Raw genomic sequence first — 72,089 nt, 5'->3', positions numbered from 1 at the left:
GACATTTTTTACCTCAAACTAATACTTTCCCATTTAAAGTGTTATTTTCTCTCTCTCTCTCTCTCTCTCTTTTTGTAGAGACAGAGAGAGAGGAAGAGAGAGCATGTATAAGCAGGAGGGATAGGGGAAGAGAGAGAATTTTTTTTAAGGTTTATTTATTTATTAGAGAGAGAGCAGGGGGAGGGGCAGAGGGAGAGAGAGAATCCTTAGGCAGACTCCCCACTGAGTATGGAGCCCCATGTAGGGCTCCATCCCAAGACCTTGCAATCATGACTTGAGCCAAAATCAAGAGTAGTCTGCTTAACCAACTGAGCCATCCAGGCACCCCTAAAATGTTATTTCCAGTAAGAACTTATGGATTAAACACCAATAAGGAGCTCATGATTCAGACAGAACAGGGTTTCCATGTCTGTTCCTGTAGGTTGTATACTACACAGTTCTAAAGCCCACCATTCATGTCACAGTGAATTTGTTTGACATTTATAAGAGACTTGCTCTTCGTTTAAGTACAACTATATAAAGTGGTCTTGATTAAAATTTTAATATTTATTTTTCCTCTGATAGTATGTAAACACACTAGTAATTCTGCCTTATTAGTGTGTATGGATTAAAATGTTACCAACATTTTAGTAATTAATTAATTTAGGGCTATTTACTATAGTCATTGTGTCAAGAATTTTCCTATCCAGCCCTTCTAGTAACATTGTTTTTTGTTTTTTTTAAGATTTTATTTATTTATTTGACAGAGAGAGATCACAAGTAGGCAGAGAGGCAGGCAGAGAGAAGGGGGAAGCAGGCTCCCTGCTGCACAAGAACTCGATGTAGGGCTCAATCCCAAGACTCTGAGATCATGACCTGAGCCAAAGGCAGAGGCTTAACCCCACTGAGCCACCCAGGCACCCCTGGGTTTTAATTATGATATATAAAATGAGAGTAAAAAACACTGTTAGACAAATGGCTTTAAAAACCCATAATCACACAAGGACAAATGAACTAGAAGGGTAACAGGGCACAAATACAGTTGTAGTGGTTAATTTTAACAAAGATGAGGAAATTGAATAGACTATGTTGTCAGGATGAAGAGATGGAAAGATGTTAGCCCATGTTTCCTGGGAAGCCTTGGGAACTGGACTATCTTTTGTTGAGTTTATTTTTTCTCTTTTGGTTTAAAAATTTATATCTTATTTGCTCTCCAGTTCCAATTTATCTTACATGTATAGAAAATGCATTTGTACATTTTTTAAATTAGCATACAAAAGTGAAATTATTGAAGTTTATCTTTCCATAATGCCCCAGGAAAAAAATAGACCATCTCAACATAATATGTCCTCCTTTTAACACAACATTCAAGACTTTTTTTTATTTCTTCTTAACATTCTAAAGTTTAACTTTCAAATTTCGTTCCTGTTTATATTTATTTTCTATTTTTAAAGAATTGGAGTTTTATTAAACTTCCTGACTTGTAATCAATAAATATTTAAACAGAAATTTAAGCTTCCATTTGATTTTACCTAGATCATTTCATGAGAAATATTAAATTGAAAATTTCTTTATCTCTCCTTCTCTGTCTCTCTGCAAATACGTATGGGCAATTTAATTATTTCACATTAATGTTTCTTTACACCGTGGACATGAGTAAGAGTAAGATTGCCTTTATTTTTTGAGAATCTATTCCTTCTTGCCCAAACACATATAGGATATTTGCCTGTACATAGACATCTGAGGTCATACACCTTCTTTTGCTATTCTGATATCATTGATTCTTGGTTCTAAACATGTTTCCCTACAGAAATTAAATACCAAGATTATGATGATAATAATAATAATAATTGTTAACTATTTTTTCTTTTGTGCCATTGTCTGATTTTGAGTACCTAATTTTACTCTTATGAATATTCCACTCCTCATATTTTAATTAATATATTTTATTTTAGAGCACTTTTATTTTATTTTAAATATTTATTTACTTATTAGAGAGAGAACATGAGTGGGAGCAGGGGGAGAGGCAGAGGGAAAGGGAGAAGCAGACTCCCACAGGGAACCTGATACAGGGCTCCATCCCAGACCCCAAGATCATGACCTAAGCCAAAGTAAGATGCTTAACTGAATGAGCCACCCAGGTGCTGCAGTTTTAGAGGAAGAGCAATTTAGAGCAATATATATTATTTTTACAGAAAAACTGAAGAACAGGTAGAAAGAGTTCCACATACTTTTTCCACCCGCCTCCCTCTGCCCACAGTTTCCTCTGTTATTAACCTCTTTCAATTGTAGGGGTATATTTGTTATAATTGATGAACCAATACTTAAGTAGAAACTTAAACAACCACGTATAGGAGCTTTGAAATAAAAATTATGATATACTGATGGAAAGAGTAAAACCAATTTTAAAAAATAAGGAGATGTTCTGTTTATAGAATGGAACACTCAACATAATAAAAATTATCTAAAGGTTTAGTGTAATTGTTATCAAACCCCAGAAACAATTTTTGCCTTTATAGACAAGGTTATTCTACTCCAAAATTTGGCATCTGTCAGTGTTATCTTTTTCTAAAATTGATAGGGAAAGGTATAAGCTGTAGAAAAGAAGGGTAAAGTAGAAAGACTCATTAAATATTAATTTATTAATCAATTAAAATATTAATAATTAAAATGTTAATTATTATATTAAAAATTTATTGATATAATTTATTAATCACTATTTTATATCTAAGATAATCAAGGCAGTATAGTATTGGCACAGATACAGACACATGGGTTAATAGAATAGAACAGATAATCCAAAAGTAGACCTACATGTATATGACTAACTGATTTTTGACAAAGATGAGAAAGTTCAATGGAGGAAAGATTAGGGAAAAAAGTTCTTAAACCTGACAACCAATCCATATAAATAAAAGGAAAAATTGATAAATTGGGATTCATAAAAATGAAAATTATGTTCCATCAAAGTCACTATTATGAAAAGACAAGCTACAGGCTAGGATAAAGTATAGGTCACATATCTCAAAAAGGACCAGGACTTAGAATGTCTAAAGAACTCACAAAACAATAGTAAATAAATGGTCTAATTAGAAAATGGACAAATGGCATACACATTTCAGTGAAGAGGATCTACAGATGGTAAATTAGCACTTGAAAACACGTTCAGTATTACTGCCAATTAGGAAAATGCAAATTAAAGCTGCAATGAGATATTACTACATACTTATCATAAAAGATAAAACTTAAAAATAGTGATGGCCTCATATTCTGATTCATTTCTTCAATCTGCAGGTGAATCTATAATTATATTAATAATATTTTCAATTTAAAAAGGCCATGTATAGAACATTTATGAGTCCAATATGTTTCTTTTGTTCTAAGAAAGATAATTCAAATTTATCTATGCTTTTAAAGAAACATTGTTGCACCTGACTTCTGATGAGAGTATGAAGATGAACTTTGATAATACCAGATCACTGATTTCGTTTTCAATAAAGGTTAAAAATAAATATCTGAGCTTGCTCAGATTGAACTTGCTTTCAAATTGGTTCTTCCATTTCCATCAGTAGACCTTAGTGAGACCAAATTCTCTAAGTGTTACAAAAATAAAATAGGAGTATTTTAGTTACCGCTTATTCCCTGTCTGTAGTGATATCAACAATGCAGAATAGATGAGGCAAATATGTAAGGAAGGAGCCAGGAAAATCATTAAATTTTAAAATTTGATTTATGGTATTTTTCAAAGTGTATGTATAGGCAATTAATATAGTAAATCACAGTTTGCATAAAATTACAAAAATAAGAGTAATTATCTGTAATATGGTTTATACATATGAATTCTATACAAGCATGTGCAAATTAGAAATCTCTATAATTTGTTTTACTAATATTTATTAAAATATAATTTTATATTTGTTGGCTTTCAAAAGCTGCTCAGTAGAGTCTGAAATTAAGAAACACTATACAAGCGGCGCCTGGGTGGCTCAGTGGGTTAAGCTTCTGACTTTGGCTCAGGTCATCTTGTTTACCTATCTCAGGGTCCTGGAATAGAGCCCTGCACTGAGCCCTGCATTGAGCCCTGCATCAGGCTCTCTGCTCACCAGGGAGCCTGCTTGCGCCTCTCTCTCAGCCTGCCTCTCTGCCTGCTTGCGATCCCTCTTTCTCTGTCAAATAAATAAATAAAAGCTTAAAAAAAAAGAAAAAGAAACACCATACAAGAATGATGAATAATCACCAAGATTCCATCAACAATTATGTTGGCACTAATTCCATTTTTCTGGCAAGCCTCTACGTTGTCTCCAATCACTCTCTGTCTGTCTTCTCACCGAGATTCCATCAACAATTATGTTGGCACTAATTGCATTTTTCTGGCAAGCCTCTATGTTGTCTCCAGTCACTCTCTTTCTGTCTGCCTCCACCCTACCAAGCACACTTATGGAATGAAGCATGTTGTTATAGATGCATATGGAAAGAATGTTCTTGGAAAAAAATGAGAAGAAAGGGTCAGATGGATAGATTTTTCCTGCAGTGTTAAGAGAACAATAGTTCATGTTGCATTTGGATTTGCTAAACACTCAGTGACATTTGGCATGATCCTCAGGAATGCATTCTAAATATAAACCCTGTACTTACTATACCTGTTTTAGGGTGTAGAGACATTGCTGTGATGTTGATATCTGGTTAGAACTTGATTATCAATAAATTCTAGGGAGGAAGGTAGGAAAAACAGATCCTACTATGGAATTTTATACATACTTTTATACATTTTTATTATAGTTTATAAAACCGAAACCAGACTTTTTGCCCGTGTTTATGATGAAAAAAAAAATCACTTAGGTATACTTTCTTCTGTTTGGTACATATGCTTACTACTATTCTTAGTGATCAATAAACAATAAGTCAAGTCAGGACTTGGGATCTATTACCTTGACATTCTATGTATAGGGCCCTGATACATGTTCCAAAAGAAAATCACTCAGTGTACTACTCACTACCTATCTCATGATCCATCCATGCTACCAGCCCCTTAAACTCTAGGTTCAGGGGACTTCCTTTTGCTTTCTTAAAATCCCCCTTCATTTGATTGTAAGCTGTATGTATTTTTTTTGTTGTTGAATGCTCAACAGTTATGGTCTTTACCTATAATCTGATTCCTTTGTTTTAAATGCTTATGAACTTTCTGATTTTCTGGTTTCTTAAAAGTATCTTTCTTTATTATCTATATTTTGTTAAAATGTCATATTTTCCTTTGTTTTTTATTATGATTTATTGGAAATGGAGAAATCATGTGTTATTTCATATTATCATCTTGAAAGTGAATATTGCTGTTTTATTTTCTTTTGAGTGAATAGATGAGTTTATACAGTAACAATCATTATTATTATAATTGCTATTTATTCATTGCTTATTAATGTCAGACATTGTAGTAAAAAACCCTGAATATTAAATATTTTAGTCCTCACAAGTCCTCAGGGAGCTAAAGTTATTTTCCCATTTTGTAGATGAGAAAGCTAAAGCACAAAATTGATATGTTACTTTTCAAGTTACAGAGCAATAAGATGCACAACTAAGTTATAAAACTTTACAAAATTACTTTAGAGTCCACATATTAACTACTGCAACCTAATGTTTCACTATGTGCATTTTATATATGGCTTTTTATTAACCATATAAAATGTAATTGTCAGCCATTAATATTATTATGGCTGTTTAAAATCTTAATTTACAAAATATATTGTGAAAAATGACAACGGAAAAACATCATGCTAGCTTCATTGCGACTATAATTTTAACTGTCCTCTCTGCTTGTCATTGAGGTTCAGTAAATTTATATAGCAAGAATAATTGGCTCATTATGATGGAGAGAACTATGGTAAGGAAAGTCTTTTAATTATTTATAATAAATTACTTTTGTATTGCCAGTTTTAAATTAGCAACTGTGTTTAATAACAGGAACATGTCTATGCCACAATCCAGATTCATACACACAAGGCAGGTTATTTTAGTAATATGAATGTCACAAATATTTTCCTTAACATCATTAAGTATCCCATTTCTTTATCTTCTGTCCAATTTTTCCCATTATTTTGCTTTGCATCATCTTGTTTACCTGATTTCTCTGAGTATCGCCAGAAATTCTAAAGGTTATAATTACAGATTAAGCAATTGCTTTATATTTTTTTAAAGATCTATTTATTTATTTATTTTAGAGAGAGAGAGCACCCATGGGGGTAGGGACAGAGGCAGAAAGAGAGAATCTCAAACAGGCTCCCTGCTGAGTGTGGAACCCAAAGTGGGGCTCCATCTTTGGACGCTAAGGGACCTGACCCAACCGCAAGAGTCCCAACACTTAACCCACAGAGCCACCCCGAGAACTGATATATTTTGGAAACATCAGTACAATCAACTATAATCCTTAGATTGAGAATGAGTATTTATGATTTTGTCTTTATTTGGTCATTCAGTTATTCAACAACATAAACACCAACACAATATATAAAACAAAGTACTAATATCTGAGCCAAATGAAAATGAATATGATGCAGTCTCCATAGTAACATAATCCAGTGGAGGAGAAAACCTTATAAACAAGTAACTATGATACCAGGTAACGTGAAAAATATAACTTAGGCTACTGTGGACTATGTGTGATAGGACAGATATGAAATATATATTCATCCAACTGCAGAGAATATGAAACACCAACAAACTGTCAAAATCTTATGAAAGGACCTCTCCTATTTCACAGGGAGGGGGGTTATCTGTGAAAGTAAACCCAAAATATAGAATGCACATGACTATCAAAGTGTGTCATGTCAACATCAGTTGAAAGAATAGATAAGAATGTGTACACTCAAAGTAGTCAATATTTCTGTACAGATTTTTAGAAGATTTAAATATTCTGCAGAAGCTTCGCATTTGTTAGCCAAACCCGGAGAACGGCACTAGCTTTGACAGCGAGGAAGTTAGGGTCTGGTATGTTGTATTTCTCAGAGAAACTTGCAGTTCGATTATACACAGTGGACAGTCGATACAACCCTTTTGAATTGAGGAATATTTCAACTGGAAATAGAAATGAGAGGGAAAAAGATACTTTTTTGAGATTTTGGCATATTCAGTTGTGTGCAAAAAGAAAAAAAATCTTTCAGTCTTGCTTCACTGGTTTAGCACGCATTATGGGACAGGTGCAGCTCTCGGGGCTTTAGATCTACTAACTTGTCTATGCTGAAAACAGCACTCTGAGGGCAGTAAAGGAAATGTGGCCATGGAAAGGTTAAATAAGTGCCTCGGAGCATTACTAGGAAATTACAGAACTTGTTTACAAATCCAATAGACCTGGCTCTAGAATCTGTGCAGTTAAATACTGTGCTATGCTGCCTCACTAAAATAAATAAATAAATAAAAATAAAAACAAATATGCAAATGAAAACAAACAGTTCCTGATTGTCAGTTATATTGCTTCTAATATTTAAAAAATATTTATGTATTTTGTGTATTAATTTGAACAGTAGGAACTGCCATGATTAGAGTGTCTACTAGATGAAGTTAGAGTACACAGATGAACTCTAAGTAGAACTAGATTTATACTCGTACAAATTTAGATTGCTTATAAATTTTTATTTATAATGATAAGATTTCCTAAATATAGAAAATTTAGAGTTTCTACAAAAGTAAAAATATATATAATTCAATACACATTAATGATAAATATATATGATTTAATTACTTCTGCATAATAAATTACAAAATAAATCCTGATGTTTGTTACATTAAACTTCTCATTTGTTCTATACGTATGTACATACCTAAACATATAAGCACATATATGTTCAGCAAAATAGAACCATTATATATTTGTTTTAAAGTTTATGTTTAGAGGTTTATAGCTTTGTGTTTTACTTCTACATCGAGTGTAACATTATTACCACTTTTTTTGTCTTACCACGATCGCCATTCTGTAGCTCCCTTCCTTCTTCCCTTTTTTCCTTCCTCTCTCCCCTTCCCCCTTCCTCCCTCCTTTCTTTTTCTTCCTCTTTCTTTCTTTCTTTCTTTCTTTCTTTCTTTCTTTCTTTCTTTCTTTCTTTCTTTCTTTCCTCTCTCTCTCTTCTTTCTCTCTCTCTTTCTCTCTTTTACTCTCTCTCTTTTCCTTCCTTCCTTTCTTCTTTCCTTCCATACAAAGCTGCTTGGGATGCCTGTGCCTACAGAAATTTATGCACATGTAAGTTAGCTGTACAGATACCTATGTGAACCAAACAAAAGAGGAACAAAAAGCAAACCCCAAAACTAAAGTTCTCTGCCCATATAAGAGTTTAAATTTTATGATAATAAAGAAATAAACACATTAAGGCAGCAGATAGTTGTAGATTTGTGTAGGAATAAAAAAGGAAGTTAATGGGGTAATAAGATAACATTGATTTATAGTCTAACCCACTTAAAGATTGATTTAAGTATTGGTAATAAATAGAGAAACTTATCTGACATTTACTTAAGCTAATGAGATTGGTTTATCACCTTCTTCTTAATGCATGAGTTGATTTAGTTATGTGCTATAACTGAATTACAATAAAAGTGAGCTCAGTTGTGTAAAAACAATATTTTATAAATATATAAAAAAACATCTGATTAAATCACTTCAATATTTATTTTCTTTTCTCTAACTGTAAGGTCATCAACACGCCTTATAGCCCTGCACATTTTCAAATGCACTAACAAATACATGATTGAAGAGCTAGCAAATACATGATTTCCATTAATCTTCATAATACTAATGGACTCAAGTACACTATCCCATTAAATTATAAAAATCTGAGTCTCAAAAAGTCACTGCCTTGTCCAAATCATATGGCTAATCACATACAGTAAATCATCTCTGTTTCTTTCTCTAGTATGGATTCATCGAGCTGGGGGAAAATGCCTTCAAGAGCATCAGATCAACTTATATGCTAGTTCCTCCCATTTGGACCACCAGTGATCCACTCTTCCTCTGTTAAAGCAGACTGTGTTCTTGTAACACAGTGTACCTGGGAAACTTTTATTAAACAGACAAATGCAACAGTACTCATTCTAAAATTATGTGAACAGAAGTTCACTCAAATATCTACCACTACTTCAAACAGCAATCCAATCCAACCTCTGAATCCCCAGGATGCATTTATAGCCTAGGTTCTATTATTACACCCACTTTTCAGATGAAATTCTGAGGCTTAAAATTAAGTACATTGCTTGTTAACTTATAGTATATTGCAGAGTCAGAATTCAGACCCTGGTTATTTCACCTCAAGGCCTGAGCGCCTACTACCTCACCCTATAGCATGGCTTTTCTTGGCCACTAAGTTGCATAAATTTGGTTAAATCATCTAACTTCTTTGTGATTATGATCTCCTTTTGTTAAAAGAGCATATTTTTCACTAACCAGCTTGGAAAAAGTAAAAGGGAGCCATAAAGACCAGAATGTGCAAATAATAAACAAGACACAAAAATAAATTGAAATATAAACTCAATCACTGTAGTGATTAAAAAAAACACATTATTATTAAAATGAAAATACATTTAGCAGTTCAAAAATCTTTTCCAGCAAAGGCTGAATGACTCTTGAGGATGACAGTCTTTGCAGCATTGCCAAAAAGTGATAGGCAGTTGACCTTGAAGTCATTGAATGACTTGAATATTAAGTTTTTCTCTGGTCTCTTCTTAACTTCGCTGTCAGCACTTCAGCTTAACTTAGTTTCTGTTTCATTAATTGGTTTAGCATAGTTAAAAGAGCCTGTGTATTTATGCCTAAATCTTGATAAATATGTCATGTAACTTTCAAGGGCATAGAAGATATTGAACTCATATACTCATGGTAATGAATCTTTATTTCTTAAATTTCCTAATTGAGTTCTTCCTACTAATATTTATATAAAATGTTTTACAGGGTTATTAAAATTTATATTTTGCAGGCTTTCGAACCCAATTTAGGGATGAGAAAATTAGTTCTCAGTGTACTTAAGTGACCTATTCAAAGTGGTATATTTGAAGCAAAATTAATTCAGAGCGTTGAAATCCATATGCATCTCTTCTTTAAGATTTTGCTTTTAAGTTTTGATTGATACATATGTGGAGATTTTTAGATCATCTTTAAGATCATAGTGCTTTATTTTCTCAAGATCTGTCTTAACTAGCTGATTTTGAGAAAGATCTCCTAGTACAATTACTTTTAATGACTTCAAGAATGCAGCAGTCATAAACATGATATCGATATCCTTTAAGTATTTTCTCCCTCCATTTTAGGCTGTAGCGCATCATTTCTCATGCTGGAAGAAAACAGAAGGAACACACTTCACTTGTTCACATAACCACAACAGCACCTGTCACTTCTCCCCTTCTAAAGGTGCTGTCAGGGAAGACATTGGCAGGGTGTTAGAACATAGCCTCTTATGTCAAGGACTTTATCATTCAGGAAGAAATATGATAGATCTTTTTGGCACATTTATAACAGCCGGGTTATTTTTGACAACACAATTGAAAAGTGAGTTTCCACCATTAAACTGTAATATGAAAGGTGTCACAAAGTCTGTGATCTCTAACAATATAGAGTATCAAGTTGTAAACAGTAGCTTTTGTAGAAAACATAGAGTGTGAGCAAGTGCTGTACTCGCTCTTTGGAAAGATTCTAAAAGGATTACAACTAGCAAAGTGGGATTAACTTCGCCCTACAGTGTCTGCACCATGGGGAATAAAAAGTTGTTTCTCTGGATTCCACCTTGCCACAAAGCTCTGACACAGATATCATGCATCCTAGGCCTCGAGTCACAACCAGCAGACTTCCAGTACCCTAAACTCCTCTTCACACCCCCTGCCAGCCTCACCCAGCCTGCAAGGCAGCACCTTCCCATGCAGATACTGTGCTTCAGGGCCCCAGACCACTGGCTGGCAAGAGCAGCAGAGTCCGGAACTCTCTCTGCCCACTCACTCGCCGTGGCTAGCCTGGACCTGGACCTGCCCACAGCTGTGGACCTAGGAAACCCGGGAGGTTACACTCAGAGGGCTACACAACTTCTCCAGTGAAGTCTGAGTCCAAGCACTGGGAAGGAATTCTGTTTCAGAGTATATTCTGTCTTTGGGTATCCCTGCTCGCCACTAGAGCAGCCATTTATGTTCTCCTGACACAGGTATCCTTCCTTTCCTGTTACTAAGCTACCTCTGTCCAATGTACAGCTTGGTTTCCGTTTCTTTTTGAACATTGATGAATGTGGTCAATAAGTAGTAATTGCTAATATTTATTGAGGGTTTTTTATGTTTAAGAACATATATAAATACATATCAAAAATATAAATACCCATATATTTCAACAAAAAGGAAATAGTATCAGAGAGTGTAAGTGTCTCATCAAAGTAATAGAGTTGAGATTCCAATGTGGACAGTAAGCTGAGAGCCCGTGCTCACAATCTCACATACAACACTTCCAAGAAATGTTTTGAAATTGACCTTTCCAGAGGCATTTCTCTGAATATTTCTTTGTTGTTTCTATAGCTATATTTGTTATTTGGCATCAAATAGCTTCCTTAATTTTTCTTCAGTTTATATAATACACTATAACAACTTTCAGTTGATTATTTGCCTGATCATTTTTAGCCCATCACTTGAAATTTATTCCTGTCTTAAGCATATGTTTTATATGTGACTTTATCAAGTAGTACATCTCTTACAACTTACATCTATTTAATAGGAACAGAGTTCATTTATAATTAAAGTAGCTAATTAATTTTACCTTATCTCTGCAATAGCCATATGCCCTTTTTATATCCTATTTTTTGTTGTTTCAGTTTTCGCTTCCTTTCCTCTATTTTGTTAAAATGATAGCGGGTTTTGGTTTTTTGTTTTGTTTTTTAAAGATTTTATTTATTTACTTAAGAGAGAGAAAATGAGAGGAGAGAGGGTCAGAAAGAGAAGCAGACTCCCTACTGAGCAGGGAGCCCAATGCGGGACTGGATCCCGGGACTCCAGAATCATGACCTGGAGTCCAGTCATGAGGGAAGGCAGTCGCTTAACCAACTGAGCCACCCAGGCGCCCCTTGTTTTTGTTTTTGTTTTGTTTTTCTATCCCCTTTTTATGTCTGCTAATGATTTGGAAATATGCATTGACTAGCAGGAACTGATATCGTATGGTTAATAAAATTAAAGAGAAGTAATGTCAGAGATAGTTTGTTTGATCAGTGCTACCAAAATTCAGCACAAGTATAGACATGTGCTTTCATTAGGACATTTCTGAATCACAGATCCTTGCAGTTCATACAAATCTGCATTCTTTCTTTTTTAAGATTTTATTTATTTCACAGAAAGAGAGAGATCACAAGTAGACAGAGAGGCAGGCAGAGAGAGAGTGGGGGGAAGCAGGCTCCCTGTGAAGCAGAGAGCCCGATGCGGGACTCGATCCCAGGTCCCTGAGATTATGACCTGTGCCGAAGGCAGAGGCTTTAACCCACTGAGCCACCCAGGCACCCCTAAAATCCGCATTCTTAAAGAATGCATCACTGCACTAAAAGTTTAACAATTTAGCCATGTCAAACTAATCATGAAAAAGTAATTACCATTACTATTCCTGACACTTACATATAGATGATTTTTTAAAAAGTAAAATGTAGGGATGCCTGGGTGGCTCAGTTGATTAAGCATCTGCTTTCGGCTCCGGTCATGATCCCAGGGTGCTGGGACCAAGCCCACATTGGGTTCCTTGCCCAGTGGGGAGTCTGCTTCTCTCTTTCCTTCTGCTGCTCCCCTTGCTTGTGCTCTCTCACACTCTCTCTGTCAAATAAATAAATAAAATCTTTTTAAAAAAGTGAAATGTATACATGGCCAATTTTTTTTTTCCATGTTGTAGAATTTCTCCACATCATTGTGGCACAACTGTTTATCTACCTGTAAAACGTGCACTCTGGTGCTGAGTTCTGACAAAGAATCGAGTTCCGTACTAGAGACAAATAGGAAAGCTGTCGGAAAGTTTTAAGGAATAAAACACAGAACTTAGGCTCCTGAATTGAATATTTAACCAAACTGTCATTCAAGTAGAAGAGCATGTTAAAAATATTCTTTAGCATCAACGTCTCCAGAAATCTGCCACAAATATATCCACACTGGAAACTGCTTTGGATGACATGTCTAAGAAAAAGGGCAGTCCAAGTTAGAACACACTCCAAAGGGTATATCATTTAAAGATGAGAATACTTTGGTAAATAATTTGTTATTTTTGAAAGAACACCCAAGATGAAGTAAAAACAGGAGAAACTATAGACACAATGACTCAAAAGAAAAGTCCATTCAGTATTTGTGTGGCGTCTAAATAATGTTGGAATGGTAGCAAAGGAAGGAAGGTACCTGAGGACATGGTAAAATTATTAAGGAGGAAATATATCATTTAAAAATATAATAGAGTTTTAAAGACATTCAGGTAGGTCAAAATGAAATAACAGATTTAGTTGTGACAAAGAAATCCAAACTAGCAGTAATTTTGAAAAATGTCCTAACCTCACTAGTTAAAAGACAAAGATACCTCTAAGCTAGGATACAGACCACTGTTCCTACCGTAAAGGCTAGACGAACTGGATAAGCATGCAAAGAAATGTAAGAGAATTCAATTTCGTAAAAACAAGAACCTCTCTCAGGAAAGCAGAGACTAATATTTGCCTCCTTTCCCGCAGCCCAACTGCCAGCGCTGCACACAGGTGCACAGATGGTTAGATCTGTCACACACAGAAGGCTTCTGATGAAGTAACAAGAAAACAGGGAGCTTTTCATTGTACTGGCCATTCTGTGCTTCCGTAGAAGTCTCCTTCACAGAGAAGCTCCCATGCATCAAAATTTCCACTAAGGGCTTTTGCAGTTCGTGGCAGCATGGAAGTTGGGTGGCCGGTCTGCTAAGAGATCTTTGTATTCTCAGAGTGGTTAGGATTACTGGAAAGGAAATATTAGCAAATGTTGTAGGAAGAGACATATGAGACAAAAGCCCAATTTACTTTCTACTTAGACAAATATGTCTTATGAACATTGGACACAGAAAAGCAGGGATTTGGGGTAGTAGGGGTTTGGGGATTTGAGGTTTTTTGAGGATGGGCTGTTTTACAGGTTGGTTGGCTATGGAAAGGTAATGAGATTGTGACTGCTGCAGACTGGCTGAATTTCAGAAGCTTGGACATGGAGGTGAGGCTTTGCCCATTGGCTTTCAGAAGTACGCATCTGTCACTGAATGGTAGGCTATAATAATTGAACTATGTACTGGTAGAAAACTGTACTGTTGAGAATCTATTAGTGAATCAAATGATTTCAAACTGATGGTTAACTGTTACCCATGGCTATGGAAAAAAATCATCCTTTTCTGAGAAGTGTTGAAACTTTTCTTTCTTTCTTTTTTTTAATCCCCTAATCCACTGTTCTGCTAATGGGTGGAACAAGAAATGCCTGGGACAAATCTCGTCCTTGAAACATCAAAAACCAAAGCTGAACTAAAATTAAAGGAACAATCCAGTCTTGATCAGTACTACTCTTGATTTAGTTTAAATGATCAGTCCCTCAGCCTTGATTTTAGACAACTAGACAGCTAGAGAAAAACTACTATTTATGGAGTACCTAGATAGATAACAAATAAAAGATTGATTTTAAGATATGAAATATCACAAAGGATATAGATATTCATTAATAATTGCAGCAAATTTAAACAATTTTATTGATAGACCTACATGCTAAAATTTATAACTTGTGCATTTTTAATGCATTATCTTAATTATTGATGATCAAAAATACAGAAAATCAAGGAGAATAAATAATGTATAAAAACAGAATTAAGAGGATTAACCTAAAGAAATTAACTGGAAATCTTCACTTATCAAATTGAGAATACACATTTTTAAGAACGCAGGGAGTGTTGGAAAATAAAATATAAACCTTAAAATCCCATTTATATAAAATAAAATTTAAACTGTATTCTAAAAAAGAACTGAATGAAAATGAAAATATTGCTTATTAAGTGTATGGGATATAGCAAAAGTATTATTTCAAGAGCAACTTCTAACCTTAAATTAGTATATTGATGAGAATAAATGCCCACAAGTAAATAAGCAATCCTTTTTTCCCATTAGAAAAGATGCAACAGGGAAATCCCATACAAACTAGGAAAAGATCATTAATCTGAGAGCAGAAGTTAATGAGATTTTAAAAATATATATCAATGGAGACTATCAGGAAAACCAAACATTAGTTCTTACAAAATATTAACATCATTTAGAAAGGTTGATAAAGCTTCAAGGGAAGAAATAAGACCTAAACAACATCCAAGTGAAAATGAGAACATAAATTCAGAGAATAAAATAGTAAAGCAATACTTATAAATTGCTACACAAATTGCTACACAAATTGTTAAGAATATATACAGCATATATATACAAATATATACACACATCCAAGACAACAGACTCCAAAAAAAATTAAAAATTCAATAGTATTATAACTATCAAAGAAATGAAAGCAGTAATTAAATATCTTATATCTCCAATTTTAAAAACCCAGATAATTTTACAGAGAAGTTTTTATGAAATTTAAAGTATGTTGTCTTTTCTATTTTCCACTATTTTTGACAGTAAAGAAGAAATATTTCATTCTATGAATCTGGCCTAATTTTAACAGTAAAATCGGGGCATTATAGTGCTAAAAAGAATATTTTAATGGCCATTATATTCATAAGTATTGATATGCTTAGGACACAAGGGTTAATATTAAAAAAAAAAAAAAAAATGGAGGGGCACAGTCAGTAAAGCATCCCATGATTGATTTGGGCTTGGGTCATGATCTCAGGGTGGCAAGATGGAGCTCCATGTAGGTTCTGGTTCAGTGGGGAGTCTGCCTGAGATTCTCTCTCTCACTCCTCCTTTGCCTCTCCCCGCGCTTGTGGGCTCGCTCTCTGTCTCCCTCTCAAATAAATAAATCTTTAAAAAATAAATAAATGAATGAAATGAATAACCCTACCAAAGGGAAAACCTGTATATGTTAATTTCATGTGTTTGTCATAGACCCAATAGAAAATAAGTCACACATACAAATTTGTGAAATTTGAGGAGGGCTTCCTTAAAAAGAAGTTAGGACAAAGGTGAATGGACTGTAGGGAAATCAGAAGGGATCCTGTAGGAACTCAGCTAAGGAAACTGGATTACTCTACAGTTGTAATAAATCAGGATCTGAAGATAATACAAATAACTAACATGAAAGGTTTGCTATTACAGTTCATAAAAAATAGATGAAAATGTGTTTTTCTGAGGAACTTAATACAATTATTTAAAATTTTTGATGAAGAGCCATTAAGGATTAAAATCCCTCAAATGAAAAGAGCCCGAGGTAAGGCGTAAAAGAGGTTGTCTGGGAAGATACCCAGAAATTACGAATCTCAAGTCATAAAGAGACGCAGTATATCTCAGGACAATGACCGCAGGACGTGCATAAATTTGAGTGCCACGAGAAGGCCCACAAAGGATGTCAACAATCGAAATAGGCAGATCTGTTTCCTTTATGAACCTCGCCAGCTTTGCGCACTCCCTGTGGAGGTTCCACGGGATAATGAAGGAGGGACGTTCAGGCTGCCGGTTGGTAGTTATGTACAGGCTCAAGGAAATGAATATACCAGCGCGGACACTGATGGTGTCTTGCCACCTGCTGAGCTCCCCGCTTGACAACAGGGGTAACAAATGCTGTGTTTTCCAAATGGCAGTATTCCTACAGGAATAGCCAAGCACCTGGTGGCATGTTAACTAACTATAATAGATCCCTCCAGGCAGGAGCAGTGATTTTCTTCTTCACTGGAACAGGAGCTCACACTTTATATTAATTTGTTTCTGCCTGCGCCACCTGTGAACATGTAAAATATATTAGTCACTTTTATGATATTCCACACAACACTGCTTCCAACTAGGAACTACTTTCACAGCAAACAAGGTGAGGAATGGATGACCTTCTACCAATGGGATTTGCTGATCTTATGTAGTCCATCATCCTGAAGTATCTATCCTGATAGAAGGCAAGATGGCTTATCCGAAATTCAATTAATGCACTAGCTGCGTAACAACACCTTGTGGGACCGAGGAGCTTCCCTGTATGTTGCACTATATACTCAGAACAGAGGATCAGGATACAGCTAGATTGCATGTGTCTCGGAGCCAAGCACTTGGGAGCTGTTTTTCTTACCAATTCTCCTTATGCACTTACACAATTTTGGTTTTCCATTCCAGCAACTTTGGTTTTGCCGGCTTAGATGTCTCAGGGTGCAAGAAAAGGGATATAATGACCTTCCACCGAGATGGAAGTTGAGATAATCATTATGCAACTCTGGGCTCATGGTGCCAGCAAAGGACTAGGTGTAAGACAGTCTTACTGAATTTGTTAATATCCAATTTATCTAGAAAAAACAGAGTCCTAATATAGAGTGAGGGCAAAGGGAGTATATCTAAAATCAGAAAACTATCTGAGTGCCTCTGAGTATTCCCACATCATGTCACAGAAGTTAATATTAATCTATGACAACTCAATAGGGATGGGGGACATTAATTGCATAGACTTTTCAAGAATAAAATAATGATCATATGCCCAGGTAAATAGCCAAAATAAGTCGAAAGGTTGTGGAGTTATTGTTAGAAAATGTATTGTAAACCCTAAGAAGTAATGTGGAAACAGCTGAAACGTCATCAGCATTCCCGTTCTTGGACTTGAATACAAGGGCCAGGTAGGAAGAGGCTCCCATCATCTCCTGGGGCAGGGAGCTATGAGAGAAAGCGACCCTCAGCTCCCCTTCCTGCCTCCAGCGGTTGCTAGCTCAGACATCCCCTTCTTTCCTTATCCCGTGATTGGCTCCCGTGTGTTCTGAATAGGGGGGTGTGTAGGCTGCTTTCTGGCTTCAAGATAATTGATTTCTTTGTATCCCTTCCCCATGCTTTGAAACATCTGTCCTTGCTTTGCTGATAAAAAAACAAAATAAAAGCTATGTGCGGAATTCAGCTGCTGCTACTCTCCCTCTAGAGGCAGCCCTACAAGACCTCCTGAGAGCTTTATTTTGTGCCAGATGATAAAGGCTGGGTGAGGACAAATAGAGCATGGCATGGTTGTGGAGAAGTGAGTTGTAAATATCAAATCCACCATGTGACTAGCCATAGAAATAAGAAATGAGAAGCTTTGCATATTTGCCGTGTTTAGATGTATATGATGATATATAGAACCATGTTTTCCTTTTTCTATAACATTCTATCTAATGCAAGATGTGTTACAGTGGTTATACATTATACTATTGTGTATACATTTTGCAATTATAATTGTATAAATATCATTAAATACTAAACTATGCAAAAAATTAAATAATTTAGTATTTAATTTCAGGTTGTCAAAGGGAAATTGTGATTGAACTAATAAAAAATGAACAAGACCCACATAATTAACCAGTTATGTGATTCTTCCTACTGTTTGGGGGAAGAAAAAGAGTAAGTCTAGTTAATTGAGGATTGCATTCAGTGACGTTGAGGAAGGTCATTATTGCTGCTGTTCAGATGATGAATTATAGGTTATAGGTAAATTTACAAAGTGGTAGACTGTGCTAGGATTTTCAACTCAGTGTTAGAAGTACTCCACAGTCTAATATTACCTCTGTGCCAAAGGGAAAGCTGGGGACTAATTTTTCTTGAATCAATTATGGAAACAATTCTACATTTTTAGTAACATATTTCTTCCCACTAACCTACAAATAGATTTCCATTACAGGGATGAATCAATGGTAGAAAAATACTACCCCCCCACTGCCCACAAAAAAGGTAAAATTCAAAAATGATCAGGATAGTGTCAATTTGGTATTTCTTGAAGAATGTTTTAGAAGAATCAAAATTATGCAGATTCAGTAATGAACATATACACAGTCATCTTCTAGCATCATTTAAAAATTTTCAATTGAAATTATATCTTTTGTAGATAATGTAGCTGAAAATTAAAAACCATAAATCAGCTAATCCAAAATCCATTGCTTAGAAAGCTCTTGTCAGATCAAAATTCTAAGCTGAGCTCATTTTCTTTCAAGTGAGCTTTTCTCATTAATCTAAGTAAAAGTGATGGGATGGTTAGAAGCTGAGAATTGACAGAATATTTCAGCGGTGTCAGAAAGAGTGTGATGCCACTGCCCGTTTGAAGGAAAGAAACTTTAAGTAGATGACATCACAGCTCACAGTTAACTACCTGGGCATTTTGGTATTAGTTCTTTTGTATGTCAGGTAAATTCCTGTGCTTAATAATAACAGTAAGTTGTGATGTTTGCTGTTTTTCCTTCTTAGAAATTCAGGACAATTTTGGTCATTTAGCAAAGATTTGACCAAATGAGGTAAAGCACTTGGATTTCTGAGACTGGTTGAAATTTATTTTGATTAAGAATAATAACTTTGCTTTTAATTAAAAGCTTAGATAGTTACAAACCTTGCCAGACTTGCAAGTAAATATTTACTTGCAATGAGAAAATTAGAAAGCAAAATTTCTGGAGCGTTTCCTTATTTCAAGTTATACATTAATGTTAGTTTGCTCTGGTTTATAAAAATAATGTAAGTTTCTCTTGATTATATAAGATCATGATTTTCTTATATTTGAATTGCCTGGTCTTAAGAGATTAATTTGTACAAAGTAATAGTTTAATCTTTTTTTCATCCCCATTCCTAATATATCCTGCATACTTCCCACAAAATGAAATTAATAAGATGCAAATCTACTTAGAACTTTACAGTGGCTTGTAGGATTGAGTACAAGCTTTATGCTTGTCAAATACAGCTCTTCAGATAAGACTCAACTTCTTTCCCTAACCTGTCTTGCTACTATCTCACTATTTTCTTTTATTTCATACTTGAGTGCTGCTTAACTACTTGATTCCCTTGTAGTTTACTCACATTTGCTGTCTCTATTGGTGATTACTAGAGCAGAGGGTATTGAGAAGAGAGACACACTAAAGTCAAAAGCTGGTCTGTAATAGATAGATAGATAGATAGATAGATAGATAGATAGATGATAGATTGATATATAGGTCAATAATGTATCATCTACCTATCTATATTATTGATATATAGATACAGCAGTTTGATCTTTTTTTTTTTTTTTTTTTTTCAGCAGTTTGATCTTGAACAAATAAAGGAAACCAAGGCAAGTATACCTGCACCATCTGCATTTCTCCCTATTTGGGCAAAAGGCTGAATTAATGGAAAGGCCTGTAAACAGAAGTAAAGAGTAGTGTTCTGCCTTCTAAATTCTGTTAGTCCGCAACTTTGAGATATCATAGAAATAGTTAATCTCATAGATAAAGCTGGGTGCCACAAGGTGGAGAAACAGCCCAGATTGCCTATCCAGAATTTCTCCTTTTAGCTTTGCAGGGTAAAATTACATTAACACTAGTTAACCAAAGATTTTTCAGTCTCACATATCCAAGAGACATTCATCTCTGGATTGTAATAAATCCTGCAAGCAGGAATCAAGAGTTATTTCTACCTAGAATACTTTTATTTTCTAAATTCCAAATATATTTAAGATCTGCAGAGAAGATTATACCACTACCAAAATTAGCACAAATCTTGTCTCTACTGGGAAGACTTTCCTAATTTTTTAACAGCACCCCTAACCCCATACCATCACCCCATCAATTATCCGCTTCAAGAAAAAAAACTGAGCATTAAAAACTTGGTGTTTTCTCCATAATGTGTAACATTTGTTCCTGGGCTTCTCTATATAACATAAGACAGAAGACTCAACTAGATATCTAGACACTCATATTCGAATTTTCATGGGTTAATAAATTCTTAGTGAAAAGCAGTATAGTTATTACAGTGTCTCCTTGCTTTTTAAAATGTGAGTACCTTGAGGGTAGGAGTTTAGCCATTATTTCCCAGAGCCCACATTGCTTACACCATCTCAGTATAATTTTTTGACTTGAATGGAAACTGTGTGTACCAACATATTGAAAACAGTTTAGAATTCTGTTGTCTCATTTTCTGCTTATTTCCAAGTTGAGGTGTAGGTACTGGCATCTGGCCTAGTGTTAGACCCTAAGTAGGTACTCAATTATAAGAATCATAATTTAAGAACCAAAATCATCTCATCAAAATGTACTTCAGTGTGTACTTTCTGAGGTCCCAAAATAAACTGCACATATATGTGTATACATATACATTATATGCAGAGGGAGAGGGCAAGAGAAACCTAAAGGAGACTGAGCACCAGCCCATCGTGGGGGTCAATCTCATGACCCCCAGGATCACCAAGAGTTGGTCCCTCAACCTACTGTGCCACCCAGGCGCTCTGAAAATTTTAATTTAATTATAATTTTAAAAAGTAAGATGTGAGCAAGTTCAAAATAAAAAATAAAGCAAATGAATATTATTTGAGATATAGATTTTATTTGAAATGTGCAAAATTTATTTAAAATAACTATAGAGCTTGAGAAAGACACCAACAAAATAAATATCAAGAGAAACAAATCACTTATCAATGTGTGGAACTGTATGCTGATACATTATGGAGGAAATTTTAGGAGACAAAGAATTATATATTTATTATATTCAAATAAATAAATTACTGTTTAGCAATGAGCATGTATGGAGTATAGTTTGTATTTCCTGCCTGGCCCTCCTTTCTTCTAGTTCCATAAACTCTTCCTGAGTGAATTAATCAAACCCCAAAATTTTGATTATGATCTAAGAAATCATGAGCCCTTTGCCTTTATTTTCAGGCTACCCCTTTCTCAACATCCAGACACATGAATTCAACTCCATATTTCTTCCTAGATGAAACCCAGTCACCTTTAACTAATACCTATAAAGCTAGTTGTACCACCATGTGCTAAGTTACATGTATCAGAGGGGACTTTTAAAAGATTCTTCACTTGGGCACCTGGCTGGCTGAGTTGGTTCAAGCAACTGCCTTCGGCTCAGATCATGATCCTGGAGTCCCGGGATTGAGTCCTGCATCAGGCTCCCTGTTCAGCGGGGAGTCTGCTTCTCCCTCTGACCCTCCCCCTCTCTCAAATACATAAATAAAATCTTCACTTATACGAATATTTTTACAATTTATAGTAAACTTTACTTCATAGATATCTATCCCCTTCTTTTGACACAAAGTCCATGTGCTCATTTGGCTTACCAATCATCTCTGGTATACATGTGGTCTCGTGGCAGATTCCTAGTTTATTTTAAATCTCAACTCTTACTTTACCACTTTCTGCCAAGCAGCTACTCAGAATTTTCTCATTAAAATTATCTTCCTATTTCCTTACTTCTGATACTTAATATGTAGCAAATGTATGAAACATTCTACAGCTGTGAGAGGCATACATAATTTTTCTTTCTCAAATAACAGTCTTCAAATAAGCCACTACAAATTTCTGTCTCTCATGTCTCATGTATAGAATCTACTGCATGCATAGTCTATAAAATTTCAATAATTTTAAGCACTAAAAATAATAGCTCAATCAACTCTAGCTTACTATTTCAATAACTCTCAAACCGTTCTCCAGCTGAGGTTTCATCTATAACTTGAAAGCTTTGGCACTGAGGATTACAAGACATGGATTCCTCTCTCACTCCTCCCTCATTCTCCATTCGGCCGCTGCTGACTGGAGTAGGAAGAGCTGGATATTGCAGGAAAAGCAAAGCCTTTTAATTTCATTGGAACTCCTGTGGTCATATCTTGGCTGTACGTGGACTTAATTTGGCAGGTTTCCAGGTGTTGGATCTCGTGTGGGGCATATATCTCTGTTCTCTGAATAATTTATAGGCCCTTGATAAGAATGTGCATTCTCTGTTATAAGGTATAGAGCTTCATATACAATAAATCACTAAGATCAATCTTATTATGTTTTTGGATCTTCTGTCTATCATTGCCCACTTGCTTTGTCTTGTACGGAGAATGCTGTATTAAAATGCCTTGTTACTGATCAGTTTCTGTATTTGCCTTTTTGCATTCTCTGTGGCATTTTATTCCTAAAGGTGGTTGCTCTGTTAATTAGTATATGAACATTGAAGGGTATTATTTTTATTTTTGTGGATTCTGGCTTTCCACTTTGAAATTCTTCATCACGCTTAATCGTTTCGGGCTTAAATTTTACTTTTGCTGGTGTCAGGACCTCTGTTCCCTTTTTGTTTCCGTATGCCTGGTGGAATTTGTTTATCCTTTTACTCCTTAATCAGTTTGTTGTATATTTGGTTTTGTAAGTCACCTGGGAAACTTTGTCTTTTAAAAGATAAGTTAAGCCCTTTAACATTTATTCTTATTTTGTATGTTTGTTTTCAACCTTGTCATATTAGTACATGACTATAATATTTATTATGCTATATAACATATTATCATGTTATAAAATATATAGGGTCTAAAAAATCCTATAGGATAATAATAGTATTTTATAATTATGTGTATTGTGTGATGATTTCCATGATTCATTTGTGGTATTTTCTGTGATTCTTTATGAGATGTGCACTCTCTTTTATTTATTTTCAACTTAGGAAGTTTGTATCTGTATTCTATGGTTATCTTTGTACTTAACAACTTTTCACTGCTTTGAGTTCCCTGTTTACTCATTGAACATTTTGATATATGGCTCAGATGTTATTTAGTAACCTTTAACCTGTTTATTACTTACCCATACACCAGTGAATTATTTGCTACTTTACGCTTTACCTATTTTTTCCTCTTGTTTTTAACTCCATCATTTGGACTGTGTTGTAACATACAGCATTCGTAGATTAGCCATCCATCCTTACCCCCATTCCTTCTTTAGTCATATGTGACCATTTACGTGCCTAGAAATGGCAACTGGCATTTTTCCCAGTCATCGTTTGGGTAGATGAAGCTCACTGGTGGATACAGAATTCCCTAAGTATTTACATATGAAATCCTGTTTTTCTGTTAGGCCGGTATTTGACGGAAAGACTGACTTGATGTAAAATACTTGGCTCACACTTCCTTTCACTGATTTTGTTCTCATGTTACTCTTGTTGCTTTGCTTGGCATGTTGGTTTTCAAAAGTCTGATGCTGGTCTGATTCCTTTTGTATTCACTGTATTTGATCTTTTGCTTGGATGCTTTGAGGATTTTACCTTATATTTGACACTTCACAGCTTTAATAGGATGTATCTGGGTTTAAATTATTAATTTGAAATTTTACTTCCTTTCTATTATTAGCACCTAAATCTAAGGATTTTTCTCAACTGCTGTAACTGCATCACAGAAGTTCTAATACATTGATTTTAACCATAATATTTTCTAATTTACCTTGTCATTCTTTTAACCCATAGGTTATTTGAATATATACTTTACATGTACTTTCTAAATATTTGGAGATTTTCTAAATGTTTTTCAATTACTGACTCCTGATTAAATCCCTCTGTGATTAGGTAACATAATTTCTATGATTTCAATCTTCTTAACGTTCACTGGGATTTGTTTTATGGCCCAGCATATGCTCTCTCCTACAGACTGCTCTATGCATACTTGAAAAGAATGTGCATTTAGCTGTGGTTGGATGGAATGTTACATAAGTGCGGGTTCAAGCTGAATGACAGTGTTATTCAAGTCTTGTATAAAAGTACTGATTTTCGGTCTTTTTTTTTTTTTTTTTTAATTAGTGAGATTGGCATGCTGAAATGCCTGAGTATAATTGTGAAATTGTGTAAGTCTCCTGTCAATTTTTTCAGTTTCAGTTCATATATATTGAATCTCTGCTATAAGATGCATATACATTTATAATTTATGTGTTTGTCTAGCACTTAGGCTCTTTTATCACTATCACTATGAAGTATATCTTTTGTTTCAAGTCATATTTCTTGTCCTATAGCTTATTTTGCCTGATATTAACCTAGCCCTTCCAGCTGTAAGATTCCTGTTTGCATGGCATATTTTGTTCCATTTCTTTACCTCAAGACTATTTGTGTCTTTACATTTAATGTGTTTCTAAGATGACAGTATATAGTGGGGATTTGCTGTTTTATCCTGACTGAATCACAAGTGGAAAGATGATTAGGGAATAAATTAATATAATCCTGAATTCTGAGGAAAACATAAGAGAAAGAGTGTATTAGGACCCAGGAAGAAAAGGAGGAGGTAAGATGCTGAGCACCTAAACCAGACCGAGGAACATGGGAAAGCTTGGGGAGCATTGGAGAGAGAGACCATATATCCAAAAACGGCAACTAAATTGTAGAGGCTACATTAAATTTGAAATTGCTTCTTGGATGAAATGAGATAATGTTCCAATCATACCCATAAATTTCAATGAAGATATTCCACACAATTAAATGTTGGGGGATTTAGGAAAAGGGGTGGCCGAATGTGCAAAAAGATAGCTGAGGAGAGACTGTCAGGACCAAAACCTCCAAGAAGCAATTAAGGGCAGTAAAAGAGGAAGAATAACTTATAACCCTGCTGATTATGAGAAAATTAAATCTTAAACCTAGTTCCCATCTATTCCCCCCCAAAATCCCTGGTTATCAGAACTCTCCACAGCACATAAAGTAGTACTTCAGGCCAGCATCTCAGGATACTATTGTAAAGGGTGACTCCAGAATGCTGGTGTCTCTCCAGGAATGTCACAATGGACCGACTCTACTAAGTTGACATGACTCGTTTTATGTTAGAATTGCATTTCTGATTAGAAGTTGTACACTGATCATATAATCACTTCTGGTGAGGTGGGCAGCATTACCTTCAACAGACCTAGTTTATTTCAAAGATGTATTCAAATTTCAGAAGTTTAAAAATGTTACATGTATGGTTTGAGGGATTAAAAAATGGGTAGTTTTCCCTTACTGCTGGTTTTGGACTTGCAATATTTATTGAAATACATTTGTCACGGAGCACCTGGGTGGCTCGGGTGATTGGTCATCCGACTCTTGATTTAGCCGGGGTCATGATGTCAGGGTTATGAGATGCAGCCCATGTCAGGCTCTGCCCTGAGCGTGGAACCTGCGTAAGATTCTCCCTCTTCCTCTGCCCTTCTCCACTCCCTCTCTCTCTCTTTCTAATATATATGTTTGTCACATTTTGTGTTACGAAGATTATTTTATGTTATTCAGTACAAATAATTTGATCGTGCTACTCAAAAATTCTAAATTATTGTATGGCATAAATTTAAATATATTTAATTTTATTATATATATATTATAATATATAATATATATTTTGTAATATACACATTATAATATATATATTTATATATGTGTGTGTGTATATATGTATATATACATATATATATATAAAACAATATTCTCAAACAGCTGTGGGAATGCTACAATGGAAATAATAAAGCTGGACCAAGCATAGGATTATTGATTTTTGAAAAGAAAACAAAATTACCGACAGAAAAATGGCACAATCATTAAAGAAATTAAGTCAAATGTGTCATGCCAAAGGCTCTCCTGGTCTTTTAGGCCATCAGCCTATAACAGATTGCCTAATTAAATTTAGCTAATGAAAACTCTTATATTCTCTTAATAAGACACAAAGTAATTTTTATACTTGTTGGTGTTTTCATTTGAAACACAAAGTTTTGCCGTAAGTCACGAAACTTTCAGCAGCTGATTTCTCAGTTTGATTGCAGCCAGTCTGACAGATGGGACTGACATAATAAGAATAATTTCAAGTTATCAGAATGTTGTAGTCAAGGTATATCATATCAAAATCTCCGTTGTTGTCTATTAGTTTAGCTGTAAATAACAGTGTTAAAAGGTTTCAAAGTTTAATGATGTTTTACAATTTCTTTATATTTCTTTCATATGTAATTTTCTCAGAAAGTAAATAACTATATTGATCAAAAGTCTTTTATTGTAGTAATACTACATACTTTTTTAAATTTCCAAAAATACTTTATGTTATAGTTGTCACAAAAATGAAATAATTGATACTTGGAGGTTTGTGGACTCACGGAAAGCAATTTACATGTTCCTTATGACTGCATATATGTGTGTGTGTATATATACACACACACATATATATATACACACACATATATATTATGTGTATTTGTAAACATTTTTTTGTCATAAACTGAATTTAAAATTCAAAAATCTGCTATTTCTGTGAAAATTTTTTTTTCCTTTCTCAGGAATGCAGGCTCCTAAGCACAAAGAAGCACCAAAGGGTGAGACAATTTATTTTCTCTCACACGTCAATAAAAATGGCAGAAAAGGAGAATAAATTTCATGTGCTTTAGTATTTGTTAGGTTCTTACTATAAACTTTGCCTATATCTTTTCATAGTGCTTAGTAAACTTTTCCATACAGATAATTTTTCATTTAATTTTTATGCAACCATGCAAGATATTTCCTAATGTTGCTTTTTTACCAATGTGATAACAAAATGAAGAATATTATGTAGTTTACTCAGGGGCTAAGTACCACAATTCAGTGTAGATGTAAGTGGCTCTGTATATCTATGTTTGTGCGTGTGCACGCGCGCCCGATGGATCTGACACAGTAAAGAGGCTGCGTGTTCTTTTAAGGGAATTTGTCACTTACATTCTTTGTAGAGGGCTTATCCATTTCAAATACAGGAAAACAATTTTTCATGTATTGAAAGCGTTCCATTATTAGTTATTTTTAACCTTAAGAATTCCTTTTGGCCTCTCACCTGTTTCCCTTGCCCAAAACAATTTCCTCAATTTAATGCATCCCAAGGGTCTCCTGGGGAACATTATTAAGTGGATGGAGATTTATGGTTCTGGTTTACCATCACGTTATCGCTTTCTTTGATCTAGTGTATCAGAGGGTAACCCTTTACAATTTGCATGGCCTTTCAAGCCATCTTTAAAACTACTAAAATAAAGTTTATCTCAAACTACACTTCTGAGTTTTAATTAGCAATTAAGAAGCAGCTGTGTTCACTTTACAGCACTTTCCCCATCCAATTTATATATTCACACCCATTCCATTTATCATGTGGGCTCTCTAATAGCCTCTTTCATCAAGAACAAATACTGACATATTTTCATATGCCTACTTTGTTGTTCTTTTAGTATCACCTGTATTGGTCCATACATGTTCCGTGATTTCTATTTCTGATTCTCCCTTCATTTCCATCTTTGACAATGCTTCATTTTACTCTTTTTTTCATTAAATGGTTGATTTCTAATGTATTTCTTTTTTTTTTTTTTTCTTTTTGGTAAAGTCATTCCTATTTCATCTACTTTATCTTTATTGTCCTTTGTTGGTTTCATTGATTTTACTTTCATTTGAGTCAACTTAGTGATTAATGTGCTTTCTCTGTTTATTCATCTATTCATACATTCCCCAAATATTAGTTAATTCTATATTAGGTGCTGAATATCCAAATCTGAAAAAATATATCAGTCTTTGAGAGACTCACTGGGGAGGAGACATGGATAAATATGAAATACAAAGTTATAGAAGATGCAATCAATGGTTTATTACCTATGTATCTAGGTGTTACAGAACCATGGAAGGGGGAGCATCTAACTTTACCTGAACGATTCAGAAAACAGCTTTACCAAGGTCAGGAAGCTTCTGCAATTGTGAAATGCATTGTATATAACTTAGGAGATAACAGTAAAGCACATTTCAGGCAGAATGAATTTGTTCTTCAAGCTTCATTTGGCTCCAGTGAAGGCACAAAGAAGCAAGGAAATCTCTAGAAAGTGGAGGTGAACAAAAGTTCATGCCCAAGGGTGGCAACAGAAAAGCTGGAGGGTGGTTGAGGGACTCAGAGCTCCATCCAGAGCTGCCCTCCAGATAGCTTGGGGAGTGTGCCTGCTCCCCAACCATTAAGATAAAAGATGAGGCCTGCCCAGTTTGAATTTGTATTGTCACCAAGTGATGGTTAATTTATGTGTGGACTTGACTGGCCATTGTATGCTAAAATTAAGCATTATTTCTGGGCATGCCTTTGAGAGTGTTTTAGACAAAATTAGCATTTGAATTGGTGAACTCAGTGACATAGATTGCCTTCAGCAATCCAGACCTTATCCAATCAATTGAAAGCCTGAAGAGAACAAAAGGCAAAGGAAGGAAATTTACCCCTTTTCAATTCTTGCCTGATTACTTGAGGTGATACATTGATTTTCTTCTGTCCTTGGTGCTTCAGACCTGAGCTCAATTACACCATTGGCTTTCCTGGGTGTCTAGCTTGCAGATGGCCAATCCTAGGACTTCTCAGCCTCCATAGTTATGTGAGCAAATTCCTTATGATAAGTCTCTTCCTATACATTCAACCTATTTGCTCTGTTTATCTGGAGAATGCTAATACACAAAATTTAGTCAATTTGTTCCTTAAGATCCTATGTCTTTGCTCAATTGCTATAGCATTATAAGGATGAGGAAAACATTAAAGAAATTGTCTCCCATGCAATACAATTTAAAAATCTGGTTCAGTACCTAAACAGGGAAATGTTTTCTTTAGACAATGGCAATAGAAACACATAATCTGTAACAGAGAACTAACCCATTCAAAAATGTCCCATAAATTTCAATTTAATTATCTCGAATGAAGAGATAACTTTCTGGCATAACTTGAAAAAAATCCCTACAGTATCAATGCTCATTGGCATTAGATGTTGAAAGAAACCCATACTGAACTAGAAAAACATCTAAGAGTTTAGGAGAACATTGAAGGTCAATAATTTTAGACCATTTTCCCAACTCAAAAAGGACCAATTCCTAAAAGATATTTTGACTAACACAACTTGTTTCAATGACCACTTAAATTGTTTTTATGTATCTTCTAATGTATTCACAAATGAATTTCAGATATTTAACCCTGGCACAGACATTTGTTATTTATTTATTTATTTATTTTTAAGATTTTATTTATTTATTTGACAGAGGGAGAAATCACAAGTAGGCAGAGAGGCAGGCAGAGAGAGAGGGGGAAGCAAGCTCCCTGCTGAGCAGAAAGCCCGATGTAGGGCTCCATCCCAGGACCCTGAGATCATCAGCTGAGCTGAAGGGAGAGGCCCAACCCACTGAGCAACCCAGGCACACCCATCACACACATTTAAACTTTAACACCAAATAAATAGAAATGTAGCAACATTAGTACAGAACATTTATTGGAAATTGTCATTTTTGCATCATACAACTCATCATGATCTCTCAACCCCCATTCTGTCGTGGTTGCACAATTAACCCCACTGATGAGGGAACAGGAAGCTGGCTGAGGACAAAGCAAAAGCTGGCACCTTGCACCCCCTCTCCACCTGCTCCCCTAGGTAGTATGTGGAGCATTCCTCAGGCAGCCCTGACTGCCATGAACAATAAGCAAATAGTTAACCTGCAGGGATCACAATCCTGCTAGACAGGAGTCTCCCTTGGCTTACAAATGTCCTAAATCTCACTAACAAAGACTATTGATAGCAGGATTATGACATTCCACCAAAAAGTCTCCCAACTATCTTAATGTTAATGGCTGGTCTAAAGACAACATTGATCAAGCTCCAAGGGCAAGGCCTCTGGTAGGCCTCTGACATCCTGGCACATTGTAGGCCCTCTTTAGCATATGAAAGCTCCATTGAAACCTTCCTTCCCCTCACCTGCCCCGAACTGCAGGGTACATAACCTGCCATCCCTCACAACCCTGGGCAGCAGCTCTTCCTGCTCACGGGCCCTGTCCGTGTGCTTTAATAAACCACCATTTTGCACCAAAGATGTCTCAAGAATTCTTTCTTGGTCATCGGCTCCGGACCTCAGCCCAACCGAATCTCACCTAGATTCTAGAACTTCATTCACCCACCACCACCAAAAAAAGAACACAATCACTTTGTTTGAGTTACTCTGCTGTTAGGATCCAATTTGATCCTTAAATATGGCATCTAGTTTTATAAGATCCAAGTAAAAAAAAAAAAAAGAAAAGAAAAAAGTCTGGGCAGGGGCCATTAATTTATTTTTAACCAGATGGGATTTTATCCTAGAAATTTCTAAAAATTTTAGGTTATAATTTCTTTGGACATGGTAATCCCACATGTTTTTTATGTTACATGTGAAATTGGCAACTCTTTTTAGGTAAGAAAACATCATCTACGTACTTCATGTGATCATGGAGTTTGCATGATTTCTAGGAGGCATTATCATTTTTAATTCCAGAGAGTGCTGCTATGATTCCCTAGTGAAAAGGCAAGAACACCTTGGTCTCATCCCTTAAAGTTGTGGGCCAAACCTTAACTGCTCTATAACACTACTGGCTACTCACTATAAGCAGTTTGTCCCCGGAGTGTGTGTCCATTTGTAGAGAGCAACATGAAGTCTCTCATGTCAACCAGAAGCCTTGTCAAGCAATGACATGAGTAGTTAAGGTCCTGCGCTAGGAGATATCGCCAGACCAACATCCGCTGACACCCCAGAACTGCTAAGGAGCAGAACCAGAGGAGGCCTGCAGAGACCCAAAACTGTTCAAATCCCTTTAAAAGGGGGAGCATTTTGGCAGCGAACTGTCAGACTCTCCAGACATGACCCCTCTATGTCTGACCACTGAAAAAAAGCAACTGCAACCAAAGACCCTGCCCTATTGATCTTGGAACAGAACCACGATCCTGCCCTGCTTGAACATCCGGAGCAGTGAGGGCTGACAACTGACCCTGAGGGGACCCAGGCCTTATCTCAACCACAGGCCCACAGACTGACTTTGCGTTTGGTTCCTTAACTTCCTGCTCACTTCTGTTATCCTGTTTGTTGTGCGGTTTGTCTTCTGTCCTGCTTGCGTGCAGTGTGAGAAGCCAACTTTAATCACATGGTGAAATGTCATTGAGTTTGGAATCCTGAGCCTGCTTTACAATTGTGAAAAAACACAGCTCACGTGTGTACCTTTGGCATGCTCATGGTACCCTTCTTCTTGATGGCATAATTTTTTATTTTACTTGGACCCTTTCTAAAGCTCTCTCTATTTCTTTAATTGACTATTTCGGCAGGGAGTTCACCAGATTTTGTCAGATTTTCTCTCATTTCTGATTCCCCTTGTGGCTTGGCTGGGTTTGAGCCAAGAATTGAGCAGAAGCTGGAGACATATGCTACCTTGTGGGATTCAGTCCCTCACTTTCCCGCTGCATCTGCTGTAGCCCCGCTGTCTTCTCCATCTCTCCCAGATTCCTTATATCCTCTGGATAAATTTGTTTAATATTATTTTTCTAAGAACGCATGTATATTAAAAGTCTATTTTACCAAGACAAAAGGGGCAGAATATTGCCCTCTACACCTGCTCCATATCTTCATATCAGTTCTGAAACCACAGAATGCACAGCTACAAGCAGGATAGCAAACTAACATTAACTATTTTCCTGTAAATCCTGAAATGTTGATGACTCTGAATGAGGCTGGATTTGCTCTTTTTAGTTAAGAAGATCATTTTACTTAAACAATAACTATACATGAAATAGAAAAGTCAATTCATTTGCTAAATTACCACAGATGAATTTTAAATTATTATATTAAGGATACAAGATCATTCTGTAAATAGGCACTTAAGTATGGATTTCTCCTACATGTGTTATTCAGAAGGACCTGATTTACATAGTCCAGATAATGAAAGAAATTACGAGAGGTTTTTCTCTTAAGAAATTACTTTCTTTACTCTTTGTCAGTTTAAATTTCAGATCTCATTTTAATACTACTGATTTTCTACTTGAAGGTATATTACCTTAAGTAAAGAAACTAGTTCTCTATTTTTTTTTAAATTTACTTTACCTTTATTTATTATCCAAAGATAGCATTCCAGGAATGATTTGCCTATTGAAACAAATATTTACTACACATAGTTTAAAGAAAATATACTCAGAAATGATCGTATAGGAACCTGCATACGTATGATACTTAAATCGAGCTTAAAATGTGTTCTCAGAACTAACGTTACATACATATAAACTATTGATCACTAGTATTATGAGAGCTTGGGCAGTTTTTCTTTTTCTTAGTAAACTGCAAGCCCTGGATACAGGTTTTGTCCTCTTGTTTTGATATAATTAGATTTAATGAATAGTCTTTGCCATTCACCAGCTGTACACACCTAGGGGAGCCACCCAACATTGCTGTGCTTTGTTTAATGATCCACAAAATGGAGAAAATAACAGCACTCAATTCACAAGGTTGTTCCAAGGACAAAATATGAGTCAGATGCAGAGATCTCAGTACAGTATTATCACTCAGCACATGCCAAGAAACATCATCATCACCATCATCACCATCACCATCATCATCATCATCACCATCATCATCATCATCATCATCATCACCATTATCACCATCACCATCATCACCATCACCATCATCATCATCACCATCATCATCATGACAATCCATATGCTTCCAATCACCTAATTTTTTTCTCACTCCAAGTACACAGCACTTTTCCGAGTCCAAATCAGAGCTCAGTTATTTTTGCTTTTGTGAAATTAATATATAAAGGATCCAAGTAACTGATGAAACACAGCTTTACTTTTCTTTCACTGGTTTTCAAAGGCTGGGGATCATAAAATAAACATTTCCAATGTTTACTACAGCAGCTCTTGCCCAAGAGATATAAAAACTGACACCATGGTTCTGGACAACAGATTCTAATAAACTGAAACTGATAAAGACCATAGACTGTAGCTAACCTCAGGATGTCAAACTCTTATTGCACTTAATTGAGACACTTTACTGCCTAGTGAAAAAAGGGGCTTGTTTTAACCAACTGTGTAGACCTGGGACTAATTCTGTCTTGACCCAGTGCTATTTTTCAATGCTTAATTAGCTTGGTAGTATGAATTTCCCCTTTCTAGCACTTAGAAACTCCTAAATCCGCCCCCCCCACTTGGTAATTTCTTGGTAATTTCTGCTCTTTTTTAAAGAAACAAAATTTGATTTTCAAAAATATTATTATTTGAAAGAGTAATTTCAAAAGTCCTTTTCAGACAATTCCCTTTTTTCCTTTTGAGGAAAAAATCCCTTTACCTAAACATGGTAAAGGAATAGCCCACTGTGGGGAGTGGAGTTTATGGTAACAGAGGGTCAAAGAGTGATGGAGACAAGCAAGAGTTTCAGTCGACCTGAAATCTGAATATTCAAGTGTGGCAATACAAAGTAAAAGGGTGTTATAATCAGTGGAACCTCAATGAGGGTCCAGAATCAGAAGCTTTAATGGGAAAAATACGTCTTCTGAAAAAGCTTAATATAAAGTATTTCCTTTTTAAAAAATATAATTTGCCTAGGGGGCTCCTGGGTGACTTAGTTGGTTAAGTGATCTACTAGTTTCGATTCATGCCGTGATCTCATGGTTTGTGGGATCCAGTGGTCCAGCTCCTCGTGCAGCGGGGAGTCTGCATGAAAGACTCTCTCCTCCATCCCTTCCCCCACTCACTCTCTCTGTCAAAAAATAAGTCTTAAAAAAACACAGTTTGCCTAATGACTATTACTTATTAGATATAACCTCTTAAAAGTCAAATAGTAGTTATATAAACTAATAAATATAAAATGTATATCTGTGACCAATTCTATTTTCCAAAGCATTTAAAACTGATTGCACACTTAACAAATTAAGCTTTTTGCAAGTCCAGTTCTTTATATGGTCCAAATATTAGATTCTCTTAAACGTTTTAAAACCTCTTGAAGTTGGGCAGAAACACAATGATTATACTTAGCCCCCTCTGAAATGCAAAAATAACAATGTTTGTTAAATGCTGAATTATCACCATGATTTTCCTTTTTCTTTAATCATTTAGTTTAATTTTTTTTTTCATTCTCAGCTCTAACTCCAACACCTCTGACTTTATAAGCTTCAGCATCTATCCAGTTTATTTTGTTCTATCAGGAGTCAGTGCTTTTAGATACTTTCTAATCCTAGTTGAAATGACTTTGTTCTCTTACATTATTTATAAATAATCTGTCTAGTTTTTAGGAAAATCCAACATGTCTTTAGTACAACTGAGTGATAAACTGTTAACGTAAGTCTAAAGATGCAGTTAGAAGAATAAATCTATTTTCTTTAAAGATTTATGTATTTATTTCAGAGGGAGGGGTAGAAAGAGTGGGGGGAGGTGTCAAAGGGATAGGGAGAGACAGAATCTCAAGCAGAAAGTGCAGAGCCCAACACGGGGCTTGACTTAGGACCCTGAGATCATGATCTGAATGGAAATCAAGAGTCCAATGCTTAACAGCTAAGCCACGCAGGTGCCCCAGAAGAACTATCCTTCTTAAATAAGTGTGAATGAATATTATTGCACTGGTAAATCTTATTTTCTGTCTTTATGTTGAATGTCCAATCTGCCTTTCCTTTGTTGTTGTTTTAATGCATTAGCAGAGTCATTATCATATTGTATTAAGGAGATGGAGAATGAGTCTAGCTATAGCTTCCTTAAATCACTACAAGGATGGCATTGCCATGTCCATCACCACTTCCCCTGCAGGGTGTCCCTTGGTAGTTTTTGTCTAGGGGACAGAAGTAAAAAGACAAAGGTGATGTGGATCTCTTTTGTCAAGGCAGGTCTGGAACAACACAGTTTTCTGCTACTAAAATTGTCTTTACTCTTATAGGCCATCCTAACTGAAGTGGAGATATATCCAGAAATGCCATGACTCGAATGGCCTAATAAAAACTATGGTGCTGTCAGAAATTATCCAGAGTAACATAATTCGGGACTAGTACCTCATAAAAAAGCAATGTGTGAATAAGCAAATAAATAATACATAAGTAAAATACATGCCTACATATCCAGAGAGTGCTTCTTCACCCACCCTACCTCCCAGATTTCTATCACATATGCCTAAGAAGTATACCACCTCATGTTCATATTGCATGATATTGTGTGTTAGAGTGTGACTGTCTCAACTCAGAAATAGGTAATGACTGTGATTGTAGCACCTGGCCATATACATTTCATGGGAGATGTATTCTCATTCATCTAAATGTGTTTATTCTCATAGCTATTGAGATGTATGTCTAAATGTATATATTCTCATAGCTATGTAAAATCATAGCTATTGTTAAATAAAAATTTTAATATATATGACATTTCTGCAGATGTATTCTCATTCATCTAAATACCAATGAGCTTAAAAAACAAAAAAATCCCCCACACAGATGGACACTTCCATGGCAACCATCACATAGGGGATCCACCACCTTGCCAAGGATGTAGCTAACGGAAGATAAGGAAAGAGAAAGAAAAGAAAAGTAACCCTGGGAGCTCCCAGCTTGCGGGTGCATGACATGCAGCTGGACCAAGTTGTTTCTTATGGAAAACAGTTAATTTCATAAAACACTAACATCAGAGAAGATCATCCTGTGACTACATTAGATTAAAATAAAAACAAAACCATTTCACCATTCCAGAATCATATAAATAAGGAAAAAGAAAAAAAAGAAAGAAAGAAAGAAAAGGAGACCCATAGCCTATATTTATCAAATACTAAACATTCCCTCATCATTTCAGATCAAGGCTCATTATAGATCACCGCATAGGTGAATGGAGATGCAGATAATTGTAGAATTTTAGAGAACATAAACCATGTACCATGCAAGAAACAGAAAGGATAGGGGGACATCTTAGTCTCAGTTTCTTAATTTTGAGAATGAAGAGATAGTATTACAGAAGAAAAACAACTTTTGATATATTAGCAGAGACATAATTATATAGAGAGTAAAGAAAATTTTATACTTTTAAAAAGCAGAAATAGTACAATAAATAAAAACGTCATTTGTATTCTATAAACAGGATCATGTACATAACTCTTGGATATTTCAGGGTAATTCAGTTGATCAGATCATTTAAATTAAAATGGATTTTAAAATATCAGAATATGAAAATGTGCACCTAGGACTGTCAGTTTCTGAAACATAGCTAAGACAAAAATACATTTAAAATATATGAATTATTCATAGTAATGTGAAATAACACTTCTTACAGATTACTAGAATGCTAAATTTTTACAGTGTGAAGCATGATTTTTCTCTCTAATGCAATAATCTTTTAAAATCACAGCTATTGTTAAATAAAAATCTTAATATATATGACATTTCTGCAGATTACTGTTTATTTTAAAACTGAGCTGCTGCGAAACAAAATATTTCAGCTCAATTTACATTTCTATTATGGCTGCTTTTACCACTCACCCATGGCTTTCAGATGGCAAACATAATTCTCAGTGTTTTCTTCTTCTGTTTTCCCTAAGCAACAGGAAAACTCATTATGTGTTTTATTTTGAGAAGGGTATCATACTTTTGAGGCACACATTATTTGTATAGCCTCAAGTTTTCAGAGCTAAAAAGTGAACACACACACATAAAATAATTTGATGTATTAATTATATATGTGTATTATATATTTTAAATAAAAGTAAATACTGTTTTACTCAAGAAGTATTATTTTGGAAATGTGTTCAAAACCACTGAGTTCCTTAGTTCATGGTTGTGGGTGACTGAAATAGATTGTAGTTAACCTAAACCAGATAATAGATTATACTGGGTGACATACAATTTAAAGGGAAGGTTGAAGAAGCACGCTCAGGGTGAGGACAGTGACCATGGACACGGGACCCAGAAAGTCAGTGAAGTTGTATTTCATGACCAGTCTGGTGAGAGTAATGGTGCTGCCCACTCAGACCTGGGTCGTTAGCCACTGGACCTCTCATGAATGAATGATTCTTTGTTTCTGGCCTTTTTGCCACTTGCTCTTCTTTTAAATTCCTCCGTGAAGCCATCTGTATTAATTTTCTAGGGCTGTCATAACAAATTACTCCAAATTGATGGCTGAAAAAGCAGCTATTCATTTTCTCATGATTCTAGAAACCAGAAATCCAAAGTCAAGGTGCCGGTAGTGCCACACTTCCCTCAAAAAATAGTGAAGAACCCTTCCTTGCCTCTTCCAGCTTTGGGTAGCTCAGGTGTATCTTGGAGCTACATATGGCTATTTAGAGTTAGTTTTAATTAATATAAAATGAAAAGCTACTATAAAGTCAGTACCTCCATTGCAATAGTCGTATTTCTTTTTTTTTTAAATTGAGGTATAATTAACATATAACATTATATTAGTTTCAGGTGTACAACAATAATTCAGTATTTGTATATATTGTGAAATGATCAATAAGTCTACCTACCAACTGTCACCGTACCAGTTAGAATTTTTTTTTAAATTTTTAAATGTGAGAACTTTTAGGGTTTACTCTCTTATGTCAAGAGTTCGCAAGCCACATGTGGCTCCTGGTGGCTGTATGCAGCCCTATGGACTATGCAGCTCTGTCATCACACAAAGCTCTCTTGGACAGCCCTGTTCTAGAACATTTGTGTAGGGGGGTTAAAAAAAAAAAAAAAGGTTTCACCTTGCTGGGCATTAATACAAGTCCCTACAAGTACCTGTTACTTGTAGAGCAAATTCAATATTTATTGTTCAACACCAGCAAGATAGTTGTTTATTCTACATTTAGATATGATTTTGCTGCCACCTGTGCCTTGCTCACTTCTACCATTCATGGGCTTACCTGTGGCCTTCCTCACCCTCCTGGCTGGCTGTAGGTAAACAATTAAAGAATTTACTCCACAGAGAAGTTATTAGGCAGTGGCTGCTCAGATATTTCTCATCTTCATATGCATGCCACAATATAAAACCAGGTCACCTTCCCTGAGGAGAAATCAACTATGAAAAGCTCAGTTACAATCAATATGTATGCTGACTTCTAGGCTGCTGTGCATGATTTCAGCTTGCCTCTCCTTTATGCTGCTGTTTCTCCCAGAGTCAGTGTTGCAACATGGTTTCTGCAAGTCAGGACAAGGTGTTGCACTTCAGATAATTATACCCAGTTACCTTCTTGCAAAACACGTGCTTCCCAAGTTTATGGCTTTCTACTACTAGCCTAGCAATTGCAGTGCAAAAAAATTTCATAGAAATTTCTTCCAAATTAGAACCTTAAATAGTCACTAGATAAAAAAAGGTTCCTCCAGACATTACAATAATGATTTTTTCTTTTTAATTTTTTCCCATTTTTATTAATTATTTTTATTTTTAATTTCCAACGATATAAATACTGTTTTTGCACAGCAGGCTACTCTTCTCTAATTAGGCATGTTCTCAAATTTCTCAGATGAGATTGTTTATCCTTAAAATATTCCTTCTGTTTTCTGTGTCAGTTTTTTTTTTTTTTTTCAATATGCACGGTTAGGATTTGTAGATTTATTTCCTAAATTTATCCTTTAATGTTCTCTAATATTTGGTTAAATTTTAGATTTACTGCTCAAATTTGAGAGTAAATGACTAGACTAATAATATTTGGTAATTTAATGTCCTCATCCCATGCAAGAAAATTATTTCTATCCCTGGGTCATCAGTAAATGCAGAATTCTGATTATTAAACACTGATCCTGATAATGTTGTGGGGAACAAGGATTTGTTGGATGACTTTCCCTTCAACATGCACCAGTGATTTTTCTATCCTATAATGGTTCTTACCTTTCCCAGAAAGCTGGGTTACCTGTGGAAAATTCCATTACCTCAGATCCAATGAAGTCTCTCTTTTTTAAAAAAAAAATTTCTACATCAGGGAATGAGTGGTATTTATGATATTATCTTGAGACAAATTGCAGAAGCCCATAGTTCTGCATTAGGTAGCATGTGGAGACAACATTCTGTTTTCTTTGTTTTCCTAAATGAATCACCAGCTTTAGATATCTCACAGCATTCTCCTTTGCAGCTCTTGTCCTCAATTTACAGTTTATTTTAGGTTATTTATTTTTTTGAAAATTCACTTTATTGGATATAATCTCTTTTTGCTGTGTGGAGTAGAATATTCTTCAAGTCGATTTGCTAACGCTGTCAGTCTAACCTGTCTTGCTTTATATATTCCACATATTCATCACAGTGTGCATCTGTCCCCAATTCTATTCATGACTTTCAATATCAACATTCATTCTTTGTTATTGTTTTACCTTTGTTTTGTTAAGTACTGCATTTCTTTCATTTTGAAGGAGTAGAAAACATGGTATGTTCTACTCCTGCTGTTAATGCAACATATAATTTTTTTTAAAGCAGTAATTATATGGAATTTTTTCTCTAGTGAATTCTGTTAATATTAGAAAAAATGATATTTCAGCAGTGCTCTCTTCCCAGTTAGCATCAACAAATGTATTTTAGGAATACATACGTCATGGTAGATAAATTTTCTAATGTGAAGTTTCAAGTAAGTAGTTCAACTTTGCATCAGGATTCAGTTATTACATGCAAACATAAAAGTAAGTTTGAATGGTTGTGAACATTTTCTTTCACTATTATTAAAAGGATTGCCTGGAACTATTTTTTACTTTTACTTTTCATTTTTTTAAGTGGGCTCCACATGCAACATGGAGCTTGAACTCACAACCCTGAGATCAAGAGCCATGTGCTATACTGACTGAGCCAGTCAGCTGAACTGCCTGGAAGTATTTTTAAGGAAAAACATTACTAATATGTCTACTATTCCCAGACTTGGAAAGCCACCTGCCATAATAAGAACTGTTTCAACCAACATACATTTCTCCTCAGTTCACTCAAGTCGTATCTACTTTAAAGTCCAGACATTTTAGAGTGGAGATGGAATACTTCTGGGTAAGTGGTGGTGGGCTTGTTATTAAGGGTACCTAATTTCTCTAATTAAAAACTAGAGGATTCAGTAACTCTCATGTACCTCCAGTACGTGCTCATTGATTAATAGCCTCATGTAGTTTACACGTAGGCCAAACAATGATAATGGGATTTCTATGAAAGACACACTAATGACATATATTAATAATGTAAATTGGTAGATAAAGAAATGGGTTTTGGGGCGCCTGGATGGCTCAGTGGGTTAAGCCTCTGCCTTCAGCTCAGGTCATGATCTCAGAGTCCTGGGATCGAGCCCTGCATCAGGCTCTCTGCTCAGTGGGGAGCCTGCTTCCCCCTCTCTGTCTGCCTCTCTGCCTACTTGTGATTACTCTCTCTGTCAAATAAATAAATAAAATCTTAAAAAAAAAAAAGAAAGAAATAGTTTTTGTCCTTTTTATGTTGTAGTATATATTTAGGTGAAACATAAGTATACATGCATTTTTGTAAGGTGGGGAAAATGGATCATGAAATAAAAATAAATAAATAAAGTCATGTAATTTAGATGGCTTAATATGACTAGATGATCAATTTTGCTGTAAATGTGATGGGTATTTCAATATTAAATCAAATGATGCACATCTATTTCTTATAAAATATCTAGAAAAAGGAATAATATAGTGTGTCCTTTCATGATAAATGTGTAACATTATTTTTTCCTGATAGTAATGTGTAGTATCCTGATTTTGTCTATTAAATCCTTAAAAGATGGAGACGAATTTATAAACTGTGACTAAAACATTGACTGACAAAATATGCCCTTTCCTTGCTCAGTTTGGTTAAGAACAAACAAAAATATGAAGTAGGTATTTTGTCAGAGCACTTGTTGGGTTGAATTTAATCATACTGCTATAAGTAATAATAATTTCTGCTTAACTTGAAGTGTTGGTTAAATGATTGCTTAAAAAGAATCTTAAAAGAACACACATTTTAAATAATGGAAGGTTAAATGAGATAACTACTAATCCATTTCCAAATTAAAGTTCTATGGTTGCACATGGTGGGTCATATACCAATATGCATACACAATCTGATTCATACCAAGCAGAACTCATCTATATGCATTATTTAAGTAGTACATGGAAAATACCTGCTAGGAGAAAAACTGCAGATTTCATTATACTAAAGTGTTTATATATTTTTCCATTTATGAAATAAGGAGACAAATAAAAATAATCTCACTTTGTAAGGATGAGTATTTGGATATGAATTTCACAAAGAGAGTTACAAATTAAATTCATCTCCTTTTTTTTGCTGTTTTAAAGGAGTATAAGGGAAGTATTTTTGTTTTCCTCAACTGAAAGAGTTTTCTCTAGTTTGACTTAAATAAATTTATTGTGTCACATCAGGTGGCCATCTATGTTCAGATATCTTAGTGGGTAATAATAAAGGAATATTGCCACTTAATAAGAAATTTTGTCTGAAATACACAGAAACACACTGACAGTAATATTGGTGTACCTTAGTAAAAGATAAAAGCCAGATCTCATTTTAATAAAAAATTGATTAGACAATATTGGGGCAAATGAATTGCCCTGAAATAGAGTCCAACAATGCCACAACAGCCTAAAATATTAAAAAATTATTTGCTGTGAATGGCTATAAGAGAAGTCTGAGATACTTCTCATAAAGAGGTATTTTAAGCCTCTATGACAGCAAGCATTATAAAAAATAATTTTCAGAGATTTGTAGAATATCATCTCAGTGTTCTCTGTCAGCTTTCAGTTTTCATTGATTTGAATTAAGTGTAGACTTAAATAAAGTTGGGGTTTTCAATATGCAATGCCATCCACATTATTTATTTAATTTGCCAACAATTAGAATATTTTTGTTGGCTGTAAAATTGGTGTATTAAGGAAAATGTTAATTATCACTAATAAATACATAAAACAACCAGATGTTGTTGCTTGTATATTTAACATTTCATGTAAAATTAATAATCATTTTTCTGTGTAAACAAAAACCTCTACAAGGTATGTATATGACAGTATTAATAGAAAGAGATGTGTTCCCTTACTCACTAATTCATTTATTTATTCAGCTCAAATAGTGTATTAAACCCTTATATGTATCAGGATCTGTGCTTTTTACTGAGATTCAAAACACTTGAAAAGCACAATCACAACCCCAATAATTTTTGTAATACTGATTTTGAGAGAATGGAAAACTTAGAAATCTAAAATATTCTCCTGTTTCCCCATCTGCTGGTGGATAAATTGGATTAAAGACTATTTTCTGTGGTTTTGAGACTCAAAGAACTCAAAGAGAAATGGTGAAATGAACTGCATCCTACACACACCTACACACGCATACATACAAATACACACACAAGAGAAGTGTAAACAAATAGTAGGCGAAAGAAAGCAATTGATTTAGAGAATTATCATGGGGCAAAAATCTAAAGACCTGTCCTGAGGCTGCCGTTGGGAAACTGATTGAGACACTTCTTGAAGATACAGCTCCCATAGAGGAAATTCCCAGAATCAAAAGGCAGGCAAGCAAGAAAAGTGTAATGTCCAAATTTAAAAATGAATTTAAGGAGAAAGAGATTAGAAAGAACTGAAGAGAGTATGGGAGAAAGAAATGGATGACAATTTTTAGAATTGAAGAAGACATTATTCCACAGATCCATAAGGCACAAGTTTTTTGACTTACAATAGACTAAATGTATAACTAGACATATTTCATTGACAGGACAAAGATTGAAAGCAAAACTTTAAAGCCTAAAAAGCCACTAGAGGGGGCATCTGGGTGGCTCAGTGGGTTAAGCCTCTGTCTTAGGCTCAGGTCATGATCTCAGGGTCTTGGGATTGAGGCCTGCATTGGGCTCTCTGCTCAGCGGGGAGCCTGCTTCCCTCCCTCTCTGCCTGCTTCTCTGCCTACTTCTGATCTCTCTCTGTCAAATAAGTAAGATCTAAGTCAAGACATTTACAAAGATAGTTTTCTCAAGAAATATTAAAGGCAGAAGATGATAATATAATATCTTAATGTGAAGTGATAGATACCTTCTCTGAATTGCATACCCATCTTTCTACTCAAATGTGAAAATATACATATAAACAAAAACTGTGTTTAACCCCAATATACCCATGCTAATGCAATGAAAAGTACAATGCAGGAAATTGAAGAAATAATTGCAGAAGGAAAGTCTGGACAATAAGTAGAAAAATAATTCTAAAGCAAGTAATTAAGAATATAATTTTAAAGAGATTCATGATATAATTTTTTAATTAAATAAAGAGTCATCCAGATGATTAGAGACTTGCATTTGAACGGCTTTTTAAAAAGATATTTTGGCTGGGTGTGATGCATACACAATGAAACTTGGAACACTGAAAAAATGAGTTTAACTATCAAAAAAAAAAAAAAAAACACCCAAAACTTTTGGCTCTCTACTCCTCCCAGTTTGACAGAGAACTGCATCTTCTGCTGCAGCACCAGCTGCATTACAGAGACACAATGGTGAAGGTCAGAGTAAATGGATTTGGCCATATTGGGCAACTGCTCACCAAGACTCCTATTAACTCCAGCAAAGTAGATACTGTCACCATCAGTGACTCCTTCATTGACCTCAGCTAGATGGTCTACATATTCCAGTAGGAGTTCACCCACAAATATTCAATGGCACAGTCAAGAGTGAGAACGAGAAACTTCTCATCATCTGTTATTTCCATCATCATCATTTCTATCAACGGAAAGCCCATCTCCATCTCCCAGGAGCAAGATATTGCCAGCATCAAATGGGGTGATGCTTGTGCTGAGTATCTTGTGGAGTCCACTGGGATCTACATTTATGGCTGAGGGGCTGCCCAGAACATCATTCCTGCTTCTACTGGTGCTGCCAAGGCTGTAGGCAAGATTATCCCTGAGCTGAGTGGGGGGTCTGGCATAGTTTTCTGTGTCCTCACCCCCGATGCTGAACTGCTGCCTGAACTGCTGCCTTGAGAAAGCTGCCAAATATGATGGCATTAAGAAGGTGATGGAACAGGCATTGAAAAGTCCCCTCAAGGGCATCCTGGACTACACTGATGACCAAATTGTCTCCTGCTGTTTCAGCAGTGACACAACTCTTCCATCTTCAATGCTGGGCTGGCATTGCTCTCAATGACCACTGTGTCAAATTCATATCATGGTATGACAATGAATCTGGCTATAGCAACCAAGTGGTGGACCTTATGGTCCATATGGCCTCCAAGGAGGAAGAGCCTCCAAACCACCGGCCCCAGCGAGAGCAAGAGAGAGGCCCTCAGCTGCTGCGGAATCCTCACCATAACTCATCCCACAACACACTGAGAATCTCCTGACCTCTACAGAGTTTCAATCCCAGACTTCCTGAAGAAGAAGAGATGCATGAGGAGCCCTACCTTGTCACGTACATTCAAGGAAGTATACTGTACCCAGCCCCCCCCCCCCCCGCAAAAATTAAAAAACAAATAAATAAAAAGATCTCTTGTCCTTATCAAGAACTGGTGAAAATTCCTAAAGTGCTTGTTTGAAATGATACTTATTTTCCTTTGGAGTCTGGTAACATTACCACACAATGGAAGAGTGTAAAGATTTTATCAAGTAGAACTTACAAACCCTAACATTATATGAAAATTGGAATCCCTTGAAGATGTAACAGTAAATATTAAATCTGAATAGAATTCCAAGTTATCCTTTTGTACTATGTTTTATTGTAAGATTATTGAATGATGATGTGTACAAAGTAACCCCTTGGTAAATTTAGCTATCATTTTCATCCTTAAGCAAGCAGGAAACCAAAATAGAGTAAAATCAAGATAACATCTCATAAAACCTTTGGCACAATATAGGATTGACGAATAAATAATAAAATTTTAAGGAAACAGGAAAATCTTTATGGAAGAAATTATGTGTAAGCTAAGATGTGAGGTCAAAAAGTGAGAATCTATGCATTCTTGATTCTTCTAGTGATCAGTATAGCTGGTGTAACCATTAATTTTATGTGTCAATGAGACCTGCTTCAGGGTGCCCAGATTAAACATGTGCCCATGACAATGTTTTCTGGATGAGAATAGGATTTGAATCAGTGGACTCAGTAATGTAGAATGCCATCCCCAACATGGGTAGACCTCAACTAATCTGTTGAAGCCCCAACTATGACAAAAGATTAAGGAAGGAGAAATCCACCTCTCTTTTCCTGCCTCACTGATTGATCTGGGATATTACTTCTCATCTTCTTCAGTCCTTAGGATGGGATTTATGTCATTGACTCTCCTGGTCATTTATTATGAGACAATTTCTCATAATAAATTCCTCTCTCCCTCTCTTCCTCTCTCTCTCTCTCTCTCTAGATAGATAGATAGATAGTCTCTTTCTCCAGTGAATCCTGACTAATGCAGTCAATCATGAGTTCTTAATGTAGTTGAGAGTTTTCCAGTGGAACATTAAAAATTGCAGGCCAAACTAAATATTGTATTGGTGTTTGGCTATAAATAGTTACTAGATGTATTTATTTTTCTATAAACACATCTTGGTTTTTTTTTTTTACACATACCTTGTTTTATTTCATATCTTAATCATACAAAAAATAAATAAGTAAAAAGTATGTCCTGTAGAACAAAAATAATTCTTTGTCTTTGAGATGATTAATTTCAGTTTATTTCCTGACTCTAAGGTATTCCCTATAGGCTTAAAATCTTGGTGAAATTTCCATTTAATATCCATTTTAAAAATCAGGAGAAGTTTATAGGCATCATAGTGCTAGTTCTTGGTAGTAATGAATCCTATTACATTTATGATTGTGTTATCATATCAGTTAATGCATTTTATGTGCAATGATGCAGTTCCACCCCCTACATCCATCAGCAAAAGTGAATCCTTTTTCAAGGTCTCTACATGAATACTAAATAAATGAATAGAAAATATGCAGAATCAAAATGTGGGAGATAAATCCATGTTAACCATCGCTTGACCGATATTGCTGTTTAACATTTTTATTTTGACAACTACATTTTCTTATATTGTAGTATACAAGTACCTATATTTCCAGAGTTAAACTCATTTTTATTTGAATCAGCCCTAATTTATCAATTGAAATCATCAAATAAGATATTGGATATTTTTAAAGGGAAATGGGGAATATGCTAGGACTTACATAATCTTTCCCCATACATTATGTATTACTATTTGAATTCTTAATAACTATTACTTTTCATACAGTTCTGTGCCTTGTCAGCCCATATGTTGCCAAACATCAATTTTTTTTTTTTAGTCAAGATTTCTTTTCTGCATTTGGTTTCTTTCCGGCTATATCATTATGATATTAATTACTGACATTAACATATAATTTCCATTTATCCCAGAAACATAGAAACAGTATTTTTAAAAAAAGGGATGTGTGTGTGGGGGAAAAGATCTTTTACACTTGGAGAATCTCCAGGTGATATTATCCCACAGATAATTTTCCAGAATATTTTTTCTTATATTTTTTTCTCCCAAACTTCTTTTGATGAAGTATTGACCTTGCTATCACAAATATTTAATATACAGCTTGGGAACAAATCTCCCTGAGCATCCTTCTGTCTGAAGCATCTATTACAAATTTTCCATGATTATTTTAAATACTTCAACTAGCATTTCTTGGAATAAATACAACAGAACAACCTAGTTTTAGTGAAAACCATAAACTTTGTGACCATAGAAAATCTGTCAAAGAGGTTTACTGAAATAACATGACGATATTATTAGGTCCTATTTCATCTATCATTTCGGCTTTACATGATAGTTCAGTTTCAAAAGGAAAATAGTGATAAAATGAATCGACATATTATTTATGATAATATATAGGAGATACTTGCTCAGGGATAACACTAAGAGTTTTTTTCATACACCTACACTTTCAATTCTCACACAAACCTATGAATTGCATGTATTTATCATTCTGATTTTCTAGATGAGCAAATGCACAGAGAAATGTGTTACACAAGTTCATACACACAGTACATGTTGCAGGAAGCGTAGATTTAGCCCTGAACCGTTGGGCAGAGATGTTTTCTTATCCCTCACCTCTCTTCTTTTGTTGGTTCCAGTCTACCGACTTCATGAAATTGTAGGATATTTTTCTTACTATGATTCCATGGCCTTTTTTTTTTTTAATTAAAATGTTGACATTATAGGCAAGAAAAGTAAACTAGCAGCCCATCATTGTAAAGATATGTCAATCAAATTTTGGGAATAATGGCAGACAGAAGTGAATGTAAGTAATACAATACTTTGGAAAAGTTTAGTAATTATAAGTAACATTTGTAAAGATCTTTTTTTTTTTGGTATTTGCATAACTTCTTGACTTGGAATATTTCTGGGATGCTTGCAGTGGGAATTAGTTATCAGTTATTATTCATTTCTCATGAACCCTGATCCCATGTGTCCCTAAGTAGCCATCAGCTCATTACCACCTTCCTGCGGGTATCCGGTTTCCCTCTCGTTCTTTGTTAGAGTCAAGGTTGGAGAAAACTGGAGATTCATTCTAATTAATTATATTTTGGTCATTTCTATTTTTAATTTTTTGGCAAGGCCCAGGCATTAACACAAACATTTTCATATCAATATGAACTTTATTTTTTATTAATGGAAATTTTAAGAAAGGCAGGTTTGTCATATGGGTTTAAATATGGTTATCTAGGGGCGCCTGGGTGGCTCAGTGGTTTAAGCCGCTGCCTTCGGCTCAGGTCATGATCTCAGGGTCCTGAGATGGAGTCCCACATCGGGCTCTCTGCTCAGCAAGGAGCCTGCTTCCCTCTCTCTCTCTCTCTCTGCCTGCCTCTCCATCTACTGTCAAATAAATAAATAAAATCTTTTAAAAATAAATAAATAAATAAATAAATATGGTTATCTAAAAAGACATGTCCCATATGGTGTCTGGTGCTCCAGTGGTTTGAATTTTGGCCATTCTAACAGGTTTATAGTTTTTTCTCATTGTTGCTTTAACTTATAAAATCGCTAATGACATTTTCATATGCTTTTTTTTTTATCTCTATGTCTTTTTTGGTGAGGTTCTTCAAAACTTATGCTCATTTTTTAATCTGTTTTTTCACTTTCTTATTGTTGAGTTTGAGAGTTCTCTGTATATTTTAGATAGCTGTCCTTTAACAGCCAATGTCTTCCACAGAACTTTCTCTCATTCTGTGGCTACCTTCTCATTCTTTTGGCTCCTTTGTGAAACAGTAATTTTTAATTTTAAGGGAGTCCAGTGTATTATTTTCCATGGATTATGCCTTTGTTGTATCAAAAAAGTCACCACTGAACCCAAGGTCATAGAGAATTTATCCAAAGCTATCCTCTAGGAGATTAAGAGTGTTGCTTTTTACATATAGTCTATGATTTATTTTAAATTAATTTTTGTGGAGTGTGTAGGGTCTGCGCCGTTGGTGACCAATATCATTAATGACATTAGTGACAAAGGACAGATGGGGGCAAAGGTGACAGTGAGTTAAAGAGATACTCAGGAAGCGAGTGTTTGAAGCAGCAGTGAAGTCACCCATTTAGGAAGACTTAATCAATAAGTGAGAGGTAAATTGGGCAATAGTAGGGAGAACAGTGAGATCAGGAGGAAGGTGTTTCATGTGCATTTTTCTGTGTTTATAAAATACAGTGTTTTAACTGTGTTTAATATTGTGAGAAGAATGCAATAAAAAGAAAAGCTGATTTTTTAAAGGTGTTTTATTTCCATAAAGCAAATTATCTTGGCTTGAGAAGAGAGGGTAGATCTAAAAAGCAAGGTACTAGGAGAACTACGTTTATTTTTTTTTTATACATATTTTACTAACATATAATGCATTATTTGCCCCAGGGGTACAGGTGTGTGAATCATCAGGCTTACACACTTCACAGTACTCACCATAGCTCATACCCTCCCCAGTGTCCATAACCCAGCCACCCTCTCTATACACCCCCCCCCCCCCCGCCCCGGCAACCCTCAGTTTGTTTTGTGAGATTAAGAGTCTCTTGTGGTTTGTCTCCCTCCTGATCCCATGAGGGAATTCTTGTCCATTAGCATCTGATAGCAAAGTCATCCATTAAGATAATTTTTAGTTGTTGGCATACCTTTGCAGGAAATTCTTCCTTATTTTTTTTCCCATTTTATTTTCATTTATTTATTTATTTATTGGTTGGTGAAATAGAGATTGAGTTCACCTATTTAAAATTATGGATGAGTAACAGTGCCAATGATTTAAAAAAAAAAAAATGAAGAAGAAGATAAAACAGCAATTAGAAAGGAAAGAATTTCCAGGTACTAATGAGGACTCAGTTAAATGCCAGTTAAGAAACTGATAAAGGGACCAAATCTGGGAAGTAGTTTTGTTTTACTTTGTTTTGTTTTTCCAGTAAGCTTCATCAGTCTTTGAGTTGCTATGGGAAAGCTAACTGGATGGATTGATCCAGGGTTAAGGTGTTGCTAGCATGAGGCAATGGAGCGTGACCACCCAGTTCAATATAAAAGTAGAAGTTGACACAGCATGCAGTTGATGTGATAAGGAGAAATAAAGACTAGACCCACTGGGGGTTCTGTCTGAGGCTCGAGAACATCCCTTGGAACAATGCCTGAGTGAACCAGCCACAAATGGGTCGATGTAAACCGAGTGACCAGAAATAAACACATGTATGAATTTTAACCAAGAAATGAAATAAAGAGCAATATGTGGCAAAAGACCAACTAAGAATATGTTATTATAGACAGGCATAAGATCAGAAGATAAGGAAATGAGTAACTCATATATAAATTAAATACAACATAGCGAGAAGAAACCCTTTTAAAATTTAACCATAAACCAAATAAAAAGGGGGTGGAGTGGGAGGAAACCACCATTTTGTTCTTAGCTATTTTTGGCAGGTGGCTCAGGAACTAAAAAGCTGCTTTCATTGCTCTGAGCTGAGTGACTGGACTGAAATACAGTTTAGGGAGTTCAGGGAGGAGGTTGTATTACGGCAACCATGCAGTCATAAAGTGTGGACCGAGATGATTATCATGGGAATAACAATGCACTTTTTTAAAAGAACTTGTTTATAAGAATTAACTGACATGCTGTTCGCCACCAAACTGATACAGACAATAAAGAAGTGTTAAGTTTAAAACAGGGTGGTGGGGGATGGGTGAAACTGGTGATGGGGATTCAAGAGGGCACTTACTATGATGAGCACTGAGTTATGTATCGAATTGCTGAATCACTATATCCTACACCTAAAACTAATATGACATTGTATGTTAACTATACTGGAATAAAATTAAAAACTTAATAAAAATAAAAATGTAACGTTTTAAAGTGATTGCTTTAGAAATCCTGGTATTAATGAGAGTGTAAAGGGATTTAGGAAGGAAAGATTGTCAGCTATTTAAACTTGACAGGTTTCCACGATTGTGTTCATACACATTGTTTCCTCATGTAGAAAATAGTTCCAATGGATCTTGTGAAGTTTAAATAAGATATAAGTGAGGTAACATGTGGAGGACAGAAGCCACATGAATCTGATTTGCCACTGAAAATCCATATCCTGGAACAGTTTTTAATAGATTCTAGATATTCACTAAATGTTTGATGAATGAGTAAAAAAAATTAAAAATACAGAAAGAAGAATGCTGAATTTTTCAGAGAAACAAGAACAAAAACATGAAAAAGGCCATTGGACTGGACACACCTGCATAAAGTAAAATTTTCTTATTACAAAACAGCTGCTTACATGTCTCAGAGTGTTTCCGTAATATTTCTTTAAAAGGAAATTAGGACAAAAAAATAAAAAATAATAACTCATGTAGAATAAAAGTGGTATTAGTTGAAAAAATTTCTCAAAAACAGATGCTCACACTACTTTATGCAATAGCTTTCTATAGTGCATTAACATATGATATATTTCTGAAATGGAGCACACCCATTTGTAAGTCTTTATTCATCAGTGTTCCCAGTGAGAAGTTCAGAAAAAATACTGACATAAAAACGATAATAAACTCAAATTTGCAATTATATCCTTCTATTTACATTGTCAAAAAAACAAAAACAAAAACCCAAATCTTTCTCTGGGCAAAATGTATTCTATCTTTATATTTTACATAACTTTAAAAACTCATATTGGTTTATTTTCACAATAATGATATTAAGTCTATTTTATTCTTCACCCCAATAAATATGCCTAATAGTCAATTAAAAAGTTATTCAAGGGTGGATAGAGTTACTAACTTCGTGACAAGTGGCCATCCTAGCACATCCTAAAACTTTTGCAGTAACTTTTTTTTTTTTTTGCAGTAACTTTATTCCTTCGCCACACTCCCATTCCTCAAGTGTCCTATGTCTTTTGCTTTCATAGTACAATAATTTAAATCAATTTTAGGATCCAATTAAAACTTTTATTCTCATATTACAGACTGAAGTTTATAATATCAACATCATAAAGACAAGTGTCTTCTAGGCACTGAGATATATCCCTGAAAGTTGATCCTAAAAGCAGTGACATGTTTTATACAGATTTGTGGTATAATTAATAAACTTCTCATAGATATAGACAATTAAAATGGCATGTTTAATGTGCACATTTTTTTTAGTGCACAGTTTTAATCACTTACAAAGGAAAGAAATCTATGCCATTAGTTTTAATCCAAGTTTCCGTATTCACTACTCCTTCCACACACATGAAACCAGCCATTTTTTATTATCTTATTCTATTTAAATTCAGTTAATTAACATATAGTGTATCATTAGTTTCAGATGTAGAGTTCAGTGATTCATCAGTTGCATATAACACCCAGTACTCGTTACATCACATGCCTTCCTTATTACCGGTCACTCAGTTACCCCATCCCCCACCCTCCATTTGTTCCCTATAGTTTGAAATGCTCCGGACTCCAGGACATTCCAGGATGCTTCGCACTTCCTTGTCTTTGCTTACAGGATCCCCGTTCCTTGGCACTTGGACCACTCTCCACTTTTATGGTTAATCAGTTCTAAAAAAAAGCAGCTCTCTATTAATGTATCTTGTTTCCTCCTAGCAGAATTGATTATACATTTCTTAATGCCTTATCCTGTGTATGAATCTATAATGGTACCCATAACACTTTACCTTATTAATTTATTTTTGACTCTGCTTAACTTTTTGTAACTAAAAGTTTCTTGACATCAGGGACTGTGTCTCCTATGTGTTTGTATTCCTAGCATATGTCTCAGGGCATATAACTTGGTAGGAAGTTAATGAGTATTAGATGCAGGAAGGAAGGAACAAAGAAGAAAAGGAAGGAAGGAAGGGATCCATGCATTTGATAACAGATTTCCTGAAGGGATCCTCAGAGTTTGAAAACTCTCTTATTTTACCCAAGTGTAGGGTAAATTTCCAAGCCATGATACGGAATTTTCTTTCAATACTGAGCTCTAAAGCTGTTACAGACTGTACAAGCATATGCAAATCTTCCTAGTGGGAGTTCAGTGGCGGAAGGTCAAGAAGCAGACAGTCTGGTTAGTATTACAAAAGAACTAGCAGGATTGATTATTAGTTTTCAATCCGAAAAGCAATTTTTGAAGTGATGTCAAGACATCACTTCTGAATATGTTAGGTTGATCTGACTTTTGAGTTTCTATCCCTTAAGAAAGTGATGAATGTACTTTAGAACAGAAGGGGGAAACACAGACCCCAATCCCAAACTCTCCAGGACCGAAACATTTCATTAGCTTAAAACCTCATATGCTTTTTATTTGCTTCATTAATGTAGGTCTGTGTAATTTGTTTCTTGTTGTTAAGTCCAGGTTCTGTGTAGTTCTGACTGAAATAACATCCCCTTCCTGGGTCATCACTCGCCTCATATTAGAGGAGAGCAATAGGAAAAAAAACATATTAATACTTCTAATGCTCTTGCTGAAAGTTAACAACTGTCTACCTCACTGTGATACTGTTCATCAAAGGAAGTCACATAGAAAATCCCAGTACATGAGTGCATAAGTCCGAACATAATCCTCTAGTAGGATGAGAAATTTTAAAGAGGGTTAAGAGGCAGGAAATGTTTTGAACAATATTTCACTTCCCTGAAGAATTAGTTGTGAGCAAGAAATTGATAATATACAGTTAGAAGATAATTTCTCAACCGGTATCTTTGAAAAGTTGAAAGAATATGGGATCCATAATACCAGAGGGAGGAAAAAATGAAAAACAGAACAAGCCCTTTAATTGGAAGTGCAGGAATGAAGTTAGTGTCTGTGCACAAATGTTTGCAGATGCATATATTTGACGGTAAAAAGGTAAATTTGGTACCTCCTAATTGCCTTGATTTTTTAAGTGAAGTGTAAGGGTCATCTGGTGAAAATCTGTAAGCAGCAAGAGAAGTTTAGGAAAGAATAAGAGTATCTTCTGAAAGAAGAAAAAGAAATCCATAAAAATAGAATAAGATTATTTGACAGTTTGTGTATTCCTGTGCAATCAGTGATTAAATATATGTATGTAAGACAGTGTAGCACAGTTGTGTGTATGAGAGGAAATTAAGTTAAACTTGGACCTCTTTGGAATTATTTGATTAGAAACAAGGATGTTGTCAGCATGGAGGAGATTTGTAGGTTTCATGAAAATTTTCTTTCCATTCTATGGTATATTCTACAAAATATAGATCTTCTTGCCAGAAGATCTTAAAAAAATAAAACATACTTGAAATATCTTTTAATATGTTTGTTACTATGGAGCAAGAATATGTGAATTATGTGTAAAATCTGTAAGTGACCGGTACATTATTTCCGTGTTAACTTCTGACATGAGCAATGAAAACTGCCTCTGGAATAACTTACATGTACAGTTCAGCCTGAATCTATCACTGAGTTGGGATAATAGTACCAGGAGATCAGGAGCATCTGGGTTGCTAAGTGGGTTAAGCCTCTGCTCAGGTCGTGGTCTCAGGGTGCTGGGATTGAGTCCTGCATCGGGCTCACTGCTCAGCGGGGAGCCTGCTTCCTCCTCTCTCTCTGCCTGCCTCTCTGCCTACTTGTGATCTCTCTCTCTGTCAAATGAATAAATAAAATCTTTTAAAAAAAAAAAGTACCAAGAGATCATATGCATGCATGAGATAGTTCTCAGAGCTCTTCCCATGGTAACTTGTTTAGAACTCAGAACAACACTATAAAATAGGTATGATAATTGTTACTCCAGTCTTAACATGAAGAAACAGATCATGGAGGTGAAATACTTAAAGTTACAAATCCAGGACTCAAATTTTAGCAATATGGCTCCAGAGACCATTCTTTTATATTATTTCCGCTTAGTTTGTGGAAAATCATCCTGATGATTATAATTTTATTTTGGGGATGAATTATCCTTTCAATTTTACATATGTTTTCAAAATAACTAACAATTATGAAGATACCTTGATACTTTCGTTTTGAAAATAATACATTATCCATAATCCTTGCTTAATAGTTACATAATAATTGGATTTCTAAAAGATCTCTGTGAATCTTCAAAGAAGTGCCAAAACCATTAAAAATTCTAAAAATACAAATTAAATTATGTTTACATATGAAACATTATCCTACCAGCATATTTCCCTCACACTAATAATAAATGTAGAAGTGCTTAGGAAAGAAAACTTTTCTGACAGAATGGCATGGTAGAGTGTATTTGTTTATTAAATTAGTGAATTAATTTTTGATGATTTTTAATATTATTAAAAGAGACACTTATGATTGCTAATTAAACTCACTGAACTTTCTGCTCTGTATATTGACATAGCCCACATTAATGCATGAGAAGGGCAGAATAAGAATAATGATAATTTCATAAAAGATATGTAAGAATGACTTAGCCAAAGTATAGGTTGACTAATTCTAACAAGGCTTGTGTCCTTTTGTTCTAATTGGTTGGCAAGGTCTACAGAACTGGAGTAGGAATCTATTCCTGGATGCTCATTATAAGAAAATGTAGTCAAGTATCATCATATCCTAAAAATCTAGACTGAAAATGACACCTCTGGAAAGACCATAGACATGATATGTTAAAGTGCATAAAGATGATCATTAAAATAGAAGATACAAAACCCTGAGAAGTCAGAGAAATATCTGCATCAAATAATTTTACTTTAATAAAGAATATAATTCGCTAGTACCTAAAGCAACATTTTTCTTTCAACTAGTCCCAAGAAAACTTGTAGCTAAAAAACAGGGCTGAAATTGATTAGATGGCTAGATGTGCATAAATAATTGTGTAAAATTAAATAAAGCAGAACAATAATGAATAGGGCTGAATAGCTGTAGGGTACAAAGTTTGGAACTTTCTAAAATTTCATGTATACACAGTTTTTTTTTTTCTCATGTATACACAATTATTTCTACTGACTCCAAAAATGGCCTTGTTTATTGATCAGCAGATAGCAGTTTATTTATTTTAACTATACATAAAACATAACTTCTAAAGGTCAAAAGCAATAATAGCTTATTTTCCTTCATATACAACCAAAATATTACATCTAGACATTAATGTCTCAGAGTTTGGCTAGCTGCTTTTCAGAATATGAGCTTTTAATTTTAATGCAGCATTTCTCTGCCTTTTCAAAGTCTTAATGGACCAGATTTGAGTGTTAAGAAAGATGGATCAAATAATTTCGAATAGCTCCAGGAGAAGAAAATCAAAGCCATTGGATTTTTTTTGCTGCATGCATTAGTATTTAAGTATAAATGAAAGCATTGATTATCAGTCTTGGTTAATATAGACTGAGTAATATTCCAGAGTTATCTGCTTAAAGCTAAAATTAAAATATAAATGAACTTTCCCCCTTAACTTCATGAGTATATGGCAGGCCTTTTAGCTAATGTTACATTAATGCTATATGTGTAATTGTAATATACAGCAATATAGGCAATTAAGTCTCTGAATTATGGCTTCAGAATCATAAGACATGTCTCTACAATCTATATATGATGTTCATTTTGCATTGGCCACAAAAATACAAAAACTTAACCTAGAATTCACACCATCTGGGTTCTTTCACACAGAGAAAAATTTGTCAGGGGACACCAAAGTTCTATGAAATGCTTAAATTTATACAAAGTATGCACCACCATTAAACTCTAGACTTGCAACAGTGTCCTCTTGCCTATGATTAATTACTCAACTGGCTGATTGTGATTCACATGTGGTTCTTCTCTACATGTTGTCTATGAAACAAATACAAGTCAAGTGGTGAATATCTGCTGTCTCTGTAGAAATAAATCATGAGTTCTAAAGAACTCAGCATTTCAAACATACATTCTACAACTGTGACTTTTGTTGTTTGGCAAGAGGTTAAGAGGATTTCCTTTGACGGAAGATTAAATTTGTTCATATGAGACTGCTAATACCCCAGATATGCTCAAGAGGGCTCTAGATCTTTCTAAATGAGAATCTGATGCATCCTCACTACTTATGAGGAAGGAACAGGAACCCCAAGTGGGCTCTGGAGCTCCCACCTCTACTTGAACAAGAACACCTTCTGTTTCTGTGTTTTCTACAGATGATTTATCTCAAATAATGTTTTCCAAGTTTTTCTAAACCTCTTGATTGCACAGATTTGCAGCAAACTATTTGTTAATTTCATTATGTGGAGCTAATTTTTTGTGTTTTTTAAAAATTATCATTATGTTATGTTAGTCACCGTACAGTACCTCATTAGTTTTTGATGTTGAGTTCATGATTCATTGTTTGTGTATTACACCCAGTGCTCCTTGTAATCCGTGCCCTCCTTAATACCCACTACTGGGCTCACCCATCCCTCTACCACCCTCCCTTCTAAAACCCTCAGTTTGTTTCCTAGAGTCTATAGTCTCTCTTGGTCCATATCCCCCTCCAATTCCTGCCCCCTTCATTTTCTCCTTCCTTCTTCTAATGTCCTCCATGCTATTCCTTGTGTTCCACAAACAAGTGAAGGCAAGTATTTAATTCATTTCTTTTTCATAGTACTTTCTGTGAAAACTCAGCCAGCTTGAATGTCATGATGTTACACCTATCCTTAACTTTCTTTGCTATTTTTTTGTTGATGTCCCTGAGTTATAAAATACTGTACCTGACCAGTGGGCTCAAATTGCCTGCTTCTACCCAGCCTTTCCTGGACACCCATACACTGGCTTGTCACTTTTCCTTCTTCTCTGTCAGTGGATATTTACTCTTTGATTCAGTGATCCACAGTGACTATGTTCTAAGCACTGAAGAGGCTTTGGGGCTACAGCATTTTAAAAACAGACTTAGCTCCTGGGAATATTTCAGTTATTTGTCCATGCTGTGCTCTTGCCTAATTTAGCCATTGTGCTCTGTTCATTGTTACCTCTAATTAAGAATCTCTGGGGCACTTTCTATGATATTTTCTCTTAGGTTAAATATTTTCCACATCAAAGAAAAAGAGTTATGATCTGTATGCATCTGGTGCTTTATTTATTTTACTTATTTTCATTTTTTTGTATCTGGCATTTCAGTACACTTTCTCCCCACATCAATATTGGCTCTACCTTCTATTGATTACCTATGTCAAATCAAGTGATAATTTAAACTCTGCCCTGATTGTAGTATATTTACCTTTTCATGAAAATGTCACCTCTAAGTGTGCAATTTTACTGGTCCCTCCACCCCCATATCCATGGATCTGGATCTGTACCTATAAAATAAAAGACTTCTGGAGAACAGACTATTTCCCCATACTCAACTTTCTAAGGACAGCTTCTTATCTTTACCCCCTTTCGGGTTTTTTGTTTGTTTGTTTCACTTTTTTTTTTTTTTTTTTCCTGAGTGGAAGTTCTTCATCCTCTTTATATATTTGTCCCTTAGAACTAGTGGTGACTTCAAAAATTCACCTGACATTTTTATTATACTTTCCTCCCAAATGAGGCCATATTATATTCCTCAAGGTCAAATACTGAAGAAGCAAAATCAAATAGTGCAGTCCAAGATAAAAAGTTATACAGTTTAAGAATAAAATTATCATCTCACAACCAGACCTAAGCTTAGGGACATTGCATTACACAGTTATGCAAACAGTGCCGTCTGCTTTGTGCAGTGTTCAACTCTCATAACCATCCACAGCAGCTCTTCCTTTAACTCAAAATTTAGCATACTTACTTCTATGACCAATAGAATAAAAATATTTTCCTCGATTATTTTGGTTTTGGAACTATTCCTCTCCTGTGTAAGAAAGCAAGGTAAATCAATTGTATGAGTATTTCATAGGAAATAAGGTCTAACTCTTAAAAATATACCAGACTCAATTCCTAGATACATTAACTAACATTTTAGCAACATTTTGCTTGAATTTTTAATGAGCCTGTGTAGTATATATAGGATCAAAAGTGTTATATGCAGTCAGCATTTATTGGCCAAATATAATAATTACTCTGTCCCACATATATGAAAAAGGGAATACCAATATATATTTTCAAATAAAACACTTCCAGCTTTGCTTATAATCTAGACATGCATGATTTATATAACCCATACAAGTACTTTATACTCTCCCAAAATTTATGAAAATTAAGGAGGGGAGTTTAAAGTAAAATTGTGATAAGATTGTCATATTCTTGCTAAATTTCATTTGTTCCCTTAAAAAAAGTGAAACTGTTGGTGGGAATGCAAGTTGGTGCAGCCACTTTGGAAAACAGCATGGAGATTTCTTAAGAAATTAAAAATAGAGCTTCCCTATGACCCTGAAATTGCACTACTGGGTATTTACCCCAAAGATACAGATGTAGTGAAAAGAAGGGCCATCTGTAGCAACAATGTTCATAGCAACAAAGGCCACAGTCAACAAATGTTCATAGCAACAAAGGCCACAGTCAACAAACTGTGGAAAGAACCAAGATGCCCTTCAACAGACGAATGGATAAAGAAGATATGGTCCATATACACTATGGAATATTATGCCTCCATCAGAAAGGATGAATACCCAACTTTTATATCAACACAGACGGGACTGGAAGAGATTATGCTGAGTGAAATAAGTCAAGCAGAGAGAAGCAATTATCATATGGTTTCGATTATTTGTGGAGCATAACAAATAGCATGGAGGACATGGGAAGATGGAGAGGAGAAGAAAGTTGGGGGGAATCGGAGGGGGAGACGAACCATGAGAGACTGTGGACTCTGAAAAACAAACTGAAGGTTTTTGAGGGGATGGGGGTGGGAGGTTGGGTGAGCCTGGTGTTAGGTATTACGGAGGGCACATATTGCATGGAACACTGGGCATGGTGCATAAACAATGAATTCTAGAACACTGAAAAGAAATTTTAAAAAAAATTTTTAAAAAGTTAAGACATTTTAAAGTTTGAGAGTTTTATTTAGTAGCTTTTTAAGAGGTTTTAATTGTATATAACTTGACATGTTTCTGTGACTCCCCTCCCTGATTTTTGTGTCTTCTTTCAGAATAAAGGTAGTTCATTCAGTCACAGAATCAAATGCAAACTAACAAATTATATGCCCAACTTAGAATAGATGGCTTCCCTCTTTACCATTTTTTCTTTATGTAAAAATCATAGAGCTGAAAACAATACATAGAAGATATGTCATAATGACTATTTTAAAAAAAGGTACTTGAACCACAAAGAAATAAATAATTTTTGCTATCTGAAATGAAAATGCATAATTTTGAATACAATTATACATTCATGATTCTTGAGAAGTACATCTTTCCCCACAATGATCAAATAAATGCCTTGGGTATTATAAAAGAAAAAGTACTAAATGAATACTATCCAATCTTAAGTTTTAAATATAAAGTAGATATAGCATCCAATCAACTAAATTACAACCCCTTCTTTTTGAGATTTGCAGTCATCCTTTATACTCTATTATGTTCTTTGTAATAGGACAAGCATATGCCCATAATTTTAGAAGCCTTAAATACATACTAAAGTGAAAGTAGCCAATTGAAAAGGTTGCCTACTGTATGATTCCAACTATACGCCATTTTGGAAAAGACAAAAGTATGGAGACAGTAAATAGATCATTGGTTGACAGATGTTTTAGGTGGTGAGAGGGATGAACAGACAGACCACAGAGGATTTTTCAAGGTGTGAGAATACCATTATGATACCATAACGATGGATACATTTGTTCAGACCAAAAGAATGTGCAACACCAAGAATGAACTATAAGTTAGACTGTGAGCTTTGGGTAATTGTGATGTGCCAATAGAGGTTCATCGATTGTAACAAATGTCCCACTCCAGTGGGGATGTTGAAAATTCAGGAAGGTATGTAAATGTATACCTGGGGGTATGCAGGAAATCTCTGTACTTTTGCCTTATTTTCACTGTGGAAAAAATATGTATATATCCAAAATCTGTTTATTGGTGTCACCTCAACCACTATCAACCTAGTTCAAGTCACTTTCATTGATTTTATAAATTATGAGAATAGTCTTCCTTCCTTTTTTTTTTTTTTTAAGATTTTATTTATTTATTTGACAGAGAGAGAGATCACAAGTAGTCAGAGAGGTGGACGGGGGGGGCGGGGGTAGGCAGGCTCCCTGCTGAGCAGAGAGCTATGCAGGCTCAATCCTAGGATCCTGGGATCATGACCTGAGCGGAAGGCAGAGGCTTAACCCACTGAGCCACCCAGGAGCCCCATGAGAATAGTCTTCCTTTCTAATAATCTTTACTTCCACCCTGTTCCTCAATTTATTTTAAAAAATAAGATTTATCAAATCAATATCTATTTCAGAACATGTCATTCCTTTGCTAGGATCCTATTACACTCAGAGTAAAAACAAAAGTATTTTCAGGGTACATACCCTCATCAAAGTCGACATGAGATTTACTCTCCCTGTCTGGAATATATTTCCCAAAGACAGCATTCTGTGTTCTTACTTCTCTCAGTTTTTGTTCAAAAATCACCTTCTCACTTAAACTTTCATATAATTCATTCAAAAAAACCTAAAACTACAACTGTTCTACATATGACTCACTATTGCTTTTCACTGTTTTATACTTATCCATAGCATATTTCAATATATAATAAAATTTATTTTATTTTATTTTATTTTGTCAGAATATAATGTCCACTAGGGTAGAAACTATTGAGTAGTTTATTCAGTTATAATGCACCAGCAATACATAGAGTCTTCTTGTGCAAAAATATATGATAAATACTTAAAAGAAAGAAGGATTAGATGACCTTTAAAAATATGTGAATTAATTGAATTAGATTTTTTACAAAAATATGGACTTTATATGTGAGATGTTTTGTAGGTTACCTCTTCAGTGTTCTGTAGAAATGAACAGATATCTCTGGGTGGGACAATGAATGAACTCAGATTTCACTGATGGCCTCAGACAAGAGGCACCTGCCTCTGACCAATACAGAACAGTCACTCACTAGGTTATCCTAAAGCCTACTGATAAGTAGCTGAAATGTTTGTTGTGTTTCTAACTAAGCCTGTTCAAGGTTGATTCTCAGTCCTCAAGAGATACATTTCTTAGACAACTCACTGCCAGAGAAACATTACAGTCAAAATATATGGCCGTACTATTCCTCCTTTGAGATTCCTATATCCCAGTATATTGAGACCCTAGGTTGGAGATTTATCAGAGAGGAACATAAAACTAATGTGACTACTATGATTTTATTATTGTTGTTTTTCTCTAGAACCAACACATTTTATGAGGAGTTACCAGGTAAAGAACAACTTGGAGCTGAAAACCCTCCCAAAACAAAACCAAAGAGCCTGAACCCAAATACACACTGATTTGAGGTTGATTTAACATTGCCTTATAACCTTTAAGTAAATATTATTTATACCAACTTTTTAAATAGAGCATTGTTTTGTATATAAGAACATACATATGCTAACTTCTCAAAGAATGTGAAAGGGCTTAATTAAGTAAAGACTGAGATTATAATCTCGCCTATGCCTTGATTTCATTATTTTGGTAAAATCTGGGCAACTTTACAAATGCCTTAGTCTAAGAAAGCCCATGCAAAATTGTTTCATTTCAGAAGTGCTAGCCATTGAAAATTATTTAGAAGTGGCTCTTCATAATGAACTCTGAACAGTGTCTCTGGCACGAAGTTGATGCTCAGTAAATGTATGTTGAATGAATATGAAAGTCAATAGATAAATTAGTAATTAGAGATTCAAAAAATGATAACTTTCCATAAAATAAAAAAATAACCACAAGCTCTGGTTCATGCACTGCTTCTTATCCTTGTTCACAAGGAAAAACATTGAATGAGAGTAATGACTTCTACCAACTATTCATTATGAACATCCCATTTACAGAGCAGTAGCGACAACTCCCTTCTTATGATCATGTTATGTGGAGGTAAAATTGTCCCCTGAATTAATGACAAATGCATCAGGGCCTTTATCCAGTATAATGTTTGAAATGATTAAACTCATGGAATGTTTGCTTAATCTATTTTCCTTTTGCATACATTAGGCTCTTTGCCTGAGGCAAACCTATCTTATAATTTTCAATTGAACAAAACCATAACTCATGACCCAATAAATTATTAAGGAACCCTGGCTTGCATCTGATTCATCATTCATCTTACCACAATGGCAGAAAGCCTACTGAATTCTCTTAACAGTTTCTTGCTATGACAAATAGTTCCATTCAATCATGGGAATAGAGTCATATATGTTTGTATGTGTGTATATTTTTTTACAAAATTATATTTAAAGCTAACTTTTCACTAAGAATTTATAATAATAATATTCTTGCTCTAAAAAGTTTTATCATTGTGTTAATATAATTTGTAATTTGCTTCTTAACCCTTGGCGGTCTTCCAGAAATAACCATTATATTCTACTTGAGGTCAGGTTGAAAAATGAACTATATAAAGGATAGGATATCAAAATGCTGTTTCTCATCCCTTCATTATCTTTCTCCTTGTATGCCAATATTCTAAGCCAGCCTCTAAAAGTCCAAGGGCATAATATCGTTTAAGTGGGTATGTCACATAATTGGAGTGGAATAAATTTGGGAAGACATTGCAATGTTCAAAAAACGTTGAAACAGATCATTGGACTTATGTCAGTAGCAAGAAATAAGTGTGACCTGCCACATGAGAGTCAGTCATATAAATGTATGGATACACATTTTTAAAGCACAGAAATAATACTAAATATCTGAATTCCTGGGTGCAAGATCTGAGATTACAGTTCATCATGGTAACCAGTTGAGGAATAAACACGATTTTCCATCTGCTGATATTAACTGTTATTTATCACATTAAAGTGTGTCATTTTAATGATAAAAATGGAATGTTTGACATCATCAGAAAATATAATCTGCCTCTTCAGCTGTATTTCAAAATGGGCATGAGAACAGAATATACAACTCAAGAAACCTCAAAATAATGTGCATTTTAGAATTTTTTTTTAATTTGAAACTGCTGACATAGCAGCTTTAAAAATTTTGAAGAGAAAAATAAGCATTTACAACCCTGATTATTCTTCAGTATTTTATTTGATTTTGGGATATTTATCTCTAGTTAATGTTGATCACAAAACCTAATGTGCCATTTTATTTTTTTTATCCAAGTGTGTAATTGTTTAACTTTGAAAAGTAAAATTGTTCTTCTGAATTTCAGTTACACATTTTATTTTAGGTGCCCCATTATGTGTCTGAAGGGCTGTCAAGAACAGATTCTATGTTTCTTCTTTGTTGAAAAGAGGATTTGTAAGAAATTTTAAAACTACAATTTGAATTAATTGTTCAGTTTTCTTCCCTTCATTCCTAATGGTAGAGTTGAGCCATATATCTTTTTGTGGGTCAGAGGAGCAAAAAGAAGACAGAAGGAATAATTGTATGTTCATGTCTGAGAGTTTCCTGAACCCAATGACTTAATCAAGGGCAACTTGCACCCACTGATCTACAACTCCCGGGATAACAAGATGCTGTGGGATGTTCAACTGTGTCTGGAATACTTCAGAGACTTGCCCTTCTATACTTCCCTCCTACCTTTTTGAAGTTTGATTCCACCATTTCACAAATAAATACTTCAGTAAGACCTTCAGAATAAAATAAGAAATAGAAATAAAACAACCGATGAAAACAAAATGCACCCAAGTGCCCTGTGGATCTCTGGGTTTCCTATCAAAGCAACTGATTGAACCTAGGATCCAGCATGTTTTCAAGACCCCAGGATCATTTTTCATTTTTGCCATAACCATGATATGATCATAAAATATTTACAAGATACCATTCATTTGGCTCCTGTAGCCTGATAACCCACAAGCTTCATGGGAAATAACAGCTGAAGGGTCAGATTCTGAGAAAGTGGGGAATTCTTCAAGCAATATTCAAACTTGTGAAGAATCATTTCTGTTCCTACAGCCATCAACGTTTATAAATTCTCCAATATAGCACAAAATATGTTCTAATATGGTTTGTATAGCAAACACATATTGGAGAATTTGTTAGTAGAATTCACTTAAACTAAAAAAATTTGCACTCCAGTGGCTTCCTATGGTACCAGTTTTGCAATAGCAAATGGAGAGATAATTATTTCAAATGATATATTCCCTATGTTTTAATGGCCAAATATTGAGAAAATGTTGACATAAAAATGGAGAGCACTGAGTAAATATAACAACTGAATCAAGGAAGTAATCAGCCTTGTGTGTCTTGACACAGCAAAACATAATTGAGGCATCATGTACTGTAGACAAGAATCAGTGAACTGTAAAGCTGTTATAAGAGCCAAGCTTGGGGCTTCCGCCTTTATTAATTCATGGGGGTTAAACACTGCCCTAGTGAGGAATATCTTGGTGTGTGAGTGCACGGTGCGTGTGTGTGTGTGTGTGTGTGTGTGTGTGTGTGTGTGTAGGGATTGTACTGAAGGTGATGCTTGAAGTCAGCACTGTTCATTCCATAGTATCTACTAAATCAATTTCAACAGAATTTTTGTTGTATGAAAAAGTCCTGATTTCAAGGATTGCTATAAAATCTTGTTAATAAATACCCAGACAGAAAGACTGAAACAACTTTTTAACAAAATCACTATGCACAAACTGAATTAAAAAATAAATCTTTTTAATATCGATCCCCAAATGTCCCATTTACTATTTAGATGTGATCTTGTATTCATCAGCAGGTATCTGGTTGTACAAATATTAAGCTGGTATTTCTAGAATTCTGTGGATATATCCTGCTCACCCCCAAAAGAAAAAAAAAATGATTTGCCATAGGTTCCTCATTCATCATGGAGAGTTATGACAGTAAAAATGCATTGATTCCCTTGGTTCCTAACATGACATACAGTTCTTATCACTGAGGCATAAAAAAGAAAATGTATCTGTTCATACAGATAAATAGTAGGTAAACATTATGAACATTGTTAGTTCATCTAAGGAAATAAACCCAGTGAGCCCAGATCAAGTCTTTAGTCAATTTCTGTGACAGTGAATGTATAGCCTTTTATTGATTCATTTGAAAACTCCAAACTCAATGGCATGGCATATCAATTATTTATTTTCACTGTCACACATGTGTCTGGTTTTGTAGAAGGAGTGAGGCTGGGTGATGTGCTTCAATTTGCAGAACTAGGCAGGCTGATTCTCACTACATGTTGGGTAAGAGATTCTCCACATGTTTTCCATTCTGAAGTCCATGAAAGGGGACAGACAGAAGCTATGTGGAGAAGGCTTTTCTTGTGAGGACAAAAGAAGTGCAGAAAGGCAAATAGAAACATACAATCCCTCTTAAGGCTGAGCCTAGTAGACGAGCCATTACCTGGGAGAAACTTTTCACCTCCTGATGGCAGGAGAAGAGAGCAAGCAGAAACATGTATTGCTAGACCTGAAATGATATAAATACTTGCCTCCCTTTGAAATGTGTAAACTGTATCTCTACCCCATGAATCTAAGTGGCTTATGCGGTGACTTACATGTGATGACTTTCAGTAGCCTATAGAACATTTATTACCAACTGTGAAGAGCACAAAGGCTTGAAAAGTGTTTGGAAATGAGCTTACTCAGCCACTGCTCTGTTGAACCATAAGACAAACATGTTAATAAGGCCAGGCTAGACTTCTAGACACTGAGATCATCTGGAACAGAAAATAAGCTGTCCTACTTAAACCAGTTAGCCTGCCCAACACCAGACAGCAGCTTTCAGCTCACCACTCACTGACGTTGGAGGCAGTGAGGAAGCCCAGCAGAGAACAACAAAGCTGAACAAACCAGAGTGACCACGGGCTCTTTTACCGAAATAAAAATTGATGTAACATTGCGCTACAAGTTTTAAGTTTAGGGATGGCTTACAAAAAAATCACCTGATACAAAAATTGTTACCTATAAATGGGTACTGTCTTTTCAAATCCTAAAACATACGGCAATGGATTTGGAATTGAGTGCTAATCAAAAAATGAAAAATCACCAAACATGCAGTTGGGAAAAGCTGGAGAAATGGTGCAGAAATTATTGAAGAGAGGGGAAAAAATGACAACTTATTTATGTAGTTGTGAAATAATTGGCAGAACTGTAACCTGCAGTTACTTGGCCTAATAAACGTGAATTTTTCCAAAGCGATCCCCAGACAGAATAGTGAAAGTGTTGGTTGAATATTACAAGCTGCATATGATAAAGAACTTTAGGAGAAGGGTGAACCATGGAAGAAATTGTTAAAATTGCGAGGATAATTTTAAAGGGTTACAGAGGAGCCATAAGTTATTGGGATGGAAAACAAACTCTTACTTACACCTAGTCTCCAAGCTAGTTTAAGATTCTCGAAGTAAAAGGACTCCTGACACCACAGTTAATATCAAAGACCTCGTTATAATTCTCTGTATTAATGCCTTTAAAAGGTTTCATATGATGTCCCATATACCCATTCAGCTAGAACAACAGGTCTTACATAAAGCTGAAACACAAAATATAGAAAGGTATATCTCAGAAAGAACTGTACATTTTTTTTCTTATTTCCCCTAATAAATACTATAAGCTTAAAGATAATATTCTCACAAGTTTTTAAGGGAAATGTGGTGACTGTCACTGGAAAGGAATTAAATTGCTCAAATTTCATAATGCCCTTGGGGTTGTCAAACTTCTACAGGCAGGAAGCTTGTTGAGAAAGCTATTAAGCTTTAAACATTGGCAATTTCTTCAGGAAGAAAATGGGAGATCTCAGGAGACAGAGGAAAGATCCCCTATGGTGGAGTCAAGAGACATAGAGAATGAGCTAGGGACCTATCCCCACAGATTAGAGCAAGGTGAAGCGGTATACACTACTGCTGACCTGGCACCCTATGGAATTTCAGATCTTTATGGACCCAATGACTGATATGTGCATCTCATTCCTCATTTTCGAAATATGAGAATTTATCACAGCCACAATTGGGCTCATTATGATACTTACAAGTGTGAAAAGAAAATCATTTTTTTCCTTAGTACATTGGTCTCTAGATTAAAAGGTGCCACACTTGAAAAGCCACACAGAGTTTTATTGCCACTTGGACCCAATAGAGATGATAAGTAATACAAAATATGATTTAGGATTTTGAGGCTATAATTGGATGATAATTTCAGGAGTCTTTGGATGGAAGTGATCATATTTTTCACATGACAAGAAATAGGGATATTATAAGTATGGTAAAGATGGGGGCACCTGGTTGGCTTAGTCAGTTAAGGCTGACTCTTGGTTCCAGGTCAGGTTGCAATCGCCCACTCATGGGATCGAGCCCCACATTAGACCTTGCACTCAGCACAGAATCTGCTTCAGATTCTCTCTCCCTCTCCTTCCTGCTCACTATCTCTCTCTCTCTCAAATAAAACAGTAACTAAAATCTTAAAAATAAATAAATATGGTCAAGATTAGGACAGTTTACAAAATTAACTCTAAATACTTCCCCTTCCATCAAAAGTGGTCTGTTTTTTGACCTTTAAATCTAGGTTGACTATGCGTCTTTCCTTGGCTAGTAGGACAACTTGACTAGTAGGGCCATCTTTGTAAAAATTATACACAAATATTGCTTCCTCAAGCTGACTGTAATAAGTCTTACCCTACCATGTAGCTAAATGTTTTACTTTCTATGAAGTTCACTGTGGAATATTTGCATAGTCTCCAAATTACCATGGTGTACAACAACAACCAACAAAAAGAAGATGATTTTCAAATCTTCACTTTCTTAATTCACTCTGAAATCTCTAGCAGTTTGTGGATAGTAGTCTGGGTAAAAATTTAAGAATAGTTTTATTGATGCATGGGGCAGTTTCAATTATATTATAAATTGCCATTTTTGTTAGCCTGTTAAGTTAGACTTCAAACCAAAAATGTATTTGTATCTTCATGAGCACAGCTAAATTTAAATATAAAAGTTAATTATATAATATTCCATATCATGTTAAAACATTAGTGATAATATTAAAACATACAGTTTTAAAAACTTTAGTAGTTTTAATCATTTAACACAAGTATAAACATCTTTCTCCTTTGATTACAGTCTTTTATTACTTTGCAGTTGAAATAGTGGAAGATATCAAGCCAGGTTTTACTTTTCTTCACAATAAAATATATGCATATATATATTTAAATAAATATTGATTTATATAGATATAGATAAGATATATTTCATGTATGAGATGTCAAATACATATACAATATACAATTTTTCCTCACAGTAAGATATGTATTTTATACATACATGTTTTTGAATAATAATTCCCAAATATATTTGTTCTCTAAAATAATTTTTAAGAAATATACGTGAATGTCTGCATGATAAAATACAGATACTTAATTTTAAATTATTTAAATTAAATATAGTATACTATGCATTACAATAATAATGTGTATTGCTCTGCTAGTAAGAAAAAGTTATAGACTTTCATTAAGTCTGTAAGTACCTGCCATGTATATGGCCTTTCATTATAAATGTTATATACACAAAAAACTAGAAGATAATTCTTTTGATTAAAAGAAGATTCATTTATTTGGAACATTTAAGCACTTTAATGATTAACAAAAAAGTCTTTCAACACGCACAAACGGCTGAGTTTTTGTCTCCTTGGACCAAGAATACAGTTTGAATGCTGAACCTTTAAACCATTCAAAGTTATCCTAGAGACAAACTAAACATTAAATTAGTTTCAAAAGCAATTCAGTATAAGCTCTTCATAAACATAATAGGGGTTGAAGAGAATTTTGTTGATTCATATTTGTTGAATAAAGTTGAACTTGGGTTGACCCCACCACGATGGCTCTTTTATCCCTAGAAAACGGTGGCAGATTGGATGATTGTCCCCATTCTCCCTCACTTTTAATGGAATTACACATGTGTACTCTTCAACATTTGACCTTGTATTTCCTCCCGTTATATATGGAATGTTCTTCCTCCTTCTTTTGATGTTGGACTGCCAGATGACAATTGCCAAGAGAAGGAGGGCAGAAATGTCGATATGCCAGTTTTCAGTGTAGGTCTTCAGAAACATCATATGTTTTACTACCTTTCTAGTATCTCATATATATATATATTTATAAATATATATATATCTATGGGTGGGGGCAGTGGGTAGGGGTTCTGGTCTCATGTTCAGAAGACATATGGAATAAACCTGAACCCCACTCAAGTTTGGAGAATGAAACTGAGCTACTTCATTTTTCCCCATAGGAATCAATCAATCAAACACTACTCATTAATGAAAGACAATGACACTTCCTATTAATTTTTAACTATATAGCAATTACAGAAATAACTTATAGTCTCCTTGGGTATGTAAATCCAATCTAGGTATGGAGAGAAATACGATTAGAGTTTTTAAAAAGAATGACAAAGACTATCCTTCCTTCCTTCCTTCTTCCCTTTTTTCCTTCTTTCTGACCTTCCTTTATTCCTTTCTTATTTTACTAAACCCTAAAAGAAAAGGTATTTAATAGAATATATAATATAGCTACAATGTGTTTGGTGTGACTATTAAAATTTTAAGTTTATACTTATACCCTTTGTGTGAATCTCGAATACTATTTTTTTTGTTCATCTCTCTAAAATCACTAGATACGTCCACCTTTCCTTTCCCAAAGAGATGGAACTGACACATTTCATATGGCATGAAACTTAACCAAAGGCTGAAGTGTAGCCTCATGGCATTCTAACTCTTTTATCTTTGAATACTCATTACATCCAACAAGATAAACCAGGAAAGAAATCATTCCTAGATTTTGTACATAAATATTTCTTAATGGACTCTACATCTACTGTATCCACAGACTATCTATCTGGTAATAAGATAGTTGAAATGTGAGTGGGGACGTGAAGAACAGAAACAAAATATAGACATATCTGACTTCTAGAGGTATTAAATCCTTCCTGTGTGAATTTTATATTCTTCTCCTCTTCCTTCTGATTCTTTGTGCTTGAAGCCATGACAACAAGAAATAGGAAGTAAAAATTGAGACAGCTGCATTTTTTTTTCATTTCCTTTGCTGTATCTTTTATTTCTGTGACTTACTCATTCTGTAACTGGAAGCCTCTATCTCCCACTCCCTTCATCCATTTTGTTCATCCTTCCAGCCCCCTTACCTCTGGAAACCAGCAGTTTGTTCTCTGTATTCATGTTGGATTCCGCTTTTGTTTGTTTATTTGCTTTGTTCTGTTTTTAGATTCTACATATGAGTGAAATCATGTGGTATTTGTCTTTCTCAGTCTGACCTATTTCACTTAGCATAATACCCTCAAGATCTGTTCATGTTTTCACAAATGGCAGAATCTTGTCCTTATTTTATCACTGGATAATATTCCAGAAAAGAAAGATGTATATATATATATATATATATATAGAGAGAGAGAGAGAGAGAGAGAGAGAGAGAAAGAGAGAGAAGAGAAGACAGATATTGATATCTATATTGGTACAGATAGATATAGATATAGATATAGATTTTATCCATTCATCAGTCTACTGGATACTTAGGTTGCTTCTGTGTCTTGACTATTGTAAATAATGCTGCAATAATGATTGGAATGCATATATATTTTTAAATCCATATTTTCAAATTAGTGTTTTCATATTTTGAGTGAATACCAAGTAATGGAATTATTGGATCATATGGTAATTCTATTTTTACGTTTTTGAGGATTCCTCCATAATGTTTTCCACTTATGGATATATCAATTTACCTTACCACCAACGGGGAACAAGGGTTCCTTTTTCAAAATGCTGATTTAAAATTTCACAGGAAACAATAAAGAGAAATGGCTTTGTAGATAGTCTTAAGATACCACCATAAAAATCTGCTTCTCATGCAAATGAATGTTAACCGTGATGCCAGGAATCAAGGCACACAGGGAATGGGTAGCATTGAGAGGGAAAATAGCAAGACCTAGGAATTTTTTAAATGGTGGAAATTCTGTGACTATGAGTTTAAGTTTTCATACATCTCAAAAAACAACCCCATTGCCCCCTAATTCAGAAGATCCACCTATGTATTTCATTGGATTTGAGCTTCCATTTTTTTGCATGCTAATCCCGACAGTTTATCTGTGGTAATTGGCTATTTGCCAAATATTGCTAGAATATTTATTGTCAGTCTTCAAATATGCCTTCCTAAAACATTTTCAGCTTTATTTTAATTGGCAATTAC

General features: G+C 35.0%; 1 long non-coding RNA gene and 1 pseudogene across 1 annotated transcript; one reads left to right on the top strand and one right to left on the bottom strand.

Annotated features, from left to right (window-relative positions):
• Window positions 1-44,035: 44,035 nt before the first annotated feature.
• On the top strand, window positions 44,036-44,880 carry LOC116571462 (annotated as a pseudogene).
• A 12,417-nt stretch (window positions 44,881-57,297) lies between these two features.
• LOC116571670 lies at window positions 57,298-70,435 on the bottom strand. Its single transcript, XR_004277943.1, has 3 exons — window positions 70,424-70,435; window positions 58,815-58,820; window positions 57,298-57,380 (listed from the first exon to the last, which is right to left on the bottom strand). It is a non-coding gene; the product is annotated as an uncharacterized LOC116571670 (long non-coding RNA).
• Between the last annotated feature and the right edge of the window lie 1,654 nt (window positions 70,436-72,089).

Source organism: Mustela erminea, chromosome 13 (genome assembly GCF_009829155.1).
Source record: "Mustela erminea isolate mMusErm1 chromosome 13, mMusErm1.Pri, whole genome shotgun sequence".
Lineage (NCBI taxonomy): Eukaryota > Metazoa > Chordata > Mammalia > Carnivora > Mustelidae > Mustela > Mustela erminea.
Note: the sequence above shows the minus strand (reverse complement) of the source record. Positions and strands in the feature narration are given on the sequence as shown.